This window comes from Thunnus maccoyii, chromosome 24, assembly GCF_910596095.1.
Source record: "Thunnus maccoyii chromosome 24, fThuMac1.1, whole genome shotgun sequence".
Lineage (NCBI taxonomy): Eukaryota > Metazoa > Chordata > Actinopteri > Scombriformes > Scombridae > Thunnus > Thunnus maccoyii.
Window position 1 is genome coordinate 19,241,703 of NC_056556.1, and position 72,089 is coordinate 19,313,791.

General features: G+C 38.6%; 1 protein-coding gene across 2 annotated transcripts; it reads right to left on the reverse strand.

The window, feature by feature from the left end:
* Positions 1-14,681: 14,681 nt before the first annotated feature.
* anos1a (anosmin 1a) lies at positions 14,682-55,170 on the reverse strand. Of its 2 annotated transcripts, none has more exons than XM_042405456.1 (14): positions 54,781-55,170; positions 48,693-48,740; positions 35,711-35,776; positions 35,285-35,507; positions 31,703-31,887; positions 30,083-30,212; positions 28,468-28,673; positions 26,035-26,161; positions 24,495-24,602; positions 22,872-22,960; positions 22,189-22,360; positions 20,829-21,052; positions 19,211-19,352; positions 14,682-18,230 (listed from the first exon to the last, which is right to left on the reverse strand). In XM_042405456.1, exons 1-14 carry the CDS (start codon positions 55,021-55,023, stop codon positions 18,178-18,180), a joined length of 2,016 nt encoding a protein of 671 aa, XP_042261390.1. In that variant the 5' UTR covers positions 55,024-55,170; the 3' UTR covers positions 14,682-18,177. The 2 variants fall into 2 exon arrangements, with proteins under 2 accessions (XP_042261390.1, XP_042261389.1); XM_042405455.1 differs by having other exon boundaries at positions 20,829-21,055; positions 54,781-55,169.
* Positions 55,171-72,089: the final 16,919 nt, after the last annotated feature.

Consider the following 72,089-nt stretch of genomic DNA (forward strand, 5'->3'; position numbering starts at 1 on the left):
TATTAACGGAGCAATAATTCACAAAATGATCAACAGCACTTTTATCAGAAGGCCGGAATTTAGCAGTTGAGACCATAATGACTTGTTGAAAAAAAAAAGATTGACTTAGTATTTCTAGAGAGAAGTTAACACTTTTTGAATGGGAGTCAGTTGGAGTATCTAGTGGTCGTCGGTGGTATTGCACTTTAAGGTACAAATGCATTGGCTTCAACCTCAACCTTGGTTTCAATAGAGCCATTCCCTCAAGAAAATCCCTGTTTTCCCAATAGCGCCAAATTACATAGATCTTTCCAAGAAACTTGTTAGGAAATAGTAAATTATTTTAAATTATAGTAAAATTGCAGACCTGTGACATAAAGCATGACAGTTTTGGGGTTTGTTTTCATTTCAGCTTTATTTTTTGCTGTAATTATGCATTTTTCAAGCATGAATATAAAAATTAGATTTTCAAAATTTTATTTAAATTTAGTCATTGTAGTGCTGCCACCCCTTATCAAGGGCAGAAGATGTTGCTTGGCACCGAAAAACTTTTAAGGGGATGTCGGAGAAGCAAGTCAGTTGGTAGGTGGCATTTATTAACAGAAATATTAATAGAGAAAGAGGTATAAACAGAGGTTTAACAGTGGCAAACATGAAATGGGAACATCAGTAGAACTTATTATTACTTTAGTTAAACCAAGAAAAAAAAAACCAGGCAAACAAATTAAATCTCATACCAAGCTGCCACCTACTCTCTCCTTCTACTCCTCTGGCATTTTAACTTATAATGGTGCAGTCACACCGAAATTTGCTTCCCATTCATGTCTATGTGGAACAAGGTGAAACAGTTGCTTCAGGTCGCAAATTGAACCACCTCTTTTGCTTTGCACAGAGTTCAATCTGATTAAACTTGAATTCATGTTAATAGTTTTGTGCCACTCAGTGTCTCATTCCGTCAGCTGCTTCCTGTTCGCATACTCTTGACCTTATTATTTCTTATGGGTTTTCTATTGATAATATTAATAACGAGGATGCATGTTTTTCTGATCACATGCCTATCATATTCAGTGCCACCTTATCTAGTCCTCTGTGTACTGCCAAAACTCCTGGTTACTATTCCCGGTACATGCATTCTCTCACTGCAAATCAGTTTGCTGAAGCCTATCAAAGAAATGCCACCACAACCTCAATTTCTTCTGCTGCTGAGCTTCTTTTGAGCCCAGATAAATTAATTTCCCTATTCCTTTTCCATTCCTGCTGCTCAGCTATTCTGGACTCTGTAGCCCCCCTCAGACATCGCAAACTTAAGTCCCATCAGTGGTTGGATGATTCAACCCATTCTCTTAGGTACGCCTGCCAGAAAGCTGAGCGGAGATGGAAAAAAAGATCACTTCTCAATTTCATTTGAAATATTCAACTATGTAACTGTCTGGCTATTTTCCAAACAGCAGACAAAAAAGTCAGGGCTAAATATTTCTCTGAGATAATCAGTAAATATTCTCACAGACCTAAAATTCTGTTCAGCACTAAATTCTGTAAATTCTGTCCTCAATACCCGTATCTCTCACATAGTTGAAGCATCCACGGACATCTGTGGGAAGTTTTTGAAGTTTTTCACTGTTTGCTGAATGTTTTAAACACTCAGTTGTCCAGCCTCTGCTCAAAAAGCATAACCTTGTTAAATGTTTAAATAATATCAGCCCATCTCTAAATTGCCATTTGTTTAAAAAAATACTGGAGAAAAATGTCTAACTAAAAATGTAGCTGCAAGGATGTTAACTGGTACTAAAAATTGTGAGCATATCATCGGCCTCTTTTCACTGGCTCCCTGTTCAATTTAGAATTCAATTCAAGACCTCGCTGATTGCTTTCAAGGCTCCATCTTATATCACAGACCTCATTCATTGGAACTCAGCTCCTAGGTCTGTTAGATCTGACAACAAATCTCTCTTGTCCCACAGTCACGACTAAAACTACAAGGTGACTGAGCCTTTGCAGTTGCTGCTCCACGATTGTGGAACCAGTTGCCGTTAGATGTTAGATGTGCTCCCTCCATCTCTGTTTTTAAATTTAGGCTTAAGACACATTTTTATTCACTGGCCTTTTTGGCCCATTAATCTTTCAATCTGTTGTCATATCTATAATTCTGTATTTGTCCCATGTTTATTGTTGTCATTGGTATGTTTCTTTGTGTTTTTTTATACTTTTTACTTATATTTTAATGTCCTTTTGTGCAGCACTTTAGTCAGCTTAAGCAGTGTTTAAATGTATCTAGAAATAAACTTTACTCACTTACTTACTTAATCATTAGCTAATAGTTTAATTAATATAGTATCTCCCAGTCTGTTCTCTAGTAACTCATCATTATCTTCTATATAGTCCTCCATTAGGAGTTATTAAAGTATTTATTAATGATTCATCAATGATCACGTCATTCCTTATTTATTCTTCACTCGTTCCATAGTAATTATGCACAATTATGTGTACCATATTGTAAAGTGTTACCAAAATTGAATTTTAATATTGGCTGCCCTGGACTTCCATAGAATAGGTCAGAGCTGGTCAGATTTTATAGTATTGTGGCCAGTAGCAGTCCAGATACCTCGCTCTGGAATGAAGAGGAAAACTGTATGTGAGGTAACAGGCCAAATGCAGACATGGAGGACAAGTAATTGAAACTTAATAGTTCAAAGTAAGAATTTAACAGGCATACAAATCCAGAGGGGCGAGGCAGGGAAATCAGGACCAAGGAAACAGGTTCAGCATCAGCTAAACAGCAACAGGTAACAGGATGGCTGGAACACAAAGGCACACTGCATCATTGACAGGCTGGCAGAGAACGGATGGCAGAGGACTGGTATATAAGCTACTGGGGCTGATGAGATAATGAGCAGCAGCAGTTTTTGTTTTAATTTTGACACAGTAAACATTAAAAGACAATATTACATATTACATTAGTGTATTGTGTTTCACTTCATTTCTTTGTTTGATTTCTTCTCAATTAGGCATTGTAGATGAACAGACTGAGACTTATTTCTTATCCTCCATTAATTTATTTACTTAAAGTCCCCCTCCTACCCAAATTGTGTATTTCTTCTTGTTCCTCTTCTTGTTGTTTGACCTTCACTGTGCAGAATGATGTATGTGCAGAGTTTGTTTTCACATTTATCTGCTGAAGGAGGAAAGTTTCTCCGTGCTCACCTTACATATCTGTTTAACACATGTACCTATGAGCAGGATTTGTGACATCACGACTAGTTCAGAACCAATCATGGTCAAGTAGGCAATTTACCCAAGCGCCTCCAGTGCACATACACAGAGAATGGACTTTACAGTGAAGTAGGAGATATCACTGAAAGTGGTTAAACCAAAAATATTTTTCAATGTGGGAGAAGGAAGCAATGTCGTTTTAAGAAATTTTTAACTATTTTTTTGTGGAAAAACTATATCAGACACTAATTATAACTCCAGAGTATTTTTATGTTGTAAAACATGTCTGGAGAGAATATGAAAACAAATAAATGTCAATATTCGTATATGCATGCACCTGTATTTCATAAACATAAATTTTGGTCAATAAAACTGAAGGTAACATCCAGTATTTTAAAATTTAAATAATTAGAATGGATGATTTACTGTCATACATGATCGATAAACATTGAAGAGCCCAACTGTGTAAATGAGACCATCAGTCTAAATACTGCATGTCTGGAGGTAAGTTAAGGTTTTGCCAATAATAACTGCAGCTGATCATTAAGCACTGAGGACATGTCATTCACATATCAATAAACACTGCACCTGCCTGCAGAGCTGACATATGGTGTTTGCAGTGTGTCACAAATATCAATAACTCATAATTATCCTCCATCAGCTGCGTGCAGAGGAGCTGGCGAGTATTTAATCAGTGACTAAGAGACAACAATAACATGGCTTGGCATGTTTGGCTTTTTAGATTTGATGGAAATTACATCAGTCATGATGAGAGCAGATGAAATGTGTACAGCCATGATGCGAGTCAGCTCAGACACTCTAATCCCACCAGTACAAGCCTGGCTAAGGCTAAATGAATCGGACAGTTTTGTAATTCACAGACCTACAGGAGAACACAGCATTAGCATTTAGGGAGAGAGAACCTGGGAAATGAAGGCAGCTGTCTCTTTCCTCCTGACAGCTCTGATGCGTTTGCAACCAACACAAAGCTGTATGTGTTTTATCAGTGAGGAGGCCTGTGTGCAAACAAGTGTAGAGGCAGGGATTCAGCTCAGTGCGACAGCGTGGCTGGTTACTGATTTATCTGCATGAACTGAATTGATTTTGTACAGAGGAGTGTTAGCTTAATTATTCATTATCTTATAAAAGTATGAAAAGTCATTGTCACCCATTTTTCACACATTATAGGCACACATAATTCAATCAAAGCATTTCATGACTCCGATCTGTGCCAGTACATTTACTCAGTAGTGCACCCCAGATTATGGCAACACAGAATAGGTTACATGCAAAACATATGGTGGAATAATTCATGAAATATGATCCACCGTTAGAGTTTAATGCTGCCAGTGTGCAAGGAAGCAATGTGTTCTCTCTGTCATTTTAATTCAGGCAGTAATTCATCCATCTGTCCATTTTCTGTAGCCACTTATCCATTTCAGGGTTGCAGGAGACTGGGGCCTATCCCAACATGCACTGGGCCAGAGACAGGGTGCAGGGTGACACGTTGCCAGTAGTATGGGTGTAAGAATATAGAGGGGCGAGAGAAAAATCGACAGGGGTAGGTTTAAGATATCATTGTTTGGGTTTTAATGACTACTTTGTCAAAGCTACTGAACGTTCTTCATCATGGTTACAATAACAGCACACTTATTATAGCCTGAATTTAAAGATTGAAACTAGAATGAGTATGAAATAACATAACTGACATAGTATTTCTAGACAGAAGTTGAAGCCAGAATCTAGCGGCCGTTGGTAGTATTGCACTTGGCTGGCAATTTTCTATGTTTTTCCTATTGTCAGCAAATCTTTGTTGTCCAAAAACTATTAAAAACACGTCAGTGAGTCACACCACTGCTCTGGGTGATATGTTCCTTCATCCATGAAGATGATGGTTACCATAACTTGTTTAGAAACGGCTCAAAAGAGTAAAAATAGCGATAAGAGAGCAACCTGCCACTGTGCATGTGCAAAACGCATTCAGTTTGCAGAGCTTTGCTAGCTTGTTGTGCTACATATCAATTTGTACATTTATAATGTAATACAAAGTCAAGAGGTTGTGATATGTAGCACAACAAGCTAGCAAAGCTCTGTAAATGGAACCAAGTTCCGCACATGTGCAGTGGCGTCTGCCGTGCAAGGCACCCCTTTAGTCTTTGGAACCATTTCTAAACAAGCTACAGTGACCTCTGTCTTCAGGTACAAAGGAACATGTCACTCAGTGCAACAGTGTGGTTTATTGACCTGATTTTAGTAGTTTTTGGACAATGGAGCTCTAAGGCACAGAGGAATAAGATAGCAGGCCTTGAATAGACAAACAATACTTGTTAGTTGTAGTAGTAGAGTTCATTGTTTGTTTGGCTCTGAGCATGAAATTTATTGACATTAAGAAAAATATAGAAAATCACCAGCCAAATTCTTTTTTTTTAATTGGTGAGGGGTGCGTAAACACAGGACAGAGGTAGAGACATACAGTGAAAAAAATATAGAACTAGATAATATCCAACAAAACCAAAAAAAATAAATAAATAAATAAAAAAGGAATGAAGGAATGAAGTTATTAAATTGAAAATCAATTCAGGGAGGGTAATAAGAGGGAGGAGAAAATAAGTAAATAGATTAAAGAGGAGAGACTGTTTTTAAAAAAGAAAAAAAATCAGGATTGCTGCAGTGTTGGGCACCATCATTGGCCAAATCATCAGCCAAATTCTTTAAGGTACTTCAGCCTCTACGTGGTAGATGCAGCTTGGGTAAAACCTGACGTTTTGTTGACCCATCCATGCAACCTGACATCCTTCTGTAGACTCAAAAGTCCAGCCATAATTACTATGGCTGCTAGAGGGCACTGTCACTTAAACTTGTCACTTGGATTTTGGACGGAGATACATGGATACTTCAGGTTAAGCATCAGTAAAACAATGGTGTGTTATAGTTCAGTGCAATTTAGCAATTTTTGCCCAGAAATTCTGTGTGATACCTGCCAGGGTTCATTGAAACAGTGGTAAATGTTATCTAATGACCATATGTGCTGGGGGCCCAAAATGCGTGGAGTCCCTTGTGCTCATGATCCACCTGATCCCCACCATAGAGAGAAAAAATTGTTGTATTTGGCAGTTTGAATCTGTCCTTTTCCATTTCATTTACATCAGTAAAATGTAACTGAAGTGTTAGCTGAAGTGTGCAGTTTTCCTCAGGATTCATGTGGTCAGTGTGTTTTACAAATAAGAACATGGTGCTAGCTCTCCTGTACAGCGTAGCACTTTGGAACATTTTCAAAGGACAGCAACTGCAGTTGAAATCAGCCTGAGAAGGATCGATTTCAGAGTGAGTGTCCTATGTGAGGCCTCTTCCTTCTTTCTTAGTGCTGGATAGTGATTCTGTGGATCCCAAAGGACCATGAAACCCTGTTGGATCAGCCACGGAACACAAATCAGCATTAGGAAAACTGCCAGACAGCACTTCTTCAAAGACCCCATCGTTTGGATCTTGGGGGATTACTGCACACAAGTGTGGTGTGCTGTTTGTGTGTGTGTGTGTGTGTGTGTGTGTACTTATGTGATTGCACTCCTCTTTGTATCTGCATCACACACTCCAACTATTTTTCACAGTCCATCTGCTTAACACTTCAGCCAGTGTGGAGGAAGCAGCTGATGAGGAGGATGGGAAATGAAGAATTGAGTGTCACAATTTATTTAACTTAGTGTCTCATCGGAGCTTTGGGTTTCTATGTGCAATGATGGTGAGATGGAGAGCCAACAAGAGCGTAAAAAAGAGAAAAACTTTGAATAAAATGCAACAAAATGTGTAATTAGGGTTTTTTTTTAAGCCTTTAGATTATGCAATTTCTTTCATTTCCAGGGTTAAATAAGGTTTATTATTTAACCTGTAACCCTGAGGCATGTTGTCTCCTCAGCAAGGAGACCCAATAATGCTGTGGAATCAATAACCATCATCTAATGAATAGGCTACAACAACACTAGGCTGCATTTATTTAAGGGGGAATGCACAGATCAATGGATCCAAGGTTGTTATCAGCGCTGTGGCTCACTCTGCTGGCCAAGGACTTCCACAATGACCAAAGGCTGCTCAGACAGAGGAAAGCACAGCTCTTTGTCTTTGTTGTTCCAGCTCTGAACAAAAGCTGTTTCCCCCTCAGTGTCCCCTGGAGGACATGCAAATGAGGAGACGTTCGTCTCTGCAACCTCTGTGCTCTCTGGGTTTTCCAAAGCAGTGATGTATTGACGCGAGGTGAATGCAGACTGACAGAGGTCAACATTCACTCACAGTGTGTTACCTTGAGCCCAAACACTGCTGCTGCCAATGCCTCTGGTTTCTATTAAACATCAGTGTATGCCTTATTATTAAGCCAGTGTATGCACTGTAAGAGAATGAGTCATTTCTCTATCTAACTTCTGATCTCAGTCTCTTTTCACCACTGATGGCTGAGTTAATCATCTCTGACAGTGTATTTGAAAAAAAAAACAGGAGGGACAGACTGGAAGTTGTCATTTTTTTTTGTCTATTTCTAGTTTCTAACTGGGAGTGGTTGATTCTCTCTTTGTGCACAGAGGTTTGAAAACAGCATCTCATAGAACTCTGAGGGGGAGGAATTTGGAATTTTCTTAAGTGCACAGTGAGAACAATTAAAGGGACATATCGTGTTTTTTGTGGTTTTCAGTTATGTATATACTGTTATGATGTTGGATATCTATGTTAAACATGGTAAAAATTCCAAAACTTGATGTTAACCTCTGTAGAAATGCTCGCTGCAAGTTAAAAGCCAGGGCTTCAACCTGCTCTGAACATTTGCAAGGTTTTTTCTACCTTGCTGGTGATCTGAGGTCAGCTCATCGTGCATGCCCATAACCAGCCATAAACATTCTGTGGCCTTGATTGCTAAGGTTGTTGCTAAGGTTTTTCCATGTGTTGTTTGTCCACTCTCATATTTTGGGTTAGATTCCAGCTCGGAAATGTACAGATGTATTTGAGAAGTTGACATTTTGTGTAAATAATGAGAAAAAGTAGTGAAATCCTACCACTATAGTTTGTTTTATGATTTGCTTATGTAGCCTTCAGAGCAGCTGGAAGTCAGCTGCTCAGCTGGAAAATCACTTGATTGTACAGTCAGATGCTTCAATCCATTTAGAAAGACCACAGCCACACCTCAGCTTAACAGTAAAATATCTTTCTTACAACCTAAACTGTATGTACTAACACTTATAAGCCAATACAACCAAACATTCTCTCTTTAACATGCTTTAAACAATCAATGAAAACATGGGGTCAAGTTGACCCCTGATTGACCCAATCAACTGGGCTGATTTTGTATGAAATCCTAGTAAAATGACACAATTATATATATTTAGATATAATTTACCCTTGTTGAATTTTAAAAAGGCAAAGGAAAATTGCAGGTGTTCATGGAAAGCTTGGGGTGCAGTCTGCGCCATTCACACTGACTCCATCCTCCATTCAGCCGTCATTGTCCTCAGAAACAGACTGTCTTTACCAGGGTGACTAAAATCGGACATTGACCAGACTGTATTTCACAAAGACTCCATGAGATGAGTACAGGACGAAAACATTTCCTCAATTTATTTTTTCATCGATTTTATTTCAGCACTGTAGTGTGTGGGTAAACATATCTGTGGTATGATGGTGCATCAGCAGAATTAAAGTAGGCACAACTTGGCAGCTTCTTTTCAATAACCAGAACAGCAGGCCAGTCTGGAGCATATCAACCCTGACAAGAGAAAGAGCCAAATGTTGGAGCACCCAACCAACATAGTTCAGCACAGCAGCAACAACAGTCGACCCTGTCTGTCTTGTCAACATTCAAAGGCTATAAAGAGTAACTGGTCATTGTAATCATTTCTCCTCTCCATACTGGTTGTGAAGTGATCCCTTTTTACTGTGATATCGATGTCTCTGTCTGTGTAAAAAACTCTCAAGTTCAGCTGAAACTAATATGAGGTGTCAGTAGTCTGTGTTAGACAAATCAAGTGGCTATCTTTGTCCTGGCAGTCATGTGTAGGTGTTTTGATGTTTTGTCCTGGCATCAAACCTATGAATCCCTCCACCAAGACCCAGCAAGGGAACACTATCTGCCCAAAAAAAGTTTGGAACTTTGGAAGATACCAACTTAAATTTTCTATGATTACAGCAACAAATAACTCTTTAAATGTACATATGGCATGTGACTGTTGGATAAAGACAGACTTGAAAAAAATCTAGACTTATCCATTAAATCTAATTCAGCTTCAGAGCAGATGATTATTTTACAGTTACATACATCTACTGATGCACTTGGACACATCAGTAATAGTACCTGGGGTCATCATGTAATTCGGGTCTTTCAGTTTAAGACACCATCATCCAGGTGACCTGACCGGGAGTGATCAGTTCCTGGCCTGTGTCCAGGAGACATTAGTCCATGGCTTTTCCCTCCTGATCCGCTGCCTCTGAATATCTGCTGATGGCTTTTCTTTTATGTGCACCAGTGATGCCCAGGAGGCTGTAGGCATTGCATAGCGATTTGCTCGCAAAGCCCCTACCCCCCACTTCAATGGGAATGCACCGTGTGCGCCACCCCCGTCTGCGGCACTCTTCCAACAGTTCCACATACATCCTCCTTTTCCTTTTGCTGGCTTCCTCCATCTGCTCCTCCAAGGGCACTGTAAGCTGCAGCATGACCACCTGCTTAGATATTTTGAAGATAAGCTTGATTTCTGGTCTACGGTCCACCCTCGTTGGCCAGTCAGTTCCAAGGAGGCCTGCCTGGGCTTTCATTTGGGCTGCTCTCACAAAGGTAATTCCGCATCTCGGTGGTCAGAGACACTTAATCTGGTAGATGTTACTGTAGATGGACTCAGCAATTACTTTTAGCACTTGGTCGTGGCACCAGCGATAGTGACCCTCCTCCAGTGCTTTAGGACAGCAGCCGAGGATTTGCTTAAAGTGTTCCTCTTTTTTGGCACAAGGGACATGTTGGTGCTTCAACTTGCCCCAACAGAAGAAGTAAGAAGCTGTGCAGAACATCATACACACACTGAATGAGAAATCTGATGAAGAGGGGTTCAGCCCGCCATAAGCCGGACCATGAAATCCATTGCCTGTTCCCATCTTGTCCATGTCCTTGTCCCCACCATCTGGCAGACACATAATGGTTGTGTATATTATCACTATCTGAACCACAAAACTCCTGAGGAACTGAACGGACAAAAAAAAAAATCAGCAACCATGTATAAAACCACTATTTTGAGGTTAACCTTGCTGATTCTGTTGTTTTTGTTGCTCACAGTAGTAAACTGCGAGGAAATTTGGGGGCACTACAGATTTGGCAAGGTCTTTGCTCATAAATATTATATCATATAGTAGGAAAATCATAATTGCATTCTTTCTATATTGTATCTGAACATGATAGTTTCTGAGTTTTGGTGCAATTAAACCAGGTTTACTTTGAGCAAATTGTTCTTAATCATCAGTGTCAGATGAGATTGTAATTAATTGTAGGGTTCACTCAAACCAAACAACACTTACTGAACTATCTTTTTTCCTTCTGTACTGTAGAGCCATTTTGAAGACAATAATACAGAATATAAAGCCATCTTTAAGGCTTTTGATGTACACTAAAAGAGATCTACAGACTTCTGAAGGGTTTTTGCAACTGTTCTCAAAAACACTGCAGTTATATTACAGAGCTTGTCAGATTGAGACAGTAAAAATATGGTTATTATACCATAATGCTGCCTCTGTAATCATACATTCAGTTTCTTATGTGAGTGTCATTATGCGGGGTAAATCATAGGTTCAGCTGCACCTGAATACAATGAGAAATATTGTCTGGCAGATGACACACACACACACACACACACACACACACACACTTACCTCAGTGTGTGGAGTATATTGTGTGCAGAGAGACAGAGGAACCAGCAGATAAACAGGATGGGAGAGGACTTCACAGGGCAGGGCGCATTCCATCAAATTAAATTGGAAATAGCATTTCCATGCCAAGGTCTTCTTGCTCATTAAGAGCCAAGAATTCATTATCAAATCTCTATGTCCTCTCTGTCCTTGTAAACTGTTCACACCACTACTAAATAAGTAAAGACAGACACAGGACATTATTACCAAAGCAGCGCCTGCCTGTCATATAATCAATAAAATCATGATGTGTGGAGGGCTAAAACATTCCTCTGAGCATCACAAGTGCTGGAGCACCATTTTGGATATTGTTATCATTAATTATGGTTGTCCACATGATCACAAACCCCTAAATGAATGCCTGAGAGAGAAACGGGGAGATGCTTGCAGTGTGAGTGTCTCCAACAGATGTGTGCTATCAGATTAAAGTGCAGAGTCATAATCAAAAGAATGCATTTCTAACAAACATATAGACATAAAACATTTCCCGCTCGGCCCCATGCCGGCCTGGACGCAGCGGGGCTCCAACTCATTCCAATTCCTTTAAATGCACGTTTCACACGGCCCATTTCAAGGAGAAAATAACACATTGCCTTTGATGTTTAACACATCAAGAGTACAATTTTTTCTTCCTGAAAGAGTCCTCTCGACCAAGGCCAAGTTCTTGGAGTGTTCGGGGAGGGGAGGGGGCCACTTCTGAACACTCTGAGCTCACACCATGCATGAGATGTTGTGCAATATCCCACACTCAGTGGGATCTGCAGCCTCTCTAGAGCAAAATCATTTAAGAATGCAGAAAATTAAATGCACATTTCCCCAGAAGGTGACCCGGAAAGTTATTGCAAACAATGTTTAACACCCACAAATTTATGGATATTGTTTGTTGAATTCACATCAAGCTGCCACTTTCTGAGGAGTTAGTAATATGCTATTGTCACGGGAGAATGACTTTAGAGAGGCATGAGTAACACTTCTTATTGGTTAGGCTCTGGTGTCTTTTTAGGGGTGTGCTCTTCTACATATTGTTATCTATAAATCCAGATATATGTATTTTTAAATAAAAAAATAATTTTAAGTGAAAAGAATTTAAAAAGAAAACAACATACAGGTACAAAGGTTTGTCCATGAAGAGTGCCTGGATGCATGGCTTCATAGAGCCCTCAGCCACTGATCAAATGGCTCAATTTTCAATTTAGCTTTAAGCTGATTGTTAAGTTTAGGGACTTAAAGAAAATTAATTGATAAATGATATTTCATTTCTAACTTTCCTTATGAGAGTTATTGAAATAAAAAAATCAAATGCCTACAGTAAAATACTCACTCAATAAAACTGCCTCTGTCCGTGCCATGAGTCATAAAAGTACATTTTGCTAAATGTAGAGGATAAAACCGCTCCCTCTGTATCAGAACTTTATTTTTTCCCATTTCAGTGAACAAGTACATGATAAGACCAATATGTCAGTTTGAAGAAACACAGAATACACTGGATCAAATCTATCTCTACCAAAGCATGTCATTTTTTATAAGCCAACCTTGACTCCAGCCATCACTTTATTCTGCATCTTAACTACAGTAAAGTTACATGTGTCTGATAAAGTTAGCCTATAATATGATCCAAAGTAAGCATCACATGTTGCCACTATGTTCTACCACTGTGGAGTGGAATCAAACATGTTCAGTGTGGCTGTTTCAATGTTTTTAATACCACAAGTCCATGAGGACCTGAGCACACACGCTTTCAGCTCATTGTTTATCTGTCCGGCTGCTTTACTGTTTTGGTTCACTCTCAGTGCTCTCATAGCATGGTTTTCGGCTGTAGTAGGCAGCTGTTTTCAAAGAAAAAGCTCCTAAAACCGACTGTACACTACCTGCTCAGCACCAAACAGCAAACAGACACAGTTAGTGACTAGCTTTGGCACACCCACCTGGAAGAAACACAGGCCTTTAACTCTCCAGCATGAATCATACAGTTAATTTAGTAGGTCTTGGTTTGGAAAGTTAGATCAAAGGCATACAATTTTGTTGTTTGCAAAAAGTTTGGCTGTTGTGAATTTCAGTCAAAGTGCAATTTGGTGGCTATTCTATTAACATATTGAATCAGGATACTTAAATTCCTTCACTTTTTAGTTATTAATTGTGAATCAGTACCAACTCAATACTGTTAACATTATTTTGAGATATTGGTGGGTGAGTGTTACACTTTTTCTAAGTCAAGAAGAGAGTCAAGAGAGAATCAATGTCATATGCCTTGTAGGAGAAGCTGTCTGAATATGTGCGCCATTATCTCTGTATTCAAATGACATCATGTCTCCCCCTAATGTAGCCATTCAGAACAACTAAACACTTGATTTCTGACGTGGTCAGAGAACATGACATATGAACTAGTTCTGATTGGGCATAAACCAATATCTACGCCCTCCCAGCCTGATAAATGCCTGCATCTCTCAAACCCTGAGATCTCTCAGACTTGACAAAGCTCCTCCAGAGACATAGAGGACACTATACAACTGCCTTCACAGGCTGAGTAGAACTAACCACGACCAGCAAATTGATGTGTAAAATCTGTGAATTGCTCCTTTGAGAAAAATGCAGTCGATTGTCATTTTATTTCCTCTTATTTATTTATTCCTCCTTTTATTTCCTCCTCTACATTGTCATTTCTTTTACATTTCAGCTATACTCTCACTGCAATATTTTTCCTATTCTTTTTTCTTCTGCAGTCGTCCTCTCTCAGTCCCTCCCTCCGCCTTGGTAAACATATTTAGGCTGGTCGGGGAAAAACCTTGAAATGGTCATAAATCCTTGGTAAAGATGTTTTTTTTTACGCTTGAGGCTCAGCTATTCTTTATCCAAATGGACTCCTTGCACAATGTGTCTGCGTATGTTCAGCTTCCTCCTGCAGAACCTCCATTCTCTGTCATGTTGCAGGCAAATATTTCAGATGATACTCCATCATGCAGATACACTACATCTGAGCTTCATTAACATACACGGAGCATTAGGAAGCCCAAACATAGCTGCTCTTGACAGGATGATATGTGGAACTGAGAACTTATATTCTTTATGTCTATGGGAGTAACAGAAAATGTTTTGTGTAGCAAGTGTGTTAACATATTAACATGTCTACCTGTGCAGCGACACACACAAGCACACATACACACACACACACACACACACACAACAATGAAAAAGACCATCAGAATGTGTATATGCATGGGAATGAGGCATGATGCAATCATTGCTGAGCATTGAGTTTCCCAGCTGTGTATGTGTGTGCAGTGTACACATCCTTATTACCACATGCTGTATCCCCCAGGGGTTCTTCAAACCTTTTGTTTGCGCACCAACTCAAGAATAATGGAGGTAGAATTAGAGTGCAGATCTTTGTTTTCTCATGGCTTTGCTTCTCCCCACAGGAATACAGGCTCTGTTACACCATCATTATAAATTCTCTGAATGGACAAAGGTCACTGATGGAAAAATCGCTGATGAGGGAGAGGAAAGAAAAAAGATCAAATAAAAAGTAGATTAAAAATGGCACGTGTGCAAAGTAGGCTGTACACATATTGACATGGAATTTATCTTTAGTTAAAAAACATCTTTGTACAGGGTCTCTGGTGGTTTACAAAAGGCTGAGAACACACACAGTACAGATGTTCTATGTTTACAGTCGACACTCGTCCAGACACAAATATAGCACAACTAATAAATACAGTCAAACATTATATACAGCATTTACAGAGTACAGAGGAACTACATGTCATTTACAACACAATACATCTCATCAGGGAATCAGTTGCAGGAAATAAGGTCAGGTCAGGTTTTTAAAATATACTGAAGGTACCACTCAATGACACTGACAACACTATGAACACTTGGGCGTTTGCATGCAATGCTATCAAAAGGAGTTGGAAATGATACAGCAGGGAATGAGGGCTGGGTATCAAACCTGCATTTTGACAACATAGTGAATTGTGTCAGCAGCATGACAAACTGAAGAGTACTAAAAGTCATTCTTAATCAAGTTTAATTGTTTGATCGGACTGAAATTAACATTTTCTTAATTTATACTATATTTTATTAAGGAAGACTTGTACAGCTAGTTATATCACAGAGTAACCAACCAACACTACATCACAAGGGGGAAAATGACTGCTGCTGTGCTGTGCTGCTGTGCTCACTCTATCTCCTGCAGTTCTGGAGTCTTTCCAACCAATCAGCTCACAGGATCTCATAGTATTGATTAGGAAAATGATGTTATCCTCTAGCCCAATGGAAGTAATGCCATCTTCTCTGTTTTTACAAGTTTTGCCAATTATTGTCCCCGCTATATTAGTTATTGTCAACTCCTCAATGTCTTCAGGGTGTGTCTCATCCTATCTTAAACATGCCACTATCCAGCCCATATTAAAGAAACCAAACTTAGATCCTGCTCTGCCCAAGAATTACAGGCCCATATCTAAACTCCCGTTCTTGTCAAAAAGATATATCAGGCACAGCACTGGACTGGATTTTATTTTATCTCATTGACAGAAGTTTTTCCGTCTCTATTGGGACTTTGTGCCTGATTCTTCTCCACTGTTTTGTGGTGTCCCACAAGGTTCGGTTCTGGGGCCCCTGTTATTCTCTCTATATTTGCTACATTTGGGACAGATGATCAGCAGATTTGATGTTGCTTATTATCTTTATGCAGATGATATCCAACTCCACTTCTCCTTCAAACCTAGTGAGGCTTTCAGGCTATCCAAGCTCCTGGACTGTCTTAACACTATTAAAGACTGGATGGCAGGCAACTTTCTACAGCTCAATGCTGATAAGACAGAGATTCTGATTTTTGCCCCAGAAAAGGTTGCCCCTGTGATCATAAAAAGTATTGGACCTCTTTCCTCCGCTGCCCACTCCAACCTGCGCAATTTAGGGGTAATATTAGATCAATCCTAAAAGATGGCGCTGACCATAAACTGCAACTCTGGGCTTTAAACAGGCTCCAATGAAACCAACGGGTGACATCACACCTCACTAAGTCCATCTGCATATACAGTCTATGCTTCAGACCCCCAAGAGCCCCCATTACCCTAGTGTGTCAAATGGTTGTTCATGAAAAGCAAAACAATTGTTTAGGAATTTGCACCACTAAAGTACAATATCAACTAGGGCTGGGCGATATAGCTGAAAAATTTATCATAATAAAATGTTTAATTTCAGTCAACACTGATAATTATTGATTATTTTTAATGACCTATTTTTTGACCAGGAGAAAAAAGGTTGATTAACCACTTTATTTTGAATTTAACCACGTTATGTCCTTTTTTAATCAACAATTTCCTCACCGTCTGCACTCATTTTCTCACTCCATGCTGTTTCTGTTGTTGCGCCAGATCTATCAAATGACTGGCTGTTTGCATTACTTGTAGCATGCTCCATTGTCAAGAAAGGCTGTTTATGAGCCAGGGAGGGAGTACACTGGTGGTCTGTTCCTGCAACTGAGCATTACGTATTCTTTATGAGCTTTCACTGTTATTTGCATTTATTGCACTTTAGTGAAACAAACAATTTTCTTATTGCTATTGATGAAGTGTCTATCACTGGTACATATTGCTATCGTTTTTTTGCCCAGGCCTATTATCAACATAGTCTGTTTTCACACCAAGAACTTTTTCTAGGGGCCCAGAAACTTTTCAGGAACTTAATTTAGTTCCTGGGCCCAAAAATTCTCTGCTCTGGAGATTATACTCTCTAATGGCCTGAGACCTATTAGGGTGGAGTTTGCAGTGTTGGATGTCACTGACTAGTCAAACACAAACCTCAGGCTGCTACAGAGAGCACAAGTGAACACAGGGGCGACAGGAAGCGGTTCATCAGATACTCAAAGTGGACTTTTAGTTCCTGGTTTAGTTCCTGTGGCTCCTTAATTTCTGGCACTACTTGGTCAAAAAAGGGTTCATAGTCACTTGGCCCTGTCTTGTAGTTTGTATTGTGCTCACATGGTGTATATTCCTAAATAAAGTAATGTTGAAGTCAATTGTCTTAATCTTACTGGTAGTCTTCCAGCATTGGAGTCCTGTGTTGATGGGAACTTGGAGGTGACCGAATACATACACAAAGCACAAAGGGTGGAATGGGGGCCAAACAACATTAATCTGACCATGTTGGTGATGCCACAGCAGGTGTTTTCTTTCTATAGCAGCTGGTGGAAAACACCTGCTCTGACACCACAGGTTTAGGTGTGGACAGCAATGAAAGCTGATAGAGAGAGCAGTCCAGCAGACGACACATGCTTTTTAAAGTCAAATTAGAACCTATGTGGACATTTTCTTCATATCAGTACCCACATTTAGGTTTTGTATTGATACCCTTATCAAAAAATTCTCAACAATACCCAGCCCTACAGTTAATGAAATTGGTATAGCTACTGTATCTACATGTTATTATGATGCACACCCACATATCACAAACAAGTGCTAAGATTCATCTCTCAGCTGGGAGTCAAAGGGAAGTACCACTTCTTTAACATGACTTGCATAAAACCGTACTGCTGTTTCAGAGTGGTTTTCTTTGTTGTTGGTCTATTACATCTAAGTGGCAGATTAACAGTAACACCTCTGAAAAGTAACTGTAAATCAATAAGACCATGGTAGATGATTGGCAGCCTCATAGTACTGGTATTATCATTCACTGTGCTCCAGTTGAATACTACAATATAGATACTTCTAGCTGTAGTATGGCTGGTTTTACTAAAAAAAAAAAAGGGAGGAAAATGACCATAAAGCAGTCCAACAGTTATTGTGCCAAATCTGTCCTGGTGGCTCACCATTTAAAAACTAGTGTACATGCCAGTAGAGGCTGCCAATATTGTCAGTCATGGTCTCACTGATATTAAAATTCTACAGCCTGTGTAGCATTAACAGTAACAGCCTGGTCCACTGTAGGGTATTGCAGGGAAAGATTTAAATGGCCGCCAGTTGTGATGAAGATTTTGCCTTGATCATGAAGCTGGTGAAGCTTCATTGTCATCCTAAGTTTGGGAAACTTGGTTCATGCAGGCTGATTGGCTGTCTGGGCTCAGTGCCTCTCAATGATCGGCTGTTCATGGTGATGCTTCCTCAGCCTGGTCCCTGAATTAGAGGAGAGAAGACAATTATTAGTAAAAACTAATATCTGTTTCTATCTAACAAATTAATTTAGGTCTTCTAAAGTGTTCTACTCTAAAATCAAAGCACTTCTTTTTGAAAGTGTAGAAGAAACTTTAAAGGGGAAGATGACCAGAGCACTGGGCTTATTTTCATCATTTTAGAGCCAGCTTGCACATCTTGTTTCTGCCTGAAGATTAAAGGCTCTGACCACCCACACAGGTGTTTTCAATCATCCCAGCTGATTAGCTCTCAGCTCAGACTGAAGCTGAGCTAGGGTGCGTCTCAGTACTCACACTTGAAGTCTTGAGCACTTCAGTGCACATTCATGCACTGCAAGGTAGTAGCCAAGTGTGTCCCATGTCTGAAATATGCCAACACACACTACACTTAACTCACACTTGATGCACACTTCTCCTAATACTACTTCGGAGAGGTATTCCGAGTCAAGTGTATCCCATAATTCACCACAGTATATTGTGCAACGCCAGTCCAATTTGTTGGCGGTAGTGCAACAATGGTTGATTTTGGTCTTAGAACCAACAATAATCAATAGACAAGAAACAGCTGAAGTTTATCACATGTTGGAATTCAGCATGAATTATTAATGCCAAAACAGCAAACAGTTAAAACAGAATCTGCACAGATGGTTATCAGATATATTTTTCATTAATTGTATTTATTCTCTCAGGTCATGCAGTCATCTGACTGTAACTGTGACTCCAGCAAACATTTTAGCTTGATTACGCCAGGTACAGTAGCCTGGCCAGTAGCCCTAGCCGATAAACTCTTCACACTCTTGCAGTCTTAGCGAGTACTCGGGCACCGTGACAGTTAAAGGAAATACGTCACAAAAGTAGCCACTTGACTACTTACAAATACTGCAAATGCCGGACAAACAGATTTAAGAGGCCATGTGATTGCATATCAGGTCATTGCAAAGACATTAGTGAGTCAGTGCTTACTGTGCTTCAGGCTGCTCTGGTATCCAGGAGTCTGGAAGGTTCTGCTGGTTGCAGGACCTTCACCTTCTGCTGTGATGGCCTGGACCTCTAGCCTGTACAGACTGGCTGGGTGCAGGCCTGACACCACCAGAACATTACCATCCTGCAAAGAGAGGACAAACACAGTGAGGAGGGGGAAGCACAAGACACTGTTTAAAATGCTCAAGGTGTGTGAAATTGTTGGGAGGCTTCAGACTAAACAGGTTAGAGAAGTGTTTGTCAGCCCAGTGAACTTTGAGATTTGACTACAGGGAAATGTCGAATCTGAATCTGCATTAAACTCACAGAAACATTGCACAGAGAACTTTACCAGAAATCGAAAAAAAGATTTATTTACAGTACTTCTACTTATCCTGAATACATTTTAAAAAAGGAAAGAAACTGAAAAGGACACCAAAATGAAATGACAAAAAATACCCTAAAAAAAAACAACAAAAATATTTTAACTTTCATTATATGTGTCTTTTTTCAATGCCATTTTCATTTTAAAATTTCACATTTTCAAGTTGCCATTAAATGGTATCCATGCATCATTTTAAAATCAATTTCCTTTTCTGTCTGTGTCCTCTTTTTAACATTTTATTTTGGCCTATTTATCTGTAGCAGTAGTGTAATATATGTTATATAGTATATATATTAAATTTCCCACTTTTAAAATTTTGTTTCCTCTATGAAACTATCTTCCAACAATGCGCCTGCGGTTAGAGAGTAGTGAACTGCATTAAACTACAAATCAATATACCACAATACCACTTTTACACTTCAGGGCTCTACCCAGGATTTCAGATATACTTAGGACTGTGAGTCCAAGTCCTCCTAATACACCCCACCCCCAACCCGCCCCTCCTCCAACAATGACAAGACACCCAAATAAACTCAAAAATATATAAAATATTTTATTTATTCAACTGATAGATTATAGATTTTGTAAATATTTCCTAGCATAAAAGTATAAATTCTGTTTCAAAGATCTCTCTAAAAGTCCTGAAATAAAATTCAGATGCCAAAATTATGAATCCTTTTTAATTTAATTTGGATGGTTTAAAAGTTGCCAATTTTTTCAATATATAAAATCTTTAATGGAAGCCTGTTACATGATACTTTATTATACAGGTCTGTAATTTCCTAATAATTTAATTGGACATTTCCTGGAAAGAACTTTGTAATATGGCACTAATTATTGGGGAATTAGGAATTTTTTTGAAAGAAAAATTTAATTTAAACTCAAATAAATAAATAATTATATCATTATTGGAAATTTTATTTTCCACATGTGTTGAATTGTTTGTTTGCCACTCTTTAGACTCTTTAGGGTTAGACTTGTATTTAACTGGGAATTAATTAATTGGAAGTGTACCAATTTTCCTCATAATTTGTACCAAATAAGAAAGTTCTTTACTGAAAACTTATTAGGAATTACATACTACTAGTGATACTGTAAACCCCAGAGCGCTAAATGGTAGCTGTGACCCCATCTCACCTGTAAAGTAATACCACTGGTGGGTTTACCTCAGTAAAGGAAACCTCAGCCAAAATGAATACTGTATATACACTACTCAGTATTAGCTGCAGTACTAACCGGGGGTAAGATCTGGGACTGGGAGATGAGGCTGTGGGGCAGCTTGTTGTTGCTGTGGCGAGTGCTGGAGATGACCTCTGCCCAGGTCACCTGGTAGCCGGTCAGCTGCTGGTGAGGTGTGGCTGGGGATAAATCCCAGCTAAAGATGGCTGTCACGTTGCCTCCTCTGACCTCAAAGGACGCTGTCAGGTTGGCTGCCTTCACCAGGACCTTCTGCAGGGTCACTGCTGGAGGAAGCACAGCCAGGGGGGTTAAACAAAGACAGGTGGTTGGATGGTTAACAAGTCCTATGACATACTCCTGGTGTGCATGGATGCTCATAGCAAGCCTGAGGCATGAGCAAACTGCCAAAAGGAGCATGAAAAAAAGACTAAACATGCTAATAGATTCTCAACCATTTTTGAATATTTTGTACTGTGGTTCAGCACATTTTTTATATTGTAAAGTTCATTTGCAGTACATACATTCAACATATTATATGGCATTTGTGGTTGTTTTCTAGTTTGTCTTGTATTCTGGTTTATTTATTCTGGTTTGAGTTATTTTTTCTAAACCACATTCTTAATGCAACAAGTCTTCTCTATTAAAATAACCCATTTTAATACTTAAGGACATTATTTATACTTCCCTCTAACATTTTTATAAGTGACCTGTTTTAAGACCATACAAATTCCTGATATCTCTAACTTGAAATCATCACTGAGTAGGTTTACATGCACAAAATATTCTGTTTTTTGCCCTTATTCCGAAAAAGACAATATTCCTAATAGGCTGCTTACATGGCTAATGAAAATGAATATTCCATTAATATTCCTGTTTACATGCACTCTCCTCTCCTCTGTCTGCCTTCCTGTTCCAGTATATGTCATTTTGCCTGCACAGGGGTAAACGGGCAAGAGGCCATGTGTCGCAAACTGCGGTAAAAACCCCAATTGAGATGCATTTTCTGAATGTACTGTATGCATGTCCAAAGAACGCTCCTAAAACCAGAATAATATCAGCATATCCCACATGTGTCAATCGGAAAATGCTACATTCGGAATAAGGCCTAAATCGGAATACGCTGTTTACATTACCTGTATATACCTGTCTATTCGGAATAACAGTAGAATATTAGTGTGAATGTAAACATACTCATTGAGGGGCTGACTTGAATGTTTTGTTTTTTGTTTTTTTTATTTTTTTCTACCATGTCATGAACTCAACATTAAACCAGTCCAGGGGGAGCTGCATCAAAAACTAAAATTGAATTTGAAACTTTTATTTAAAGAAATAAATAATAATGATAAATATAATAATACTAATGTGTAATAATTAATACTAATGCTAATGTGCCTCATATTGCTAACACAAGTCTCACCTGTGTCTCCAGGACAGGTGATGGGTTTCAGACTCTTGGCCTGGATGGCAGCACAGGACGGAGTGAAGAAGCTGGTGCTCTCTGCCAGTGGACGACTCTTCTTGCTGACTGGCTGCAGAAGGACTTTATACTTGCAAGAGAAGAGCAAGCCCTGCAGGCTGACAAAGCTCTCCTAGAATCAGACAAAGACAAAATTGTTACGTAAAAATGGAGTGCATCTCGTAGAGAATTTGGCATCTTATTTCGTTTTTGGGCCATGTAGTCAAAAACATACTAATCAATAGAATAAAAACTACTGAGAAAATTAGGATAAACTTTGTCTTGTGCAAACCTGTAAAGCAAGAGTGAATGGTTATGTGCACTGTATGTTATGTCATTTTGATGAACTAAAAGATATACAGTATGGTTACATAATACACAATTTAATAAAATGCTTTGCAACTGCAGTGCTCCAACTTTGACCAACATAGCCAGAATGCTGTGAAGAAATTCACTATTTCCCTACAAATCTGGACAAAATCAACAGTCAACAGTTTCTGAGATATCACACATAACAGATTAACACAGGAAAAACTAACAAAAGCACATCATTCCAATATGGGCGCTGGAAATAAATGAAAGATCCTTTTACTTTTTAGCTCATGTTAATGTGCAGCTTGTTTTACTTCAGCAGGTTACTGTACCTGTGTTACTGTCTTCTCTGTAGGTCTGGTCTGGTTGTGTCCACAATACTCTGGTCCCCACTGGATTCTGTAGAATTCAACTGAAGGATCTATAAAAGCAAATTTGCTTATTACTGTGCTGCAGAGGCAGGAGTCCAGCACACTGGGAAATATGCTTGAGTCTTGTCTAAAGGCTTAAATATACTTCATGTAGGCAAACGTGGATGGGGGTTGCTCAGAGACATTTGGTTTTTTGGTTCTCAGAATGTTCTAGGATAACATTCTCTAAAAGCATTCTCAAAATATTTGGTGACAATCTCTTAGAAATGTTTAGTGATAACATTGTTAGAACATTATGTCCAAACGTTCCTTAACCGTTTTAACCTGGAAGTTTGTTTTTTGATTTTCAGACTGTTCTAGGATTACTTTTTCTAAAAACATCCCAAAAATGTTTAATGATAACATTATTAGAGCATTGTGCCCTAACATTCTCAAAACATCCTCAGAAGAGCAGTGAGTCATTTTACCTTATAGGAACATTGTTTGAAATGACAAACATTTTTAGAATGCTTTTAGAGAACGTTATCCTAGAACATTCTGAGAACCAAAAAAAACTTCCCACTGAAAACATTTTAAGGAACATTTGGGTATAATATTCTAACAATGTTATCAATAAACATTGTGAGGATGTTTTTAGAGAATATTAACCTAGAACGTTCCAGGAACCAAAAGAAAACTTCCCGCTGAAAATATTAAACATGTAACATTCTCAGAACAAAAAACTTCTAGCTGAGATGCCTTGTTGACACTTGGGAGGTATACATCTACTCCTCTGCAAGTCTCTGTGAACTACAGTTACCCATAACACCCTTCTTTAAGTAGGTTCACAGAGACATTCATGTGTATCTGTGGAGAAGCATATCCGCAGCTTTACCCAGATGAGAAGTTCCATATCAGTTACACCATACTACACAGAGAAACTTCTTGGACATGTTGGTCCATCAAAAGAGCAAAAATCCTCCAACAAATCCAAAGCGGTCTTATTTCCACATTAAGCATTACACTAAAGCTCACTGTGTGTTCAGACAGAACACAAGGCAAATTTTAGCGGCGTGTACAAAGTCAACGGAAAGATTTGTGTGCACTGGATACACAGAGATGGTATCAGGCTTGTCTGCAAAAAGACAGCAAAAGTACATATTTCCCAAAATATTGAACATTTCTTTTCTAATTTGACATTATTGCAGTCGAGGTCAAGCGTGTATTCAGTTGTTCTGTCTGAAGTTTGATCCTTTTCGTTTTTTTGAACTCTAGGTAAACCTGTGTCCATTTTTATAAAGTCATTTCATGCGGTCAAACATTTTCCAACCTACAGAAAGGGAATGGAGTCTTGGCTTAGAACATTCTGCCCAGTGCAAACATGTCTCTGCTGAACAGACAAACTAACAACCGCAGTATGTCAGACTGAGTGTCTAACCAGCTCACTACATGTTCATACGTGTAATCTACATCTCACTGTGTCATCCTTAAACAAAGTGTCTTTGTAGTGATGCATAATTACAGATGATCAGACTCTGAAAGCTTCGTATTGTTTATAGAACTAACAGGTAGGTGCTTTACACTGTCATCAGCTTCTGTACATACCTGTGCTGCTCTGCCAGTAAACATGAACCCGAAGCTGTCCGTCCTGGTAGAATGGCGTCCCCACATCAAGTATGTCACCTGAAGGGTTTCGTGGTGCGGTGTTGGTGGCTTGAGAATAGAAAAAAAAAGTTTCTACTTAGGAGGGAACTGCATCAACACATAGTTAAAGGGGAAATATCTTTTCACCATGCAGGAATGCCTTCTTTTGGCATATTTCTGGACAACACTGGTCAGTAAAGTCATTGGGACAAACTTGAGCGTAACACCATCAAGGGGAGGATGGATTACAAGGAACTGTCTCTATGTCTTGACAGGCTCCATTCATTTGGCAATATGTGCTCTAATTGTGAGCATTGTTTTCAACTGGTTCTCTTGTTTGAATTTGCACCGCCTCTCGTCTGCCAATCAAATCAATGCACATTGCTCTAAGCAACCTGAGTCCGCCATTCCCGCAACCAGCTGACCACGTCAAGGCGGGTGGCCATGTCATCGGACAAGAACGTCTTTCAGTGCTGGAAATTCAACAAGGTTACTAGTAATCTGTAACCTTTTACATTTCAAAAGTAACCTTCCCAACACTGCTGATATTATAGACTTTTACTTAAGTAGGATTTTTTAATGCAGGATGTGCAAAGTAAATGTCATGGAAATCTGTACATGGATTTAATACAGATTTATTTATTTAATACAGAGCACAAATGGCCATTTTGCCCAAATAGATGTACTAGAGGGAAGGTAACAGGGTGCGATTTGCTCTTTGGAGACCATGAATATCAACAGGGACTATGTATATCAACAGAAACTTTCATTCAGTCTGCCCTGCAGTTCTTAAGATACTTAGCTCTGAACCAAAATGTTGGAAAACAAGATGAAAGGTTTGTGCAAATCTTGTGCCCCATATACAGATTTATACTGAATATTAATATTCTAACATACTGTATGTGAATGTAAATGTTGCATACATCTATATGATGTTAAACTTTTCACTTTCACTTGCTTAACAGCTTTTTTTTGATCTCAGTGAGAACTTTGCAAGTAGAGAAGTGGGCACCAACAAAACACATTTTATAACAATGCTTTCACAAAGATTCACTCATGTAATTGTTAAGAACATGCATTTCTTTTTTCCTTTTTCAGAATGTCAGCCTGTCATTATTTTGAAAGGAACACCTTGACATTTTGAATCAAAGTTGGAGATTTCACTTCATCACACTGATAAGTTTGTGAGTGTGGAATGTTGAGGTTGTGTCTGAGTGGAGTGAAGCTCTGAGATACAGAGGATCAAAGATTTAACATCCCAACAGGAGAAAAGTATTTTAGATATTTAAGCCCCACAGGTAAAATATCACTATAAAAGTAAGAAATAAAATTCAAAGGTCTTAAAAATGCATTTCTGAAATCAAAAGGAACATTTAACCACATCAACATGCCATCTTAAAGAAACAGAAATCTTTTATCCACACTAGGACAAGGTTATCAAGCTGAAATTCTAAATGCCAGAGTCTCCTTTTAGAAAAATGGATAATAGCTGTTAACATACCGCGCTGTGTGGTAAAGTGGAGGACTGCTCGTGGTCCTTTCAGCTGAGTTTGTCCCCAGTATGAAACAGCCTGGACTTCCACACTGTAGTTTCTGTTAGACCGCATGCTGTCCAGCTCCACCTGACTCTGCACACACACACACACACACACACACAGATGACCAGATACGTAAATACACAGAGGAAAGCTGAAACAAGCAGATGTGTATGTTCGCCCTCAAAATTATTGTTCTCATCAATATTTGTTTGCCTCTTTGCATTTTTATTTCTCTTGTGGCCATGTGCCCTCGTTCTTTGTCACATCTCAGAGGTTGAACATGCTGCCGTGTGTCAACAGCTGCATCAAGAAGAATTATCATGACATTTACCCAAATGAAATTACTGACAAATTAGATTTTTCAACATTTTGGTAAAATTGTTTAATGTTAGTTACAGTCAAGGAGAACAATAAGATTGTGAGTTATTGTTGCTCTGTTACTATTTGTGTTTAAATGATGGTGTAACTGCTCTGTTGGCCCAGGCCCACTTATTCTTTACGTCTTAAACATACAAATTTTAAGACAAATGACAAAACCTTTCTATTATTTTCTCTAACTAACACAGACCTATGACAAACCTATTACTGCTTATCTTATTTGCTGAAAATTCTTGACAAAAAGCAGCCTTCTCTAATCTTATAGGACCTTTATTACTTCACATTTGGGATTTTTACAGTTGTTTTTAACATATCTCAACAAAGATTCTCATGTATAGTGACACAACTTTGGGATTACACTTGTTAATTTTTTAAAAAAAAGTTTCATTGCTTTAAGGTGGAATGACACCAAAAGCACTACGCTGCAGTGCAGTGCTATGTTGCACAATATCCATCACATCCTGAGCGCTCTTTTTGGCTGGGGGCTACACACCCACTGCCCAAAGGTTGATGCCCAGAAACATCCCGAACACAGCAAAATAATAAATACAGGCAGAGGGCAGAGTCTCTGCAGATACAGACACCCTCACACACTTCTAGTGGCTGATCAGTGATGATTGAGAGGAATTACTTTTGTATGAGTCTACACATTGTTTTTCTGCCTTTAAGGAGCCCTTCCAGACATGTATTAAGACATATAAAAAATACTCTGCTTGGAATAATAATGTGTGTCTGACATAGTTTTTCCACAAAAAATTATAATTACCACATTAAAATCCTCAAAATACTACTCCTTCTCCCTCATTAAAAATTCATAATCTATGAATATGCAAATGTATTTCATTTCAGAAGTTTTCCTGCTGGACACAAAATGTCTCCTACTTCACTGTAAAGTCCATTCTCAGTGTATATCCTTACGGTTTCCACATCACACTTGTGTAAATTGAATATTTGAACGAGGATTGGCTCCAAACTAGTTGTAATGACACAAATCTTGCTCATAGACCCACATCTAAAAATCTGATTTTGAATGATCACAGAGAAACTTTCCACTTTCAGCAGATGAATGTGAAAACAAACTCTGCACTGCAAACATTCAACTGTAGGAACAAGAAGTAAAAACATGTTTTTCAGTGGAGGGTGACTTTAAATATCACATTTGTATTTCCTTCGCTTTGAGTGGACTATGTTCTTCATGGTTTCTTCAGCCTCTATTTCAACCTCAGTAGCTGAAAACTTCACATCTTGTTTTGCACTCAGTTGCTTTTCAAACATGAAAAGCTTAGGCTCTTAAACAGCCCAGCTTCAGGTCTTAATAGCAGCAGTGAATTCAAATATATAAGTTCAACTGCAGCCATACCATTAACATCATCTGAAAATTAAAAGATACAACAATGCAAGGTTTTGCAGCCCTGACAGTATTTGCGGCAGCCTTATTAAATCTGAGCCCGGGTGTTTGATTCGGTCCATTATTTGAAGCACCAGTGTGTAAGATTTAGGGGGATGTATTGGCAGAAATATTGTCAGAAAAGGAATATAATTTTCATAAGTATGTTTAAATTAGCGTATAATCACCTGAAAATAAGAATCATTGTGTTTTCATTACCTTAGAATGAGCCCTTTATATCTACATAAAGCGGGTCCCCTTCCATGAAGTCCGCCATGTTGCACCGCCATGTTTCTACAGTAGCCCAGAATAGACAAATCAAACACTGGCTCTAGAGAGGACCTTTAGCGTTTCTCGTGAGTTTCACAGCCACCATAGTTTCTCTTACACGCTTGGAAGGGGAGGGTGAGGGGAGGGGTATTTATTTGGTTGCAATCTGCAACCTCACCACTAGATGCCACTAAATCCTAAACACTGGTCCTTTAATTCATTTGCTTGGTCAGACATCTGAAGGATTCACTTGTTACAGAATATAATTTAAGCAAGTCATGTGTAGCCCAGTCTGTATCTGCCACATTCATACTGTTAGAAGATGTAAGCTAACAGGACTGTAGTATCTGTCAGTCCTCACCTCTCTGACTGTCTTCTTCCTCTTGGTCAGGGATGAAGCAGAGGGCTGTCCGACTGCGGTCCAGCTCCAGCTGACCTTGTAGTGGTGGACGGGAACATCCAGGTCGGCAAGGATGCTCCACTGGAGCTGGGCTGACACCGCCCTGCCAGGGCCGAAGGTCATGTTGGTCACTCTCAGCTCATTGGGAGCGGGGGGACTAGAGGGGTCTGAGGGTGGAGGGATGTTGTAAATATTCACCATGTGGAGTAACAAAGCACTGAGACAATGTAATATTACAAACTGATGCTGCATTCAAGTCATGTTGGAAAACTTGCAAGAAACCACCATTTTAATGAAAAAATAGTCCAGGCAATAATAAAGTTATATCTACCATCTTCCCTATATGACAGTTATTCCATTAAACCCTGTGAGTCTAGACACACACTTTTTCTTTCTTTGCTCAATTGATGAAGTTTCCTAAAACTGGGTTTTACAAATAAATACAGCTCCTTGCTTTTCTGAGATTAAATAAAAAATCCCTTCAAGGTAGAAATTTTGCATAATTGTCTGCAAATGAATGCAGTCACTCATGCATACAGCAACACACAGTGTGACACTTGACTGAACATCTTTTGCTCTGAGCTCTCTGTTGATCCACTTGTATGTGTGGATGCTTGTATACTGTATTTCATTCAGCCTCTAGCCTGTGATTGGTTGTCCAGTTCATGTTTCAATCACCATCAAGCTACATTTTTTTATTTTTTATTGTGTTCATTTGTTTAAGTGTTTGATGATTCTACACAGTGATGAAGAGAACTCAGTGCACTGCAAATACATTAAATACAAGCAAATTAAGAAACACATATGACCGCACATGTGGCATAAAGAAAGTGAAAATACAGAAAACACATACAAATACAGTATAGAAACACTGTAGGATTGCATGACTGTAATATTGGAGGTATGTGCTGTACACCTAGCGTCAGCCTTTTGATTACTAGTGTTTTCTGCATTTGATCAAATATGATAAATATGCATTTCTGTATGCAGCATACAGAAATGTTTGTAAATGTATGTAAATCTTCATTTGCCTGTTTTGTCTGTTGCATTTGTGTTGGCCCCTCTGAGCCACTGTAACTTTGGCATCTTGTTAAATTTCAACTAATTTCTAGTTTCTAAACTTCCATGCTGCAGCGCCGGGAGTGATTTTTTTTTTTTTTAAATCTGTCAAAATAAGAGGGGGAAATTAGAATTTCACACTTTCTGTCAGTACAGAATATGTTGATTAACCTGACCCCAGAGAACTAGAATTAAGGATCATTTAAATGCTGTTTCAATTGGTCGGTGGGCCCAGGACCATCGATTATGCTGACATTTTCATTTAAAAAATTTGACGAAAGCTTTCTTTTCTTGTTGAGTAGTAAAAGCACCTTATTCATACTGTGGATGTTTTAAACACTCAGGGTAGAAAACAATGGCAATACATCCACCATGACTGTAACACATAAGACCTAAGACAAACCTATTACTGAATCAGTTATCACATTTTCCTAAAGGATCTTTACCACTATACATTTTGGATTTTTAAGGGTTTATGTTCCTCATTATTGTAGTAACAAAAGACCAGGCGTCTGACCTCTGCTGGAGTGGATGTGTCGGCTGGGTGTGGTGAAACCTCTGGTCCCATGGGTGTTGACAGCTGCCACTCTGAACTGGTACCAGCGGCCTGGTCGGACGTCAGACAGTCTGGCTCCCTGCTCCGTGGTCTATCGTCAATCATGTGGAGTGTTGGATTAAAAAAAAACAGGGAGGAAGACACAACATGACCTGTCTGATTTCTGAAAACTATGTTGATGTGTGAGAAGAATGTGTGACCACAGTAACTTTTACAGGCTACTTTTCTAAAGATCTTTGTCCAAACTGAAATGCCTGACTGGTTGGCAAGAACAAAACTTTGTTTTCATTCAGCCGTATTTGAGATTTAATCGTTGTTTCTTACATATTTCTCTGTTTCTGTTATCAGACAACTGAACAAGTTTAAAAAAGTGTTTGATCACGTCTCATAAATACTGTCTGTTAACCAGGTGAACAGTAATTCCTGTGCTGCTGCACTGAAACATGACAGTAATAAAATCACTATTTTATGGTACTGTGTAATCACCTATTTGGATTTGAACCAATAGAAAGTTGTCTTCCTAACGTTACTGCCACAAAAGCCCCCATCCAGGCTTATGTCACTGTTTTTGAAAAAGCTAACTTTTGGGGCATGAATTGTCAGTTCAGTGTGGACAGGCAGCCAAAACTATATAAAACATCAGCTTCAGACATGGGACATTTAAGAATAATGGGTTGAACTTGCATTTGGCAGCAGTGTCAGTCATATATCTTCATCATACTGAGATATTTAATAGAAGAAAGACATTGTTAATGTTAATTTGAACACTAAATCCCTCAGTTTACCTGAAAAAATAACCAAAGTTAATGATTCATACACTCACCAAGCACTTTATTAAGAACACATGTACAGTCTGATGTGACCCAATACAAAAGCTCTGCCATAAATTCTACTTTTACAGAGTTTATGCATTTTCAGTTTTTGTTGACATTGTCAGAAAGGTGATAATTATATTTTATGTCTATTACTGAGGTCGTAGTGGGTGGTGGTGGTGGTGGTGGTGTACTGGAGTGCATTATATTGAAAAGTGTACCTAATATGTTGTCCACTCCATTGACATACATGAGTTGAGCAACTTTTCAATGTCAGCAAAAACAGAAAATGTATAAGCTTCGTAAAAGCATTTTAAAGTCCTTGCTGTGTGTAGTCACATTGGACAACAATGTGATTAGTAACATCTGCTTTCCTACTATGACAAGTTGAAATGTCTGCTGCCAAAAATGCCTATTATCAATCAAAATGTTCATTTTAAGCACTTGTTTTATAAACTCCATGATATTAAATCTTCTAATAGCAAGCTGTCGACTGTTTTTAAGTCTTTTAAACTATACATTCTCATATATTCAGGAACTGTTTTAGTGCTAAAAATCTCACAGACCAAAGACCTATAGTAATAAATCTGGACTGACACGGTCATTACTTTTAGTTTGGTTAGAATTAGAGACTATAAGTTAAGTTAGTAACAACAGCACACTGAGAATTGTTTCATAAATACATCCCCAGATCTTTTCATACTTTTCCTGACAAAACAACATACACCCATTTTGCCCACAGCAGTAATATTCAGTGCATTAAACTAACCTGTGCAGCCACCTGCCAGGAGGTGGCGGTGTCCTCGCTGGGCTGGATGCCAAAGTTCCACCTCCTCTGCAGGATGTAGACCACAGGCTCGGCTGAGATGTTGAAGCGGGAGGACCAGCGCACCTCCAGCTGACCAGAGGAGAGTTCTTCAAAGCCTAACTCCTTCCTTGGCTTCAGAGGAGCACCTGGGAGAGAAACATTATCCTGTAATATATATATGTGTGTGTATATGTGTCCACCAGCTGCAGCAGCCAATAAAAGTGCAATTAAAACTGAGCTGAAAGGATGATTTGTGAGCCTTTATACATTTTTTAATCTGTATATACTATAAATAGAACTCTTGTGATTAGAATCATAGTGTTTTCTCTTACCCCCTAGCTACCATTATACTATAATTCTCAACACATATTGAGGACAGCCAGCACTTGGTCAGCTCAGGCAGTGTCCCCTCAGGCTGCCAGGATTTACAGCTTTACTCAGTGACACGGTGTGAAAGGCAAAATGAGTTTTCCCATATCATTCCTCTCTCATCGTGTGTGTAACCACCAGTGAGGCCTGAACCTGCTGCTGCAGGTTTACGGGATGTGTTTTTCCTCAGCCCTACTTTGATCCCTCCTCTGACAATGGAGGCCTAAGTAGGGCAAACTCCACCTCACTCAGACTCACAGCAGCACAGCCACACTGTTAGCAAGAGATGTTCTACCTGGAATTACTTCATTTATCTAAGGTACGGCGCAGGGGAGGCTGGGATGACATGTTTTTTTTAGGTTGACAGGAAGTTTATGACAGTTTAAAGTCATGTCACAGCATATAATACTTAATAATGACGATGATGATTTTAATAACACAGCACATTTATATTAATATATATACTTCAGAGTTTATAAAGACATTGCGGGGGGAATATTTAATTTACATAATAATAATAACAATAATAATAATACATTTGTAGCACATTCAGTTCATTGCATAGTTCATCAGTCTAAAGATTCTTTTACTTATATATATGATCATTATTATTTTTCAGTGTTCATAACACAAGGTCTCAATGTACAAACTGCATGTAAAGTAATAACAGTTGCAGTTTAGACGTGCAGATGTGCGCTATCTTCGGGCGAAGAGAGTAATAGGTGTTGAAAGTGTAATAACTGCACCATCTCTATGCAGTGAGTGTTACTGCTGCAGTTATATAACAGTTGTTGCCTGGAGGCGGCACAAGTGCTAAAACTGCTGCAGCTCTTGCTGTTTTTGCCTGTAAGTGACACTGATATGTCTTCATCTGCAGATCTAAAATGCTGCCACAGGTGGTGCATGTGTAGCAACCGGCTCCTCCAGCGGACATTCTGCAAACTAGTAAAATGAGTTTTTAAATGATATAGCTGGCAATTATCTCTATTTTTCATGATATATTTTTCTCATGTGCAGAGCCAAACCAACAGTGAACTGATCTACTAACAAGTATTGTGTGTATCCAAAGTGTGACTCATGAATGATTTTTTAATAGTTTTTGGACAAGAACAGAGGTCTACAGCACAGAGGAATACAATTATATATTTTGTTCAAATGTCTAAAATTAACCTGAGAAGGACCTCGTATGATCATGTGAAGTATGACTCTTGTCTGCCAAGAACAAAGACAGAAGTGGTTCTGGCACCACTAAATCACAGAGGACGTAGGGATGGATGGTTGGCTCGACAGAGTGTGGCACTTTAACGGATGAGACTGTTGTTTGCATCCTGTTTCCTACCAAAAGACAACATTTGTTTTTAAATCCTGATTTAAAGCTGGAATGTGGGACTTTTGTCTCCCCCTTGTCACCCCTTTCAGTGACAGTAATTACAGAAACACTGTTGATGTGCTCACGTCATAGGCTCCACCATAACCTACTCTGTTGCTACTGTTGCAGCTGTAAAATGGTTGACAAATTGTTTTGAGCATCACACAACCCCCACAAAATGAGCATTTGGAAAGTCTAGAAGAGACAAAATTATTTTATCCCCCTTCAAGTTAGCAGAGAGCTAAATGGAAGTTAGCCGGCTCGGCTAGCAGAAGTCTCTAGTGCATATGCTCTGTCCATAGAGTATGCACAGTAACATTCATCCAGCCAGTGCAGGAATGTCAAACCCAACACCAGATTTAAAACTCTGAGTACTGTGAAATACAGAGAGATTTATCTGGAGGTGATAGGCTTAATCAGTATTGTGTGAACTCCTTTGGCAATTTATTTGTAAAAGTTCTGCATTGCAGGTTTAACCACAGAGGTTTGACTTCCTTTAGGTTTACCAACTTGGTAACAATCTATGTGACACCATTATTTCTCTATGGCAAGGCTCATTTTATGTGCTGTTGTTAACAGTGAACAAAGTCCTCTTTTAGTGATAGAGACTTAAACAAAAATTGAGGAAACAATGCAATTGTGCTTCTTTTATATGTGCAAAGCAGAAAACACACCATTTTGCAGCATTGCTGGAAATGTTATTTTCATAATCATTATCACACCTGAGCTACAGCGCTGCAGCCAGAGAACTCACAGATCAAGTCACATTACTCCTGATAGAATAAAATAACTAGAATAGAATTTTAAATGAGCTCTTTCCCAGTTATGGAAGTACTCAGATCCTTTACCTCAGTAAAAGCACCAATACAGCCAAGTAAAAATACTTCATTACAAGTAAAACTTACCTACTTAAATAAAAGTACATAAGTATTATGAGCTTGATGTAGTTAAAGTATTGCAGTAAAAGTACATAAGTATTATGAGCTTGATGTAGTTAAAGTATTGCAGTAAAAGTAATGGTTTGGTCCCTCTGACTGATATATTATTATATATGACATCATTAGATTATTAATAGTGAAGCATCAGTGTTAGAGCAGCATGTTACTGTTGTAGCTGCTGGAGGTGGAGCTAGTTTACACTACTTTATATACAGTTAGCTAGTTTAGTCCAGTGGTTCCCAACCTAGGGGTCGGGCCCCTCCAAAGGGTCACCAGATAAATCTGAGGGGTGGTGAGATGATTAATGGGAGAGGAAAGAAGAAAAAACAAAGTTCTGATACACAAATCTGTTTTCAGTTTTTGGACTTTTTCTCTAATCTTTGATTTTTGCTGAAATATTGAATGATGTGAATATTTATTCAAATGAAAGCATGTGAGAAGTTTAGAGAGAAAAATCACTATTTGGTGGAGCTGTTAACAACTCATAGACATGTGAAATGTGACCCCGACTACACACTGCTTTTTGTAAGACGTCAAAAGACAAAAAGGTTGGAAACCACTGGTTTCATCTTTAACAATGTGTTGTATTTTAAAAGCTTGTTATATTATCAACTGTGTCAAATCTCCATCTGAAAAATAACTTAAGTTGTCCATTAAATGCAGTGGAGTAGAAAGTACAATATTTCCCTCTGAAATGTAGTGGAGTGGAAGTGTAAAGTAGCATCACATGGAAATACTCAAAATTATACTTAAGTACAGTACTTGAGTAAACGTACTTAGTTATTTTCCACCACTGTTCTCTCCTGACTGGGTAACATGCTGGATAAATATGTTTCTGTTAGGCTTCTTCTTCATAGCTCTATTTACCCTTGTAGAGGTCTTTAGGAGACTGGCAGGTGTGGCCGCAGCCGTTGGAGCAGCATTTCTTCTGAGCGGAGCATTCTCGGTCATGATCACAGCTCTCCACGCAGGCGGCTGCAAAGCCGCTGGCTCTCTCTGGAGGTGGACAGCTGCCCTGCTTCACCGCCAACACTGACTGAAGGAACTCACAGCTGGTCACACACTCCCAGTGCTTCTTGGGAAACACCCGCTGGATAGGTCAGGGGGAGACTGGTTAGCGTGACTGACAGAGTAACCCTTGAAAATAAACAGTGGCTCAAGGACCTTTCATTGTTTCTAATGTTAATATTGACTGTCATGGGTTCCAAGATTACGTATTCATTTATTTTAATGGGAAGGGCTCTACAAAAGGCTCTGATCACATATGCAATGTGACTGTGTGTCGCAGTGTACCTCACACAGCTCTCTGCAATTACTTTTCCTCTTCATCACCCAGGAATCTTTGCAGGGCTCCAGGCACTGTGGAAGTAAAAGAAACAAGTGTGAGATTTTGAGGTGCATATCACTGTGCATTGATTAGGAGTAAAAAGGTTTCATTTAGTAAGTGTTGGATAATCTTATCCAGTGAAACAGCTCCATTTCATGCTAATATGATTATTCAGACTGTGAGGTTTATCATTAAAGCTTGAAGCACTGACCAAAAACATTGCCAGTAAATATTATCCAATTAGTCAGTTTGTTTCCGCCAAAATACATTTTCAAAGCAAATTAGGTATTTTGAAGATAAGGTTGGATGAAGTAATTAAACATCTGACATTTAGGGAAAATTTGCCATTTTTGATCTATTATTTGATCAAAAAGTGATGAGACAAAGGCAAAGTATCCAGAGTCCATAAGAGAGTGTAAATGTAGATACATGTAAGCACATGCTTTATTTTCCTCACAGTTGTACTACCATTAGAGTGAATATGACATGAACTGCTCCATTTACATTGCAGCGGAGATATAAAATAAGAGGAAAGCTAATGAATGTTGTCCTGCGTTCTCAGGCTGCTTCTGGAGCATGTCACTAATTAACTGCATCGCCCTCTATACCATAAAGCAGAATCCTGCACCAGTAAGCAGAGGGGGCCCAGGGGAGTGAGGGTACACTGATTGTAATTTCATGCCGTAGTGAGAAAACAGTGGGGAAGAGAGCGATATACAGCAACATCACAAGGACAAGAAAAGTTGTCTGAAAGTTAGAGAAGCACTATGAGCTGTTTGCTGAGATCTACAGAGAATATGACATATTCATGGTCTCATAGAGCTCGGCAACTGTTGTCATGATATCTTCTTGGGGGATGAATCAGTTTCTCAGCAGGAGTCAGTTATGGTCACTGCTAATGTACCCTCAGAGTGTGCATACCGTGGTAAACTTATTTCCTTTAATGCATTGCAGCTAGGGCCTCTCACAAGATCTATTAATCTCTGATTTAACTACAGATTGCTGAGTGCATCTGTGATAAAAAAATATTCTGAACACAAGATTCGCTTACTGAGCTTTTCCCTAAGCTGACTGCCTTCCTCAGCAATCATTTTCACAAATATCAATGTGGAGAAAAGTTTCTTTTGACAGGGTACTCTGAACCTATGAATCCAGAATCACTTTCTCTTTACATCTTTCATAATAAAATGTTGTAGCTGCTTTTCTACAAATGTTTTTTTTAGCGGCTTTTCATGTTAAGGACATTTCAGGGGTGAAGACTCCCTGTGCAGTCATGTCCAAAGCTGCTCTAATTAGGTCTCAGTGCAGTGTCTGATTTGTGAAACACTCGTGACCTCACATCACAACAAAGACAACTACAACAAAGTCGATGTTTGACTGGAAGAAATTGAGATAGAACACACAGCCAAACAATACGCTTTGAAGATTTTTTGGATTTTGGCCCCCACATTGAAAGCACATTTGAGGGGGATCTTTTAAGAGCCAGTATGAAGAAGAGGAATGATTACAGCCAATAAAACCTCTTTCACTGTTCATACGGACACCTGACTGCTGTTTTAAGACAAACTGTGAACCTTTAAGTCCCAGCAGTGGAAAAGGAATTTTAGAGCCATTTAGGACAGGATGTTACTCATGTCGAGATTAATATGCTTTAATTTTTGAGACTTTAAAGGATACAGAGTAAAAATAACTTGTTTTGTCCAGAGCTAAGGGAGTGTCTGCTTTATAAAAGATCTGGCAAGGACGGTGATTTCTCATCTTCCCTGGGCATGTTGTCTCCTAGTGAATGAGGTGAACAGGCTTATTTTTAACAGCTGTTAAAGATTTTGAAGGGATGTGTGTGTGTATGTTGTGTGTGAGGGGGTCGTAATAGTTGTAGGAAACTATGAATAAATCGGTGGGGAAAGAGGCCCACCTTTAAATACAGCTGATGTTGCTCAGTTTACACACAAACTGCGGGAGATCTAACTGAGTTTGCCTCAGGCTGTTCATTTCTGCAACCCTGCAAGTATAAAAGTTCTGCTCCATATTCCTCAAGTACCCCTCATTCGCCCAACCACAACCCTGACATGTGCACATTCAACTCAGTCTAACATTACAATATTCATATGGTGAATCCCACATTTATGTTAAATAGCCATAAAAATATATGACACGGCTCCATTAACTCTGTAAGCCTGCACCATTACTCAACAGCCATGACACAATAAAAATTATTGTTTATAGAACGCTATATTTTCTTTAACCGCACACTGATATTATCTTTTAATTACTCTAATCTGACACTGATATGATGGATACAACCCAAAGCAAATTTCCCAAAGCATAACTAGTGTGTTTTTTTTTTCTTCTGACCCTCCTGACAGCTGTTGTTTTGAATTCATTTCACGACAGCATGAAAAGACTTTGAACTTGTATGACTTACGTCATAATGTGTGTCACTCAACAGCAATAATGAAAGTTGACCTGACAACAATAAAAGCAGATGTGTTCACTGTGAGTCTGAAAGTTATATTGAAAATAAAGAAAATGGAAACCAATGGGGGGGATGAGGCTTCATCAGTCTGAGTTAGTCATATCAAGTGGATATCTGACACACTTACAGTCTTTTTAGCATTAAATTCCCTCTTTGTGTTTCCTCAGACAGTGTTTCCCTGTTGAGCTGTGGTGGAAGTATAGTAACAAAAAGACTGAAAGATATCTACTTGATTTGATCTTGATCTACTTGAAGCTTCATATTAGCTTCAAATAAACTTTTAAATACATCTTTGTACAGAAGGAGGACTGTGGATTTTGTCCCCCATCACTTACATTGTAAGGTCATTATGAAGGGATCTTCTAATGGTCAGTATGAACAGGAGGAATGATTACAGCAAGAAAAACATGTTTCAATATTAATTTGGGCTCCTGATTCCTTTAAGCAAAACTTCTGCTAAACAACTGTCACTGTAGCCAAAATGTATAATTATAGGATCATGGTAGAAGTCAAACCATAATGTAGCTCAAGAAAAGAAGAGTTACCCAGCCAGTGACTTGACAAAGTAATGTCACTTACATGACAATCTCTATCTAAACTTCGCTAAGATTAGCCACCATAAGCTACTGGTACTGAGTTTATTGAATTGAGCGAGTTATTGCTTATGTATTCAGCTTGTTTGCAAGAGTGAGAAAATGTTACTATTATTATTATTACTTTCAAAAGCCTTCCTTGAACTTGAATTTACTGTGATGACACATTTTGATGAAATGGTGCGTGGTTATGTTCTGCTATTATCCTCATCCTGTGATGTTAGCAGATCTTTTTCTATGTCGCCTGAGAACCAGTAATGTGCACCACTACGGGGTGTGAGTGAAGAGGGGAGAGAAAAAGTGGTCTACACTGTACACGTGGCGTACAGCTCTCTCTTCCTCTGCGATGAAGACTCCTCCAAGCATGTCTGATAGCCCTGTGCCAGCCCTGCCATCTCCCATCTCTCCTCCTCGGTCTCCACGGGAAGACTCGTCCGCTAATCTAGACTGACGTTCCCACTCTCGTGCCATTCCCATTGTACCTCAGTGTCAGTTAGTTTTCCGCCCCATTTCAAGCTTAAACCAAGCATTCCAACCCACTATACCGCAAATAAAGCTGACTGGGGGGAACTTTGTGATGCGGTTGAGAGAGATTTGAGAAAGCACCTAAGTCCCTACTGGTAGTGAAGACAACAGAGATATTTTTGTCTCTACTGCAGAATTCAGCACCAAATTGGAATTAGTTTGGGATTCAATCCGTTCTTCTGGGTCAGAGAACTTGACTTGTGTTTATTTGACTGTGTGTGTGTGTGTGTGTGTGTGTGTGTGTTTTGGCGGGGAGTGGTGCGCTCCTCCATGACCAACCAGAGATAATGGGGCGAACAACTTCTCTGCTGACCGTGCAAAATGCTGTTCTTTTGGTGCTCCACGCTGTTTGATTCGCTGCCCAGACGAACCCCTCAGAGGGGAAATAGGCCCTGTGTTTGTCTCTGGCTTCCTGTTTCAACAACTTGCATTGTCTTTGAAAGTGTTCCAGACCTTTAAACATCCACAGACAAGACCTCAGCCTTTTCCGAGGAACAGACTGCAAGCAAATTATTTCACAAGTACTTTTATACATTTGAAAATGTGAGTTTTGAGGCGAGGACGACTGAAAGAAAAGGATGTCTGGCTCTCAGTCAAACATCACAACAAGGCTGTAGGGAATATTAAAGTCCACTAATGACTGCCAAGCGCTACTGAAAGAAGGTTGTTACACCATGCTCAATGCCAATTGTCTAGGTTGTGAGCTAAGACACCAGTGTCAGTGCATGATGTCCCTCCATTGCTCCAATGCTACAGTAGTGCAATCTTAAGCTCTTTTAAAAGGCTGAATTGAACTGGACTGTGTGGGAGTGTGTTGCTAATCAACTCTGGCACTTGCAAATGGCTGTCTGCCTGGAGGAGATAGTGACAGAAGGATTAACAAGCACTCATTACCACCGGGGCCCGTGAGGACGACAGGGGGCCAAATGATCACGAGCCAAAGTGATGGGCTGTCTCACAGCAACAAGCTTCAACAAGCTTCTCATCAGGCCTCTCTGAGCTGAAGAGCTGGACGGGGATGTATCGATACAGGGATTGATACAGTAGCAGCCTAAAATAAGACATCAGGAATATTTCCAAAACTAAACCCTGATTTTAACAACGAAGTAACCCAAATTAAAACTTTGAGTTTTGCGTCCTTTTTACCACCTGGAAGATGTTTCACCTGGTTTTATCTCTACAGAAGTCTTATCTCTTGTCTGAATCTGATTTATTACCTAATCTGATTGCAAAATAAATAAATACATGCTGCAATTTTTTCTTTCACAAGGTCCAAGTTCCAGTGTGAACTGCAAATCAGTCTTACCCATGTGACACTTATCATGCTATTTATAATATTTTCTTGTGTTTGAGCATTGACTACATGATTGAACATGCCAACCTACTTATTAGTCTGGAATTATGGTACTAAAAAGGTACACATGCAGAGAAAGGTGTTGTGGGTAAGCGTAGGCTCACAGAGGACAAGTTGTCACCATCATTTTTAATCAGTGCCTTTGTCTAGTATTCACACCTTTTGTGCCCATGTCACAGATAAACTGTGCTTCACAAAGCCACCATGCTGTCCTGATGAATATGTGAGTTTTAGGTCAATTAAATCAAGGGCTTTTGAATGTATTCAGTTTTTGTTACCTTAGGGACAACTTCATGACTTTCCAACTCACATGGAGCAGATTATTATGCAAATGTAGAATATGTACAGCATTTATGTTTGCATCTAAGCTTTGACCTCTTCACTCCCCACAAGGAAACACAAACACTGAGCTTTGCATAGCAGGTGAGTGGGGAGTGATGATACTAACTTTTCCCCTAGGAGAGGGTAGACTCAGAGCCGGTGGATGCCGGGGTGGAGGCGGGGCTTTTGAAACGCTGTGTGTCAGAGCATTTTGTTGACACTGATATAAGTGCTTGCTCAAGGGGGAATTGTTGGGTCTCTGTAAATTAAAGAGTACGGTCTAGACCTGCTCTATGTGAAAAGTGCCCTGAGGTGACTTTTGTTGTGATTTGGGGCTATATAAGTAAAACTGAATTGAATTGAATTGAAATATAATAATGTATATAATGTTTGATCTTATGTAAAATTAAGTGCTTCTGCTTCTGTATTTAACCAAAAAACATGTGCACTTAACAGTTTTTTTGCATCTTACCACTGGGGGGAGCAAAACTTAGAAATGATCAAATCCTATAGCTGGTCTTCACATGCAGATATTTGTTATTGACCGTATGTGTTTCAACAACAAGGAAGTGCTCTCATTCATTAAGTCATTCTCACTTTTAACTTCCTGTCTATACCTGAAGTGGGGATGTATGATGTGTACACTGACATCTGCTGCTTGTGAATATCTTGCGCCTACATTTTAGCAAATATCTGAATAGTTTTATTAGAATTGACAGAGCTGAAGGAACAAGTGAGACTTTCTTCTACGGCAAACATCCAGCGCTACTTACACAGTAGCACAAATTAGATCATTTCTTCCACACAGCACCAGCTGCTCATGTTACTGTTAATCATGTGACTTGTCAGAATGTGTTTGTGTTTTATTATGTGTCAATAAAATATTATATCTGAACAGAAGTTGTCTGAGTATGGCTGTTCAAAACGTGCTTATACAATATTTCTTCATCCTAAACACAGGGTCACAAAGTGGAGACTCATTAGGTTAGATACACTATTACATACATCCCAGGTTCCCATGACATATGCTTATTATTGTGTAACAAGCACATGATGCCAAATTATATTATCCATAAAATATGTTACATGAAATGTATTACATGGGTGAAAAGATGTGTTTTAATTATGTTGATAAATCAGATTCCAGACCAACAAAGTCAAAACCATCTGGTTTAGTGATCATTTATGAAGAATGTGACTTTAATAACCTGTATGATCGTACAGATAAGTTCACATAAACATCAGTGCTTTTGAATATCTTCACCATAGAAACAACGACACCAACACAAAGTAAGCTAGTTGAGCTTTTTAATCAGATATCTGTGGATGCTGTGGTTTCAGGTCACATGACCTCCTCAAATATGTGAACATATGTAATATAGCAGTAGCAAAGACAAATTAAAGGGGATATATCATGCCTTTCCAAACCAGAAATGATCAGCTATAATGTCATCTAATGAACCCAAAACACAAAACAATGTGTCTGAACAAAGCCAACCACAGCCCTGACATAGCTGAGCTGCAGCTTCCGTAAATGAAAAGTGGCCTTTGATCAAGATGCTGCAGACAAGATGAAAAAGCTGCAAGTTCCGTGGCAATACTTCAGAGAGCACCTGTCATCACAGAGCAACTCTGACAGTTTTTACCGCGTCTACATTTAAAGCTCTGCTGCTGTACGTTGATGAAAACTTAAGTGCACAGAGGATGAGGCTGCTCTGGAGTAAATTGTTCTCGGTGATGAATCCTTTAGAGGAAAGCATCGATTTCTCATCACGCTGTAAGAGCCTCTCATTTCATAATTAACCACCATTAAACACAAGTGTCATTTGAAGGGCTCTCTAAACTAAAAGTCACTAAAGGGTAACACTGCTCTATACACACAAAATGAGTGGAGATAAAAATCAAAATGTCATTCTGAGCATGCTGGACTACTTCTCACATTGGTGTTTTCATTTCAGAAAGTTAGCAGTGGAATCAGAGATAAGGGCCCAGTGATAAGGCTAGGAGGAAACTGGCTCTTTTCATGTTATTAGTGGACAGGCTTCTTAAAGTCTACCTGTACACAAGAGTAGGGGTAACCTTAGGCACAATATAAGAATTTTTTCAAACAAATTATAGTCATTATTTAGTGAGCTGAACTCAGCAGTATGGTAGTAATAGTTCCTGGTTTGGGATTACAGATATACTAGTATGTCTCATAGTTTTTGGCATATTATATTGTTGTAAAGCACGACAATGAAAGAAGAAATCATCCATAACTGACAGTTAGATTGCCAGGCTAATGCAATGCATTGGTTACACTCTGTCTCTTGTGCATTGTGTATCTATTTGGAACAAATGATGGATGTAGATATTACGACAGTCAGAGAGAGAAAGAAAGACATTCATTTATAAATTGTATTTGAAAACTACTAATTATAACAAAATACTTTGCCAAACCCATCAGGTATGTGTCAAGTAGCAGAACACAATGCCAAGTGGAAAGAGTGAAAGAGAGAGTGTAGACAATATTTGCATTGGCCTAGCGAACTGACTGTCAGTGATTGATGAAATAAAGCAAACATATAGCTTCAGGGTGGGTTTAGAGTAAAGTTGGGCGGCACCAGTTCAGCTACTTTAGGTCTTAAAGACGCAGGCACAGGCCGGATTTGGGTCTCAACTTTAGGCCCTTGCAGAACTCAGATCTACACAAATAATGTTGCCAGATAGGATGGACAAAAAGTCGCTCAATCAAAGCCAAGAATCCACCAAATTGTTGATTTTAGATAATGTTACATTCAAGGATAAGGCTGGCAATTTTCTATATTTTTCTTATTGTCAACAAATCTCATGTGCAGAGCCAAACCAAGAATGAACTCATCCTACTAACAAGTATTGTGTGTGTATCCAAAACCTTATATATGTTATTCCTCTGTGCCATAGAGCTCTGTTGTCCAGAAACTATTAAAAACACATCAGTGAGCCGCATCGCTACACTGGGTGACATGTTCCTCTCATATAGTTTGTTAAAGGGGACCTATTATGCTCATTTCCAGCTCTATATTTTCATTTTTGGCCTCCACTACAGTAGCTTTGCATGATTTACCGTTCAAAAAACTCCATATTTATCTTATACTGGCCCTTTTATTGTGAAGAATTTACAGGAAATGAGACGTGTGCCTTCTAAATTAGCAGAGTTTCTTTAGTGGCACTTGAAACCTGACAACACAATAACATATGGAGAGTTTGTTGAGCACATCAGTAAGAAATAAGAACAGTACAAGCAGAAACAGCCACAGTGATGATGATGTTTGACGAAGAGCTGCAGACAACCAGCACACCTCCAACTTATTTTACTTTGCCCTGCTGTGTTATAGAGTCATGGTTGATGTAACTACCCCCAAAACAATGGAAAAAAGCCATAACGTTAGCGGAGCGGAGCAGTGAACTGGCACGCTGTGTGTGGAGCAGATGACCATATAAAGAAATCCATCACAAGCTGACGTCGGCTCGAGCTGAAAGTAGAAAAAAACATTGGAAACCGAGCGTTCAGAGCAGTCTGAAGCCTGCTTTTAACTTTAACACATCTTTACCTCATTATTTGACACTTGAGCCATGTTTAATATGAATGTAAGCACAATAGGTCACCTTTAAAGTCTGTACAAGGGATGCACTATCATCAAAATTATAAAATGCTTGCCTTTATCTTTGTCTTCATTATCTGCTGCATAATTGCATATGTATATATGCATGCTTGCTAGTGTGAGAAGCTTTTTAAATTTCAAATATCAGTGTGCATTGAGTTAATTGGTGGCTGTTATTTAGTCCATTGAAGCAAGTTTCTGCAGTGATTGCTCCTTCATCTGCCTCAGTGCATGGGTTATATAATAAATATATGCACAAAAAACAACATACAGACAGGAGCTGCACTAAATGAAAAAAAAAAACACTTTCATGAAGGGAAACAGATTAGGTAAATCCAGGTAAAAGCCTTGATTTCATATGAAGTTTTATTACATCTGTACTGTAGATGGTAGAATATCAGAAGACACTTCAGAGAAGAATTCAGGCTGCAGCACCATATCATAAAGATATTACTATTATTCTATATATTCACTGTGCGGAATACACAGATCAACAGAACATTACTGTACTGATAAAACACCACACACTATAGGATGAAGCAGCTCTCGTGAACTAATTCATACCGACATGAAAACATTTCCTCCCTGTGATCATTCATTAAACGGCCTGGATATCTCACTTTAGAAGCTCTTAATAATGCAGCTGGGGAGACGTCTAATGCGCTAACATGTCATCACAATTACCCATCACTAGGATCGCATGGTAACCAAAGTGAGAGGCTGCTAAGGCGTGTTAATATCTCTATTGCTCAACACGAAGACGATATTCCTAGTGGGGGGTCTTAAATATCTAAACACACCGAGGCTAAGTAGTCGCACACTAAAACTAAAATTAAAAATCACATGAGCATAATATCATGAAAGTTACCAGGCGGAGTTTTATGATATGAATAACATATCATGGAGGGAGCTTTCCAAGTGTGTATTCCATCCATTACTGTCTGCCTCTTTCATGAGCATTGATATATTATTGGGAAACTGCTGTGATGTATAGGATGTCAGAGAATAAAGCGCAAGTTTGATGATGAATGGTGCAGCTCAGAAATGGGTAATAACCACTACAGTACACCAGCATCCATCAATACATACAGGCTTACACATGCACACACATACAGTGCACATACTGGTTTGCATGTGGGATGATTTATTGCAGCAGAAGGCACAAACAACATATAAAGATGCTCATGTGCCTGCGAACATATCAAGCAGCTGGGCGCACACACACACACACACACACACACACACACACACTGTTCACACACTTGGAGGTAGAGTGATTTATTATACCAGCAGTCCCATATGACTTCCTATCTTTAGACAGATCAGCTAAATGGATGCTTTAATGCAGATCATTACATGATATCAACATAAAAACTGTGCTGCAGGCATGTGAATGTGTATATAAAGTGCAGTGTTGAGTATGTCAGTGGTTTCCTAATTGGGTGCTGCAGCAAAGAAGGACGAAAGGTGAAGCAAGATTTCTTTGTATTTTTACTGTACATTTTTAATAGAAACAAAATTTAAAAATCATGCGCAATTAAATTTACGATTTTTTTTTCAAAACAATAAAAATGGAAGAAATATGCCATAAAAATAAAAGTCACCATATTAAAAACTCTGTTAAATATGCAATTATGTTGCAGCCAAGACTGATGATGACAGCAAATGGCTGCTAGTTGTCATGGTAACACTAAATTCTTTCTGGCTCTTGAGTTTTCCTGGTTCATAGTGATGCCACAACCCTATCAAGGAAAGTTAGCAAGTTAAAAAAAAAAATGGAATGTCTGTGATGGGACACAAATTTCATGCTCCACTGCTTATCCACCCACCACCCGCATCCTAACTTTCTCCCCACCTCTCTACTACACACTACCTCCTGCACCAGCACTAAATGCTGACAGTGGATGGAAATCGTGAGCTGCAGAATAGACTTTTTTCCACAGCACACATTTGGACTTGTTATAGCAGGAAAAGCACAGGTGGAACTGATAACATTAACAATGGCTCAGGTTCATTCAAGTGTTCAAGGAAGCCATAATGAAATTAATGAGATTATGAGATTCAGACATCATTACTGATATTAATTGCACCTGTGCTTTTCCTACTTTGACACGTCAAAATGTCTGCTGTGAAAAAGGACTATCATCCAATATGAACAGAATCACCGGGCTAGGTGCCAAGTAAGATCAAGAGAGAGATATCATGAGATAAAACAGCTCCCTTAGGAGCAAGGATATATCTTGAGAACAGTAGTTACATTGTACAGTATCATAGTGGTCAGTTGTCAGTCACTAACTGTGTTTTCATCAGCATATTTTATTAGCATTTTGAAGTATCGCATTAGAAAAGGTTGATGAAAAAATAAAACCTTAATTTTGCAAGTTTTTGCACTCACTTGAGGTGGTTGTTGCTCTTTTTTAAAGAGAGTTATGCACCAAATGGGAGGTGGAAACACTTTTGCAAATAAGTTCTCACATAGCAAATATTTTACTCATAACTGATCAGCTGTTTCCGTTGTTTTCCTCTCCGGATAGCATGAAATATGGCCAATACTAGCTGATATGAAAGAACAATTACCACTTGCCCAATTGAAACAAATTCCTGAAGACCTTTCCATTTTTCTCTCATAGATGGCAAAGGCGACTGGTTTTGTTTCCAGTTCACAACCTCTACTTCTTCTACTGTGTTTATTACAGCAATGCATAACGTAGCCAAATCCTGACAAAACTACGCTTTGTGTAGCCTAGTTTATTTGCTGTATATTAACCCAAACTATGATCTTTCTCTAACCCTAACTGAGTGTTTTTTGTGCCTAAACCAAACCAGACCTTAACCACAGCATTGTCACATCATAAAACATTATTTTTAACAGTGATGTATTAAGGTTTTGGAAAGCACAGACAAATGATGTTGTCCTGCCAGTTACTGCTGATAGGTGCACCAGAACAGAAAACACTTCATTCTGGAGTGCATAGACCATCGATTTATTTTGTCATTTAATTTGGAGGACTTAGTGCAGTCATTATATCGTCAGCAGGTAGTGAAATTTAACCACTCTTGGTAGCGAGACCTGAACGAAGTCGTGGATGTCGTAACAATAGTAAACCACTAGAAATAATCATTACCGTTAGCTAGCAAAGTACTTCAAGTGACTAAGAAAGGTTAGTAAAAGAAATATCTGTGTTTATCCTTAGAAACCTCAAATGTAAACTAACTTGAGCAGAATGAAAGAAAAATAACCATTTAGCTTCATAACTTTTATTTGTTGTTTAGTTTAAGGCGAGCCAATGTAATTTTTGCTGAACAGCGGCCTCTGTGGCCAGTAGTTACAATTACAGGATAATGTTAAACGTTAAAACATAGTCACTCAGTAATAGTTACATAGCAATATCCATTTAACATTTGCATACATTACCTACCATAAGATGCTGGTCATACTTAGACTATAGCAGCAAAAACCCTGGTGAATTGAACTAAGCAAGTTGTTTATTTCTTATAAATTCAACTTTTCAATTGAGGAATGGCTCCTACTCACCCACACAGGCGGTTTCACTTATTCTGGCTGATTACACCTCTGCTCAGGTTGAAACTGGGTGGAGCTATGCTGGTAATTACATGATGTCACCATTGTCACATGTACTAACAAGAATGTTAAAGGTGTAATTTGTTTCACCTGAACAGTTGTATCAAATCTAACAGGACAATAAAGGAGATGTCAGTCTGTACAAACCCACAGAGTCCTGAGATCAGCCAAAATGATTCAAATCATCTGTGTGGGTGTGCAGGGCCTTAAAGTTAAATATTTATTTGAAAATCTGCACCACAACAGTCTTTGAACTGTTGGATTTCATATCATTTAATACATTATTTCATATCTGTCATATATTTTGCATAAATCACTATTGTCTGTTTTGTTCATTCGCTAAATTCTTATAAGTGTCGATGGTGTCATTTTTTTTATGTAAAAGGTGCACATGTAAGTGTATGTATGTATGTGTATGTGTGTGTATGGGGAGTTGCCATGTTTTGGGAACCACTGGTGTATGTGTTACATACCTTTGCGCACTGTTTATGATTATGACACCAGCCCAAGGATCCATTATTCTGAAGAGGAGAATAAAAAAGAGGGAGACAAAGAGAGAAGCACAAATGAATAAGCTGATCTAATTGAATTAAGTGCAGAGGAATACATTTTAATGCCCTAATTATAGGTTACAGTGCTGCCACAGCTCAGAGGCAGGCAACATAATTACAGTTTGTCAAGAGAGCATAACAGAGCTTCAGAGTTCACACTTTGCGCAGCGCAACTGTTATTTTTCAGTATAAAGACAAATGACTGTTTTTCTTCTCCGGTTTGTGGGACTTCACGTCCTTCATGGCTCCCCACTGTGAGCCTCAGGCCACATGCTGAAAAATAATGAGTGCAGATCCAGGATCACTAGTCAAGTCACATGAGATGGTAATACAGTAGATTTATTTTTCCAGTGTGACTTCAGAGGCAAACTGGTGTCTGATCAGTATTCCTCTTATAGCTTAGATTTGTTAAAGGTGCCACACTCCACAATGGATTCTTCCTAGTGTATTCAGTTCATGGATTTATACTGAACAAAATAAATCCATAAATTATATTATGTATTTCAAACACCGCCATACATCTCCTCTATCCACTTTAAATAACTCAATATATGCACAAGTTTTAATGTGGGGCAGGATTTTCTTTTTTCACCCACATTCCTCTGTTTGCCCAAGTTAAAGGATCAGGCTGGCTTCATTCTATATTCTTCTTTTCTGTCTCTCAATATTTTCTGACTCCTCTACACTGTCTGTGGCATACAGCCTCAAGTCTGTTTGTTCCTACTGAAGATATAAATCTTTAAAAAACGCTCACAAATATAAAGTTTCATAAAGTCTCAGTGATTTCCTACAGCAGCTGGTCACTGTAGTTTTTAACAAACATTACTCAACCAGGAGGAAATATTGTATTCGTTGAGGACTATTTTCAGTGGCGGATTAATCTACATTTGATGCTCTAGTGAGTATTTGTGGCAGCAGGACGGTGTGTGTGGGATTGAAAAATAAACTACAGTGTGTGTGTGTTCATGGTTATGAAGGAGCATGTCACCTAGTGCAACAGTGTGACTCACTGACATGTTTTTAATTGTTTTTGGACAACAATGGAGCTCAACGACACGGAGGAATAAGCCTAAACTGCAAAACCCCAAATTACATTTAGTGAGTTTTTTTTAACAGTTTTTTCTTTCCACAATATCTGAACATAGAAAGGTAGAAAGGCAGGTCTGTGCCTCCTTCACCAAAGTCGGGTTGCACTACACACCCATCCACCATTGTGCTACAGATGAATCCAATATGAATGTGATTCCTATCATACTGGGCTGAATAAACTACATATGTATATCAATTAATTGTTGGTTTTGGCCTAAATTGGAATTGTCAACTATTAGAAAAATATATGATATCCTCAGCCTTATCCTCCAAGTAAAAATAGATGAGTTTATATAGTCCTTAAACAGAGGGTCATTACACCAATTAAAGGTGCAATGAATTAATGTTTTAAAGTTTGTTAATTTTACGCAATATTGAATATAGGACATAATGTCTTCCTCCATTATGTGGTGTTAATTATCAATATGTGCTATCAATGATATGATGTAAATTATCAAATTATCATCATATCATTCTGTTTGTGTGCATTGCATGTCAGTCTTCAAAGTGTGTTGAATTACATTTGCATTTAAAAACCAATGAAAACCTTGGACAGACCATAATAATAACATTAATTATCAAGGTTGAATGAGTTGTGGGATTGCACACAGTTGTGAGTGTTGCTGTTATATGTGGCCTTTCAAACACTGACATTTGTTCTATCGATAAATAAATAGAGCGTGATTGATGGCAAGCTGAGTGAAACTGTCTCCTCTGGGGATGAGGATTAGTGAAGTGAAGGTTGTGCTTCTTCTTTTTAAACTTCCTCAAGACTAACTGAGCTCCACTTCAGCGGATCATTACACTTTGCTTCAGTGGAGCTGCTCAGACAATGTAGTGGTTGAACAAGCAGCAGCTCCCAGCAGGAATAATAACATGTAGGGACGGTCCGATTGACTCATCGCCATGGGCCAATATAAATGACTTGATTGGAGGTTGTAAATATCACCAAACATATCAAATGAACCTAAGTAAGGATGAGGTAAACAAGTAAATATCACACACAGTCACTGCCCAATCCATCATGGCAAACCCCCTCCACCCCCCCACACACACACAAATGCCTTAGGCAAGGCTGTATTACCAGCAAGGCCTTCAATTCTCCCACTGCACTGTGCACCAATTAGTTTGTGGTAATGATTCATTCATGTTTGTTAATGGTTTGCGTGGAACAGTAATACACTGAAACTCAGTATAACATAGGAGAGGAAATGAGTCAAACATTTTGTATTAATACCTTATTAGTAGTAGTATATTTCACGTAAATCCATGTATTTTGAAGCAAAACACACAAACACACCATAAACCAGGAGCAGGTAGTTTTCCAGCTGAATTATTTGATACTTAAACCCAACAGAGTGAAGCACAGTACATTTCTGTCCCAGGACTCTTTTTTGTTCCTGTCTCGTCCCACAGACTGCAGATGGTGCTGCTGACTAGGGTGGAGCCATGGGGACTTATAGTTATAACAATGGCAGTTAACTGATAGGCAGTGTGGCACCAACAGTCAGGTGCCACACTGCCTTTCTTTTTAGTGCCAAAGTCCCTCTTTTTGTCACTATACTTCCACCACAGATCAACAAGGAAACACTGTCCGAGGAAACACAAAGAGGGAATTTGATGCTAAAAATGTGGCAGATATCCACTTGATATGACTGACTCAGACTGCTGAAGCTTCAGATCAACTTTTAAATGCATCTTTGCACAGAAGGACGACTACGGATTTTGTCCCTTATCACTTACATTGTAAGTACTTTATGAAGGGATCCTCTAATAGTCAGTATGAACAAGTGTTCATTTGGGCACCTGACTATTTTTTAAGACAGATTCAAAGACAAGTATTCTAAAAAATAAGGTTAACTTACTATTTTTTTCTGAGCTTTCAACCATATCCCACAAGCTTCTTAAGCAAAGAGAAACTTGCTCAGGTGTCATCATTTGACTTATATACAGAAGTTGAGTCATGTGGTAACAGCTGGTTCTTTATGATGTTCTTACGCCTTGACCACCACGCAACCAAACTCATGTACTTCAGTCATATTATGATGTCCAAGTAAGTTCCATGCTCTAATATAGTCAAAAGCTCCAGGAAAAGCTAATAAATGAACCTTGAGTTTGGAATATTTTATCAAAAGTATTATTATTAATGTAGCAATTGTTGATTTTTTGTAATATACTGTTGTAAGGTCAGATGGATTGGTGGTGTCTGTGTCAGCCTCAAGTTTGTCACCTGAAGTTTTACCAGGTGCATGAAGGAAAATTTTAAAATATCCGTTTCATCAACTGATATCTGTATTAAGTTGCTTTGTGATAATTCAGAGAAGCTGCAGGTGAAGGAGATCTGACCGACAGCTGCTGCCTACAACAGAATTATATTGTTATTAATGTGGTTTCTGCATATAACTGAATATTGCAAGTCTGCTATGTTGTTATGAGTAACGTTTGAATAGAATGAGTCTCATATCAGTCAATCCAATTCACTGATATAATTCATATTATTGATTAATCTGACAATTATTTGGCATCTTCAGAAGATATTCAGTTTACTCATTTAATCATATATAAAAAAAAGCTTCAAATCATCACGTGAGAAGGTGCAATCTGCAAATGTTTGACATTTTTCCATAACAAAGGCAAAGACTAAAATGATTATTCGTTTATCAAAATAGTTGCCTACTCATTTTCTGTCAATCGACTAATCAGTGCAGCTCTACCTTAAAGACATTAAATACAGCAAACTCTTAAAATAAATTTTAAACAAGCAACAAACACTTTATTAAAAAAACTTGCTCATATAATTTCTGATTTCTGTTTTTTGGGAGTTTTTTACCTTTATCTATTCAGCAAAGTTCCACTGAAAGACAGTCTCGCTTTTGCAGGAAAGCCCTGACCACCAATTTGGAGTTTCTTGACATAATTCAAACACGACTCTGACACAATAAATATCTAAAGTCCTTGTCATATTCATGGGGCCCTGGCCAGCTCTGGGCCCCCAGAACCCAGCTCCCCTCCAGTGGGGCCTCTGTCTATACAATTACTGATCTGCACTGAAATAGTCCCAGTTTTTTTTCTAAAGGGACTAAAGCAATAAAATATAGCAGTAACAGAAGCATATTGTTCCTGTGGACAGATGATCTATGACAGGAGAGAGAGGGGGGAGGACTGACCGGACATCTACTCTGACCCTGTCCCATCATTCATGATCTCAGTCCTGCCCTGTTCCTCTACCCCACCCCAAGTGGTCAATGTGAGCAGCCGATGATTTGACATCAGTGCTGCACAAAACTATCACTGACTCACATCTGCTGAATGATGTGCACTGTTAACCCAAGAATGATGCATCAACTGGTGTATGTCTGAGGTGTAGTTTTGAGGATTTGGAGCTAAGATACTTTCAAAAGATCAACTTCTACGTCTATGTCTACTTCTTGGTTTAGTGGTGATAAAACCAAGCAATTGCAATGCAAAAGAATACCAAAGCAGCACCGCAGAGGCATTCACGATTTACTCTGATTTCTCATTTGTGATTTCTTATTTTTTGTGGACTGGAACATCATTCTGTGCAGTTATCATTGCTCTAAGTGGGTCGACATCATTCTGGAGCCTGCAGCAGACTTGCTGCATTAACTCTGTGTGTGTGTGTGTGTGTGCGTGTGTGTGTGTGTGTGTGTGTGTGTGTGTGTGTGTGTGCACATGTCTGTGTGTGGGGGGAGATACTTACTGACAGAGGATAGATCTATTTGAATAATATAATCAGGATAACAAGCCTTATGGTCTGGCTCCTGTCACTCAGTACAGACTCAAACAGAAGTCTCCCACAGACTTTTAGTAAGGTAGTAAGAGTTATCTACTCTATATGAAGTATGTGTGTGTCTTATATTATCGATGAACTATATTATCGATGAGTTAGTCAGTGAGTGACACTGGGCAGATTTGAATAAAAATGGAATGTAATGTTTAAAAAATAGATGAATTATCATCATGTGTGGAGCTGTAGCATCCCATCTGTTTTAAGATACATAAAAATACTCTGTTTTTAATAATTTTTACAAAAAACGTCAAATTCTCAATGACATCTGCTCTTTTAGCCTCAATGAAAAATCCAGAATCTATAAGTCTGCAAATATTTCAAAAGTTGAACTGCTGGACATAAGATGTCTCCTACTTTCCTGAAAAGCTTATTCTCAGTGATTGTGCAGTACATCAACTTCAGTTCTACTCAGTTCATTTTAATGACCACATAGCTATGAACAGTTTTTTTTTTATCAGTGCAGTCGCATGGTTCCATCATCAGTGCATGCACACAGTTCAAACACTGATCACAAATACACACAGCAGAACAGTTCCTCTGTGCAATTAACTCAGGTGCAAAATACGACTGAGGTGATGAAGAGTTCACACACCTGAAATTTGCAGAAGTTTTGTGACGTGACCATCATGTTTGCTTCTATTGTTATGCATATTGCTTTCTAACTACACATTATAGTTGCCTGATAATGCAGTGAATTATGTATTTTACACAACATGCAAACATGCTGTTCATTGTGATACTTTTCAAAAGTTTATTTTCATACTTTTCATTAAAGAGTTGGCTATACACAAACTGCAATGAGTTCAATAAATAAACACTGTTAAGGATTTATCAGCACTGATATATGTATGATATTGGTCTAAATAAACTTTGTAAATTGTAGTCAGGCACTTATAATATGGCCTAAAATAAACTTATTAATTTGGTCCTTCAATGTGCGCCACCAGTAGGCTATATCACATTAGAGGAAATTTTGATGAAAGCTCTGATTATGTGATTTTTATGGCTTTGAGATAAGTTCAAAGTAGCCTGCACATATGTAATGTAAAACACTAAATCATTATGACTGACCAACTTGATCGCTGAGTTACTTTATGAACTGTGCTTTACCTGCAGTGATGTGGAGAGCGCAGCTACGCTGTGCAGACTGAGGCACCGAGACGCGCACCTCGCCCTGGAAACACTCTCCGACCAGGACTCATCATCATCACTATCATCGCGCTGCTTCCTGGCGTAAACACCGGAGCTTAAGAGGAAAATAATCCACAGAGACAAGCTCTTCATAACACCGCTGCTTGTGGTCAGCATCTTCCGCCCTTTCTGTCCAGGAGTGGGGCTGTGGAACAAGGGCATGCAGTGGGGAGTAATCTGATGGAAGTCCAGCTGAGTCTACAATTATATAGCCAAGGGAGGAGCTATAAGATCTAGGCGTACACAGTTTAAATCAGGATGCTGAGAGGCTTCAGCTTTAATCCCAGTTGGCGGAGCTGTCAGTTCACTTCAACCACAGACTGTGTCAGAGCACCTGATGCCATTTACTGCCAAAACTTCCCCATGTATTGTGCAGAAAAGTCAGGAAGAGAGTCAAACATATGACTTTCTGGGGATAAAGGTGTGTTAAAGCTGTTTTTTCTATTTCCTTTTTTAAATTAGACTATATCTGTTATTCTTTTCTATTTCTTCTATGTTATTCTCATTTTTTATTTCATTTGTTGTATCATGGATGAGTAAATCAAATGTGTGTTACACCACCAAAGACATGACATACTTAATTACATGACTGGCCTTATTCCTTGATGTTATTTGTCCCTAATAGCTCATTTATGAACCAAACATTTCAAGATTTGTTCTGTTTCTTCTGTCCTCTTTTCTGTGACTGCACATTGAAGAATCAGAATCTAGCCAGTATGTCTATGCATACAAGGAATTTGACTCGTTTTGACGGGTTATAGTGGCTCCCGACGGACTTGCACACAGTTCCAGCCAAAACAAGAACAAAGCTGAACAAAGACAAGCAAATATGAACATATAACAAGAAAATAGATACTTTTTGCATAATGACATCAAACATCGCAGGGATGATGAACATAATCATTATCTTTTCATACCGTATGAGACATTCTGTATTAAGCACAGAGAGCTAGCATGCACAATACCAGGACACTGAAACTGAAGCAGATAAATGAACTTCAGTCACATGATAACGTTTAGTTGTATATTGGGGGACTTGACAAACAGACGGAGAGCACAGATAAGTCATTTTCAGTCTGTCCCTCTCATAGATGGAACCGTTAAATTCATTATGAGATATTCAGAGACAGAGTTCCATCCGGAGTCACCACAGTCCTGTAAAGTGCAGCAGGTGAACATGTAGCGTAACTGTTCACTTCACAGTTTATGGGACTGTTGTGACTCATCGTAGCTAATGTAGCAGCTACCATCTATGTTACTTTTCGACTAAAATTTTTGTTTCTGACACAGAAACAAGAATTGTTATCTGTTTTGGATACAAGCAGAGATCCTAATATGTTGAATGGTTTGTGGTGAGTGTGACTCTGGCTAGATGCTCTAACAGTTCAGCCACATAAGAGACCAGTAGGAAGCTTCTGGTGCTCCCTGTTGTTTTATCAGTATGTTGTATGTTCTGCTCTTAAGTGGAGATGGGATTCTCATCATCAACATACCTGTTGACCTGAAACTATCCTCCACTTCACTCACAAGATGTTCTCCTTTGTGCAGGAGCGTCCTCACCACCACTAAAGACCATTCTTAACCCAAGACAGGACTTCCAATACCCCCCTCATATACCATCACCTGTTATTACATGACACTAGAGCTGCAATGATTAGTCGATTCATTGATTAGTTGCCAACTATTCAATTAATCATTATTTTGATTATTGATTAATTGTTTTGAAGTAATTTTTTAAGAAAAAAAAAGTTCTGATTCAAGCTTCTTAAGTGTGAAAATTTCTGGTTTCTTTAGTCCTCTATGACAGTAAACTGAATATCCTTTGGTCGTGGACAAAACAAGACATTTGAGGATGTCAAACACTGATCAACATGTTTCACCATTTTCTGACATTTTATGGACCAAACAACTAATCAATTAATTGAGAAAAAATAGTCAACAGATCAATCAATAATGAAAATAATGGTTAGTTACTGCTCTACATGACACACATAATATTTAATTGCTCTAAAATGGATATGACCATAGGTTTTTGTTGTGTAATGTAATGTGTAAATATCATGAGCTTTTCCAACACCTAGTAGAAAAAAAATAAATTGTGAGCATCATATAAATGTGTCATAATCATCGCTGCCACAAAATTAGCAACACTTACTGTATGTTGCAATAGTTTAATGGCATCTTGCTAGTGGTTATACTGTATTTTGCAGTAAGGCTAGATGTTGTAGAACCATGGAAACCTTCTCACACCTCTCTCTGTTCTGTTAATGCAGAGGAAACATTTACGTTGGTCAATCTGTTATTTTAAACACACAGGTGGAACTTTTTCCAGAAGAGTGTTTTCTCCTCAGCGCAGCCAATTTCGGGGGGGGGGATGCAGGCGATGTATTTTGCAGGGAATCCCAGCTGTAATGTTCACTGGTAGCTTCTAAAAAACAACAGTTTTATGGACTCCTCTATTAAAGTAACCGCAAACATATCTCTCATAAGCAGGCAGGGCACCACTGGTTTCCTTGCCCAGGGAAAGGAGAAAACATGACGTGTCGGAAACTCTGAAGAAATCCTCCTCAGGTTGTCGGTTCTCTCATGCCTGGCAAAAGGGGCCCCGCTTGCGCTGCTGGAGTATCCTGCGGTGTTAATGAGATGCCTATTTTTCCCAGCCAAACTGCATTTACAAACACACACTCATACTGTGGTGCTCTCTCTTGGGTTTTATAGTACTATGTCTTTAGCCCAATGAGCCTTTACAGCTAAGAGTTTTTACCTCTCTGATTCAGAGACAGTGTCAGGTTCATTACACCTCTACTCTGACAATCTCACTCTCACATATAGTGAGCAGACTCTCATGTGTTTGACCAAAATGATTGAATCCCTCCCAGTATACCCACTGGAGAAATTTACATGGGGCGTGTTTATGTTTCGTTTTGCATCTGCATGGGGTGCTCCTAAAATAGCGTGTTAATGAAGTGAGTTTCCCCCAGATCTGTGTGCAGCTGATGCTCTGGTGGTCCATACACACACCAGGAAGGAGAAAATCCCTGTGAGCTCCCCGCTGAGTGCCCGACTTACTGTTTCACAAATAAAAACAACACACTATGACGGTGTAATTGACTCATTGTGTGTGCAGTCGTGTTTGCCAGTTTGCTGAGGCTAATATTGGCTGTTTTTTCAAAATGTCAAATACAGTATCAATGAAGCTACTTCCTCTCCACAGTTACTAAATATACAGACAGGTGACTAATTAAGGGAGCAACCTGAATAAATGAGTGTAGAAACATAATAAATGTATGAATGTATGAAAATGATATCATACAGCCTTCACAGTTACCAGATCTCAAAGCAATTGAACAGCTATGGGAGCAACTTGTCAGACAACACTCTCCACCACCATCTAAAACACACACATCTAACAAACCTCCTGCTCACCATCACTGCTTTTTATTACAGTGAATGAAAGAACGTAAACACAGCTAATTTGGGAAATATAATTAAAGCACAATACATACACTGTCTAGTGTTGTGCTGGACTGATCCACCACTGAAATGCCAGGACTTTGTGTCAAGTGCCAATTTTATGTTGGTTTTTCTTTTCATTTATCAAGAAATGGTATATTATGCACAGTATATATATAGCCTGGAAAAAGCCACCCGTGGGTGCCAAAATTAAGTGAATACCACCAAGGTGATGATTGGCACAAAATCACTTATATTGCGCTTACTTTAGTAATTACCATGATGCAGACTGCTGTTGTCTGTCAGACGTAGACACAACCCACAACAAAATGTGACATTGCTCTGCTACAAATTATAACAGGCCAGCACACAGTCTCGAGGGGGCACTACGTCGCTCATATGTAAATAATACAACCAATAGCAATACCTAAGTAAAAAATACACAAATGAATACCATAACTTGGTATTCATCATGCAGTATTTACATACACATTGGCCACATTCACAACATAACACTAAGCTGTGTGTGTAACCTTTCAGTACAACCAAGAGCAATAGCTACACAAGCAATTTAACTACCAATACATTACTTACTCACATCCATTCACAAAACATTGCCTTGCCTACACAGTAGCGTACTGCAAAAGAAAGAAAGAAAAAGAATTGGCTCAGAGCCACTCACTATTGGCTACAGGCTGTTTCCAAAGAAGGAACGTGTTTCTTCTCACAGCAGTGTACCTGATGAACTCATCAGCTATGGCATCCAGGCTTCTGCTCCTTGCAATGTTTTTGTGACAGAACAATACCACAAGGTGGTTAAGTCTTCCTCCTTGAGTCATCGTGGAGCCCATATATATATATATATATATATATATACATATACATATATATATTTGTGTGTGTGTGTGTGAGTGTGTGTGTGTGTATGCATATGTATACATATATACGCATATAGTCCACAGCATAATTCACAAAGCACTTTGTTTCTTGCTGTATCATCAGCAATCCACAGGCCTGGTAGGTTCTTCCCTGACCTACGCTGTCCATGTCGTGGTGCCACTGCTGGTGCTGCTGCTTGAGGGATCATTTTTACTGTCTTTACACTCGGCATCTCTTGGTTTTTTTTATTACAAATTTGTCCATTTCCACCCGATCATCCCCTGTTTTTCACATTTGCTGTGTAGGTAGCTACAAGATGGAACGTTGGTTTAGCCGACTCTAACGTTGCATTGGCAGCTGGCTACGTGACTACGCCCCTTAATGTACACACACACACACAGCTGTAACAATTTAAATTGGATAATGTGATTCGTAGTTAAAACACTCACCAATAGTAATAATAGAATAAATAGAAGCAGTTTTTTTTAAAGATGCAGTTTTTGATTTATTTATTCATTTATCTTTTGATTAGCCTTCCCCGTGGGTGCTCAACCCTTTTGATGGGTGCTTGATCACCGAAGCACCCATGTGATCTGCGTGTATGATATCATCTGATGCATACAAGGATGAAACAAATAAGCGCATATTATAAAATAAAAACTAATGTCATGTTAAAAGATGGACCAAGTACAACACAACAGAAAATTCAGAGGTCACTATGTTACTAAAACAACTAGGCTTATACAAATCATCCGAAGTAGAATTTGAAAATACCGTATTGGTCCAAATGTAAGACTTTTGTTAATGAAAAATTACTTTTGAAAAAGGGGGGGGGACTAGACCAGATGTTCTATTTGAATGGAGAGTGCTGGTGTATTATCAACTCCTACAGAGAGCGTTGCATTGCGAGTTGTTTGTAACCTTAAAAAGGACGTATTGTGTTTTTTGTGGTATTGTTTTATTCATATCCTGTCATGATGTCGGATGTTAAATATAGTCAAAGTTCCAAAACTTGAGTTGAACATATGTAGAAATTCTGCCTGCAAGTCAAAAGCCAGGCCTTCAACATCCCCTGAACACTTTGTTTGCAAGGTTTTTTTCTTCCTTGCTGCGAGCTGATGTCATGCTCATTAACAGCCATCTGTTCTGAGGCCTTTGTTTCTAAGGTTGTTGCTAAGGTTCTTCCATGTGTTGTTTGCGCTGTCCACTTTCATATCTCGGATCGGATTCCATCTTGAACATGTATGGATGTTTTTGAGAAGTTGACACTTTGAGTAAAGAGTGAGAGGAGTAGTGAAATCCTTCTACTAATTTGTTTCATGGTTTGTTGACCTACAGCCAGCAGAAGTCGGCCGACACGCTACTTCCAGAAGCTAACCATTCAGAACAAAGTGGCTCCACAAGAGGGTGGCCTTAAAGAGAACAGAAACTAAAAAGGGTTTTTTTTTAACTGTTAATCATGCAAAGATATTCCAGTAGAGCCCCAGATTAAAAATGTAGACCCAGAAATGTGCAGAATATGTCCCCTTTGATATTGCAAGTGTCTAGCAGCTAGTGGCCTATGGCTAGCGAGTGTCTCAACGTCTGTTTATAGTGAGTCTGTTGTCAGTCAGCACTAGAAGTGTTTGGTTAGCTCAGTTTGAACTGCAGGATTTTCTGAATGTTTGTGTAAAGTTTTCATAGAGAAAATCAGTTCATCACAAGTGAAACGAGTTTCAAGTGTGTCCCAGCGTCTTTAATGCAGCAATGGACCACAGATGATAAGGAACAGAGAGAGACAGTCTGAAAAATGCTGGAGAAAATAATTTTGACACTTTCAAGAGCCTGACTGGAGAGTGTCTGTGATTGATGAGCTACATAAATGTGAGATTTACATTCTACTTCAATAGAAGTATTTCACTTTTACGAGAGAAAACAAGACTCTCTTCTCCTTGGATTAATACTGTCTCAGAGAAATTTACAGGAAAAGTATGAAAGTGTGTTGTATCTTCAAAAAGTCTTTCCACAGCATGTGTTGGAAAATGGGGATAATTATGAAGACAGTTACTTGTTAGTACAGGTTAAAAACAGTGAAAACTGGCCAATATTGCCTAAAGATCTTATTGTCGTAAAAGACTAATCAAAGCTCATGATAATCACAGTAGTCAAAGAGCACCAATCACAAAAATCTAAAAAGATTTCTAAAAAATACACAAAGTATATTTGTGTACTACAAAGGCTTTCAGAGGCCAAAACCAATAAGATAATGATGAAAAGAAGATCATCTTATCTGTGACATTATAAGGAAAACAATTATTTATCTGGCCTGACACACAGTCTCAGAGAGAAGTCTTCATTGACACCTTTTGGCTGAAGTGTTTGTAGTTTACAGATCCACTGCTGGACTGCTTCCACTAGATCAGCCCCCAAGGTGGAATGAAGACCTTTTTAATTCCAAGAGCCCAAATGTCATGTCTGCCATTGTTAGAGTGCACAGCAACAGGATAACCATGGTCATTTTGGAGGAAAGCCCTTCTTTATCAGCTGTCTGATTATCAGCTTTTATTGTGGTGCGAGAGGATTTTACTCAATAGTCTGTAAAAGCTGCAGTTCAGCCTTTAGGAACTCTTACTGATAGATTGTTCTCACTGATGGTCTAAGTACTGTTTTTGCAGTGGTGGAAGAAGTACTCAGATCAAGTAAAAGTAGTACATTCTACTTAAGTAAAAGTACATAAGTATTATTATGAGCTATATGACATCATTAGATTATTAATAGTGAAGCATCAGTGTTAGAGCAGCATGTTACTGTTGTAGCTGCTGGAGGTGGAGCTAGTTTACACTACTTTATATACAGTTAGCTAGTTTAGTCCAGTGGTTCCCAACCTAGGGGTCAGGCCCCTCCAAAGGGTCAGCAGATAAACCTGAGGGGTCATGAGATGATTAATGGGAGATGAAAGAAGAAACGAGACTAGATCAAAACCCAATTTTCTGTAGTTGTCCCAGTAATAGTTGCTGTTAAAGTGTACTGAAGTATCATACCACATGACATGGTTAAGCTTACCTTTGAGTCAAACAAAAAAAGGTTATAAATGCAGTTGCAAGGATTAAACTTTCCACTCATATCTTAAGATGTTTGATTTGAAAGAGAACATATTTTAATTGTAATTATAAGTATTAAAATGACCTAGCTGTTAACTCTCCCTGCTGTTTCATCTGTCTCACTCTGCCGATGTCTTTTGTTTTTCACTCTCTATTGTTTTGTCACTCTGAGAGTTTTGTCAGAGTGATGGTTATTTGGGGTGCTTTAACTGTGCGCTCTCCTTCATGCCTCTATGCACCTTTTTTCTGCCTCTTTCCCAGTCGATGATCATGAAGGCTGTGGTGGAAATTGTAAATGAAAGTTCTGACAGCTGCAGTTACAGTCAAATCAAGCGCACATGCAGAGCACACTAAACTGACATAACAGCTCAGTCACATGTTTTACCTACAAGACTCGTGTTTTAATGCTGTTGTTTATCGTTTGTGATATGAAAACGTCAGAGAAATAAAAAGTTTGTGTCCTGGTATTAGTTCAGTTATAAAATTCAAACGCACCGTGGAGCATCTCTCCTGCCGGCTGCTGACAGCGTTGTCAACCGGAGAATCAATCACACTGGATGATAGAGGAGGAGACGCAGAGATGCTGGTATACGTCTGTTTAAACAGGAGTTCAGCTGATTTAACTGCATTTAACACAAGAGCTGAGAGCATCAGAGCTCAGAGCAGAAAACACAGTCGTTCTGTGTCATACTGCTGTCCTCCACTTCCATCATCTCACGCCGATTCATTTTGAAAGACCAACAGCCAATGGGAGAACTCTAACATTTGGCCAACCAACCAATGGTGTAACTTCATCACTCACTCACTCACTCATGGACAATCACAGTTATAGGGCTGTTCCATGGCCACTCCAGCCAAAAACTTCTGTTCTGATACACAAATCTGTTTTCAGTTTTTGTTTTCTTTTTCTCTAATTTTTGATTTTTCATGAAATATTGGATCATTTGAACATTTATTGAGATGAAACCATGTCAGACGTTTAGAGAGGAAATGTCTCTTTGGTGGACACAGACACTCATAGACATCTGAACAATGACAAGGAGCCACAACTACACACTGATTTTATACAAGACACAACAACTACACACTATTTTTTGTAAGGGGTCACAAGACAAAAAGGTTGGGAGCTACTGGATTCATCTTTAATAATGCAGTGTAATTTACAAGCTTATCATATATTATTTCAAGTAACTAAAGCTGTTAAATAAATATAGTGGAGAAGAATGTGCAATATTTCCCTCTGAAATGTAGTGAAGTGGAAGTATAAAGTAGCATACAAATAGCTCTTACAAATAGTCTTGGCAATGGTTCCTGTCACTAACATTAACATTGTACTCATCAAGTGAATGACTGGAAACTGGGAATATGGTGACATATTTAAAGCAGAAGAAAATGATAAATGATAAATAGATTATCTGGAACATTTCAGGTGTGCTCACATTCGGTTTTACCTCTAAATAAAGTGGTTTATAATCTGGATACACTTGGCTTGTTTCCAACTTGTCTGAACATCAGACTTCATTGTAGCGATGTCACTGTCTCCCAATCTCAGCAATTAACTTGAGTGACTGAGTACAGTGTTATCCTAACTGACAGAAATGATGGACACAGCTATTAAAATAAGATCCAGGTTGTTATACATTTTCTTTCAATGACACATATCAGGCAGGAGTTGTTTCAATCCAAAGAAATATCTGTATTGGTATCAGCCAGCCCACATGAATCACTGTTTAGTGTGGATTTCCCATCATCTGTTTTCCATTGCATCTGTTTGCGCTTGTGTGTGTGCATGTCTTCCTCTCTGCATGTGTGCTGGTGGAATCCCAGTTACTGGTGTGGGGTCCTTCAGGCTCCACATGGACAGCTGAATGGTATTTCCACACTGCTCCCAGGCACTTGTTACTGAAGGGAAGCCCCAGTTAACGGGGTACACCTCATAAAAGAAGGAGGTTGGTCATCTCCCTGTGGTTTCCATTACAACAACTGTAATGGAAGTTTGTATACTGTCCAATCACAGGATTACCTGTTAAGCTGCTTCCACATGAAGACATGGCTTAAGGTTATTATTTAACACGGTATTACAGATAAATTGTCCAAGGTTCTATCCTTAAATTAAGTTGTTTTGCTCAAACAGCTGTTAATGTCCCCCTTAAATTTCAGTTGTTGTGGAAATAGTTGTATTCACTGTAAAAATACTCCATTACATGTAAAAGTCCTCAGTGCCCCAGTACGTATTCTATGATTACATTTAATTATGTGTATTGATAAGCATTTTACTGCTGCAGTTTAGCTTGAGTTGTCAGTGGAGCAAATTGTGAGTATTTATATACTGTTGAGCTAATCATGAACTGATCATACAGTAGCTTTTATACATAAAAATTTAATTTCTTAAGTAGCTATAGCTGACAAATAAATGTAGTGGAGTAAAAAGTGCTTTATTTTCCTCTGAATTGTGGTGGAGTAGAAGTATAAAATAGCATGAATCATAGAAATGAAAAAGCCTATAAAATAGTACCTCAAATTTAAATACTTGAGTAAACATACTTACATTACAATACTATTAAATTGAATACAATGTGTTTCATCCTTCCATCCCTTTTTTGTATCTTTCCTTTATAAGATAGTTTACAGTGCACTGACAGGAACATTGTTGGGCAAGAGACAGTACAACAGTGTGTATAGTACTGTGGTCTTTGTTGTGTTTCCTAAGATTCTCTATAGTTTCTATAAATGGCTTTTTATGACACTTCAACTATGGTGACTATAACGTTTTATGCTACTGACTACCTTCTTCTTCTTCTGTTGATTCCAAACACACTGTGTTACACATTGAACATAAAACACATCATTGTACAGCAGGGATGCAAAAGGGGATGCAAGCACTATTTGAACATCTTCTGCAGGAGATCCAAAAGAAAATGTCCCACTATAAAAACCTATAGTGCACAATACTTTTGCTTCCAATATGGCATACTTGAAAAGAGCTTATAAATTATTGTTTACCTTAGTATGGTTAATTTATCATCTATTAAAATTAAAAAATATATATTGATGTTATCAATCACATATTAATGGCCTGTAATAATATGAAAGAAAATAACCTTATAATTGATAATTTTTAGGAAATTTGGTATGCTATGTTGTCCATCCATACCTCCAGCTTTTTGGCTCTGGTCACAGTGGCAGCCAACCAAGCAGCATAGCCCAGATGTGCATCCCCCTCAGTCACATCCTCCAGCTACTCATGGTGAATCCTGAGGCACTCCCAGGCCAGATGCGATTTGTACTCCCTCCAGCTCTGCCCTGAGGTCTTCTCCCCATTAAACATGCCCTGAATAGCTGCAAAAAGAGTTGTCCAGTGGCCGGTTTCACAAAGATATTTTAGTGGTCTGTAGTGTTAAGCCAGTCTTAATCTTAGGTTAGTTTAATGCAAGTTAGACAGTTTCACAAAAAAGTGACTTATTTTAAGCCTAAAAAGTTAGCCATCCTTCCCCAATACTAACTCAGAACTAAGACCCATGTTTCCATGGTGACAATCAGTGACACCTGTTGACCAGTGGCACAGACGGAAAAGAGAAAAACATGGCTCATAATTTGTGGTTTTCTAACATGTCTGATGCAAGTATCACAGTGTTTATAGTGGATGCTAATTTGCAACATCCGTCTCTAGAAGGGATTTTGTGAAAATAAGAGATTAAAAAAGATACAATGAAATACACATTTAGTAGTAACATATCTGCAGAAAGCTAGACATGAGTACAGGTTTGTTGCTGAATTAACCAGGATTTGGTAGCTCTCTTAAAAGTGATGTAGTAAGCAGAAAATTTCTAGTGATCAAGTAGCGAGTTCCAGGACTCACTACTTGAAAAAAGATGTTTTGCAGAATGAAACTTTACAGTTGCCACTTGAAGCTGCTCTGGTGGATCTGCTGCAGCTCTGTTGTCTCTTAAGGAGCAAGTCCATTTAAACATTTAAACACAAGCGTTACAATATGAAAATCAATAAAGTTTGCAAAACTTAAAAATCTTGTATTTACTTAAAATGTGGCAATGATGGTACCTTATTTTCGAGATTTTCAAGGCCCGATTGTAAAGACACTATGGATTTAACTACTGACTAGTTGGCCTGAGACCAGGTAGTTAAACCATGGGATAGATGTAAGAATATCATTGAATATATAATGAAATGTCAAGCAATTTCTTATCATCTTGAAACAGCTAAGGTTAGCCTAAATAGTTTTACAAATCTTTTTAGCATGACTTTTAAAATTTAACTGAGAATCTAAATTTATCCTTAAATGTTTCACCTCTCTTCAACGAGCTCACCTTTAATTCTAATATTCAAGGATTCTGTTGCAGGATTTTTTTAATGGAAAAACAGATGGACAAATAGGGGTTAAGTTTTATGTTAGCTTATCTGCAACAGCATCACAGGTTTTGCCAGACACATGGATGACTGTATCATCAGGGTACATCTGAACACACATACCAAGGAATATTTTTGGCAAGTTGTTGATATATAAACTGAAACGGAAGGGATCCAAAACAGTTCCTTGGGGGATTCCTGTTTCTGTTTTGCAAAAAACTGACTTGATTTTATTAATAACAACACACTGTTCATGAACCTTTATATATGAGTCAAACCTTGACAGTGACCATTTTGACAAATTGAACATTGAGAGTTTGAAATTAATATGTTGTGATTTACAGTATAAAATGTCTTTTTTTTAAATCCAGGAACACTCCGCCTACTACTTTGCCTTTATCAAGTGACCGTTTCATGTTTTCAAATAGTGAACCAGCAGCTGACTCTGTGGAATAGTGATATCTGAACCCGAACTGTAGAGGGTGCAAATGTTGTGGAATGAGACATGGGAGAGGAGAGAGTTTTTAGAAAGCACAACAACCTGTTGGAAATATACAGCAGTGAGGAGACAGTCAGTCATTTTTGTTTGCTGAAGGAAACTATTTTGAGTCTGGCTGATGAGCTAACAGAAGTTCTGAGCCCTGCTACATTAAGAAGGCACAGCAGCTCAGCTCTGAGTTGACTGCTCTGGGTTGAGATTTTATGCTAATGGAAATTTTTTGTTTTGTTACACTGATGAATTTTCGCAGTCCTTGCAACTGTTAAATTCATTCAAAGGGCAAACATTTTTTGCTGGAGTGAAGGGAGCTGTTGTTCGGTCAGCCATGTGTTTTAGTTTGAAAAAGAATTTACAGCAAATAAGACACTCAAGAAATACACAACTATGTGCAAGACGTCTATCTGAAGTCTGACTATTAGATCTGAGCCATAGTCAAAGTACCTTTGTGAAAACAGCCGCAGAGAAGGAGTCTTCATTTTGAGCCATTTGTACTTGCAGTTTTATTGTGACTACTCAAAGCTCATAACCTTGAGCTCATAACCATAACTATCAACCCTGAGAGAACCACTCTCAGCTCCCTCATCACCACAACCGAGCCTGTCTTTTAAACATGATATTTCTAAACTTGTACTTGTAACAGGATAAACATATTGAGAGAAACATAATGCTGCACAGATTGCATTTATCACTGACAACATATTTCATTTGTTTTCCCACAATATTTACTTTTGACAAATAAAGCATTATTTAACATTTTCATGTTTATACTTCTGCAAATAAAAGCACACAGAGGAATAAGAAAAGTTCTCATTCTGTGCCTTTGAGTTGACTGTTCAGTTATCTATCTATCTATCTATCTATCTATCTATCTATCTATCTATCTATCTATGTACATATACATATATATGAAGCTAACATGAAGCTTCAGCTGTCACTCACATTGAAAGCACATTTGTAGGGGATGTTTTTTTAGCCAGTATGAACAGGAGGAATGATTACAGTGAGGAAAACCTCTTTCACTGTTCATATGGACACCTGACTGTTGTTTGAAGACAGACTTGAAAAATTGTGAACCTGTCCTTTAAGAGGAAGAAGACTGCAATTTCACTGGGAATTTCAGGTCAGTGAAAGATGGTCTTAGTCTCGATGGTGGTGGTGCAGTCCTGTAATTTGCCCCAACATCCTTCCTGAGACAGAATGTAGTTCTTTGTGGACGATAACAACATTGCCAGTGAACATATTCTGAGCAGCACTCATGTTTCCTCCAAAACATATTTGGAAAAACCATTTATAAACATAATTTTTAGAGGACAGGGTTGCCACCACAATCTGGTACAACACCTGCATGAGTGCTGACACCGCACCAATCGGTCTTTCAATCTCTTCCTCCAGCTACGCTTACTTGGGAGCAAGATTCATTGCTTGTAGACTTGGAGATTGCAAGGTTTTTGAGGTCAAAGAAAGGTGAGGATCTATTTGGTATATAGCGGTGTATTCTCCAGATGGGTGTCTCCCATGGACTTTGACCCCCTAGAAGATAGTCTTTATTGTCTCAGGAGGGAGATTTGTTCAATATAAGTGCTATCAGCATTTTCACTTGGAGTGTTTGGTTTATTACCATCCTATATAATTATCCTGTAGTCTAAGAACTATATCCAATATATCCAATTCAACATTTTTGTTTCCATTTATTTTCATGTGTTGATCAAACATAACACTACCTAAATACATAATATGACTTTATTTGTTTGCTTGCAGTAGAAAGTTATTCACACATTAACTGAGGCCGGCACCATATCTGCTGATTAATGTACTATAGCCTTTGGATCCTTAATTACTCCTACAAGTGACAAGCCGAGCCATCAGCTCATAGGACATGCAAGCAGAGAGCCGCAGCCCACACAAAGGAGAACATATCTATCTCTATTCCCGCTGATCTTTGCTTGAATAAAAAATGTATTGCATTTGCATATGTTCAGCTCAGTAGATGATCTATTATTAAACCCCAGGTGAAATGATAAGCTTTGCCACTTGTCGTTCAAATTCATCATATGAAGACAGACATCAGAAAACAGATATCAAAATGTCACATAAGTTCATTATTTTTCTTTAATAGTGCTTTTAACATACAGATGCAGCAGTGGCCATACTAGATGCTCCTTGTTTTTCACAGTGCTCTACTGCCATCCTGTGTCAGTAAGTAGTAATGATTTTCACTAATTTAAAATTGACCTGACACAAAAAGATTATAGCTGTGTACAAAATTATTTCTCTGCATGGTATTAAGTATATGAATTATGTTTATATACGAATCAACAATCTTAAAGTTGTGTGGCAGCAATGTAATAACAGTATACAGTATGAAATCAGAGATTATACTGTCTCAGTTGCAGAGGTCAGTGCTGCAGCATGAGGCGAACACACCAGGTGTTGTGATGTAACCCCGACACGCCGCCATGTTCATGCACTGACGGAATGAGCGGCCTGGAATAAAAAAAACAAAAGGGATCAAATTAAATTCTGTATATGGTCAGATTTTTGCAGCTGGTTGACAGTGTCACCAATACATACGCATAGGTATATTCAAGTACACAATGGTTCGATGGTAATTTAATGTTTTGTTATTTTCACACTTCTAATCACATATTATCAGGGCTGGATTAACCTGTATGTGGGCCCAGGAGCAGAAATGAGCTGTAGACCCTTATTGAGATGCCTAAAACAGCCCCACATGGTTTGCACCATTTGAGCTTTAGTGGTGCATAACCAAACAAATTAGCAGTTATTCAAATTGCAACAAAGTAATTGGCACATAGCTAATCCTGAGTGTTTGGGGCCCCCTAGGGTCTGGGGCCCTGGGAGAGTTGCCTGCTTAGCCCAGTTGGTAATCCAGCCCAGCATATTACAGATACAGTATGTCCTCATCCTTCATCATCACTTTGACAGCTGCAAAGTGTCTGCAGGGATGAAGAAGCTAACTTACATATATTCACATATATCCAGTGGTGAAAAGTAACTAAGTACATTTACTCAAGTACTGTACATAAGTACAAGTGATTTTTCCCTCTAAACTTCCCACATGCTTTCATTTCAATAAATGTTCAAATGATCCAATATTTCAGCAAAAATCAAAGATTAGAGAAAAAGTCCAAAAACTGAAAACAGATTTGTGTATCAGAACTTTGTTTTTTCTTCTTTCCTCTCCCATTAATCATCTCATGACCCCTCAGATTTATCTGCTGACCCTTTGGAGGGGCCCCGACCCCTAGGTTGGGAACCACTGGACTAAATTAGCTAACTGTATATAAAGTAGTGTAAACTAGCTCCACCTCCAGCAGCTACAACAGTAACATGCTGCTCTAACACTGATGCTTCACTATTAATAATCTAATGATGTCATATATAATAATATATCAGTCAGAGGGACCAAACCACTACTTTTACTGCAATACTTTAACTACATCAAGCTCATAATACTTATGTACTTTTACTTAAGTAGGATTTTTCAATCAGGACTTGTACTCGTAATGAGTATTTTTATATTGCTGTATTGGTACTTTTATTTAAGTAAAGGATCTGAATACTTTGCATTTTGAAATAAGACCAGATTTAAAGTGTAACTAAGAGGAGACAAATGAATACAGAATATATTGTAAAACCATTTAACATTCCATCCATTCATGTATTCATCATTTAAAGATAGAATTAACTTTAACCATACTGTAGTTGTCATGCACAGATGTGGTAGAAAGAAATAGTTTTTTAAATGTTGGAATAGAACCAGGGTTGAGGAAAAATTTGGATTCACATCAGAATCATAATTCTTTTCCTCTATGACTCTAAATCATTTCATAGATTCCTTAACAATGATGTTTATATTTATCTTTAATATAGGATTAGGGCACATTTCAGATTTAATAACTTAATAATTAGCTTTGCAAGATGAAGGTAAAGTATTTTGTGATACTTTGTTTTACACAAAAAGTTGGCCAACCTACACACACTACGGCTCTCAAAACTTCCAGCCAACTCTGATCAAGAGAAAATAACCCGATCCACAGTTCACATTTCAAGAGACAGTAGGCTATTGAGGATAAGGATTGTTCTTCCTGGTATTTGCATTGCAATGAAATTGTCTTCTAAACATGCTGTATCAATTAGAAAATTTAATATAATTAACTGAAAAAGGAGATTTTTTTTTTTTTGGTGGCACATTTCAGTCCTCACAGCTGCACTTACTCAGAGGTGCTTGGAATACGACGGCAGCACAGGCGTTAGCAAACCCTGAACAGGTCTGAGTGCTGGTAGGGGTGCAGAGTTCACTGCCCCCTGAGAAACAGAAGTTACACTTCAGTGCCTCACCTGGGAACAACAAACACACACACACACACACAAATCACATCTTCATGAGCATTTGCAAAAGAAAAAAACATGAATAGAACATGTTGAGGCAAAGACAAAGATGTATGAAAATAAATACAATTGCATCCTCATTTTCCTCAATCTCTATAACAGAGGTGAAGAGTGCAAAGACCCATAGAGCCACAATGGCCACCTTTATGGGAAACACACAAGGTTGAAATAAATCATTTTTATTCTTTAAGCAATCTATTAGCTAGTAAAGACATTAGTAATATGTAAATCTGTTGCTACACACTAAAAAGTACTGAGATAAAATTTTACCCAGCTTGATACAATACTGCATGGATGTGCTACTGTTTTATTTTTACCCACAAAGCCACTCAATGGAGAGTTTGTCAAAGTCTCTATAGTGTTCCAGAGGAAAACAATGAATAGTTGTCATATATTTGGTATTTTGTAGACATGAAAACAGTCAAATTAACAACACTGTAAATTATTGAATCTTAACTACCATAAATTTATATATCCATAAAACTCAAATAAAAGTCAGCATTCAAATAATGGCCCTGTCTCAAATAAAAGTAGGGAGT

Coding starts and splice junctions, on each gene's coding strand:
- anos1a (XM_042405455.1), bottom strand. CDS start 55,023: ATGCCCTTGTTCCACAGCCCCACTCCTGGACAGAAAGGGCGGAAGATG. Junction 28,674..30,082: donor ACACATCCACTCCAGCAGAG/GTCAGACGCCTG, acceptor CTCCACCCTCAG/ACCCCTCTAGTCCCCCCGCT. Junction 22,361..22,871: donor CAGAGAAGACAGTAACACAG/GTACAGTAACCT, acceptor GTCTGATTCTAG/GAGAGCTTTGTCAGCCTGCA.